This window comes from Arachis stenosperma, chromosome 9, assembly GCF_014773155.1.
Source record: "Arachis stenosperma cultivar V10309 chromosome 9, arast.V10309.gnm1.PFL2, whole genome shotgun sequence".
NCBI lineage: Eukaryota > Viridiplantae > Streptophyta > Magnoliopsida > Fabales > Fabaceae > Arachis > Arachis stenosperma.
This window is the reverse complement of record NC_080385.1, coordinates 6,154,634-6,226,722: the sequence shown is the minus strand read 5'-3', so window position 1 is coordinate 6,226,722 and position 72,089 is coordinate 6,154,634. Positions and strand designations below refer to the sequence as shown.

The following is a 72,089-nucleotide window of genomic DNA, read 5'->3' as shown; positions in this document are numbered from 1 at the left end:
CATAATTGATTTGCTTCCGTCCCTTGATCTGCTATTGCTTTATATGCAGAAGAGACTGTGAACATGCCATCATGACTCAATCCCCATCTAAAGGTGTCCGCCCCCAAATTCTCATTTGCTGGAACAAGAGCACGAATGCGTTCGACGATGTCTTCTGGGAGGTACCTCTTGAATAGTTGAATATTCCAATTTCCATCGTCAAGTACCCCTTCATTGACCTTCATTTCAATGTTTATGCTCTCAATATTGTTGTTTACTAGTTGAATCAAAGGGGGAGCATCTTTCACCCATCTATCCAACCACAACATAGTTGATCTACCATCTCCACCGCTATTAAAGTATGTTTGGCAAATGTTTCTCTGATATTAGCTAAAGCCTTCCTGAGGAGGGAGTCTGCACTTGTCTTATGCATCTCTTGTAGAATATTTCTATTCCTTCCATACTTAGCATAAATGACCCTTGCCCACAATGCTTCCTTCTCATGTATCAATCTCCACATTAGCTTCATTAGGAAGGCCTCATTCATTTTTGCTAAATTCTGTAAACCCAATCCGCCAGCTTCTTTTGGTTTGTAAATAGTATTCCAATTGACAGCATGTATTCTTCTCTTATTTTCTTCTTCACCCCAAATAAAGCTCCTTTGCATTTTTTCAATTTTGTTACATATCCCTTTAGGAATCATTGAGTACATTATGTCAAAGTTAATTGATGGACTGATAGTCGTTTGGGCTAGTGTGATTCTTCCCGCCAAGGAAAGGCAGTTTGTTTTCCATCCTTTCATTTTGCTTGTAATTCTTTCCACCACATTTCTGTAATTATCTTTTCTTTTTCTATCATTTGTAAACATAGCACCTAAGTATCTTCCCAATTGGTTTGTTCGATCAAAGCCGCTTCTATTAGTTATCTAGTTAATCTCATCTACTCCCACATTTTTGGAGAAGTAAATCGATGTTTTTGCTGCATTTACTTTTAATCCCGATGCTGCACCAAATTCCTCCAACACCTTCATTATGTTATCAATTTGATCTATTGATGCTTCAGCAAACAGAAGAAGGTCGTCAGCAAATAACAAATGAGAGATATGAGGTCCCTGTCTCCCAATTACAAAAGGTCTCCAAGAACCACCTCCTACTCGTTCCTCTATTAGTTGAGATAATTTATCAACCACAATCACAAATAGGTACGGAGAGATTGGGTCCCCTTGACGTAGGCCACGATTGGGATTAAAAGCTTGGATTTTGCAACCATTCCAAATAAGTTTGAACTCTACTGTTGTTACACACTCCATTATGATGCTCTTCATGTGCTCAGGGATGCCAAACTCTTGTAAGCAGTTATTAATGAATCCCCAACTTAGGCGGTCATATGCTTTTTCAAAGTCAATTTTGATTGCCATATACTTTTTCCTACCTTTCATTCTTCTCATGTCGTGGATAATCTCCTTGGCAATTACTATATTGTCATGTATGGTCCTTCCCGCAATAAAGCTTGATTGGTTTGGGGATATCCTATCTGCCAAGATTGGTTTGATACGGGCAACAAGAATCTTAGACAAGCATTTATATACAACATTGCATAATGCTATTGGACGGAATTGGGAGATGGTTTCGGGATTTCTTATTTTTGGAGTTAGTACAAGCAAAGTTTGATTTATCTCTTTGATGTACTCTGGATTCTGCCAAAGTCTTTTAATGTACTCACACACTGAATCATTCATTATGTACCAGTTGTCTTTGAAGAAACGAGCCGGAAAGCCATCCTCTCCTGGGGCTTTGAGAGAGCCAATGTTAAACAGTGCACTTTTTATTTTTTTTGTGTTGGCACTGCATTGAGTGTTGCTTCTGATGGGCCTTTATAAGGAGGGTAGGAGACACTGGTCACTAGATCTTGGTTGCCATACTTGTCTTGGTAGTACAACTTCTTGAAGAACATCACCACCTTCTCTTTTAGTTTCTCTTGATCCTCACACCAACTACCATCTTCATTTTTTAACTTGATAATTTGATTTTTCCTTCTTCTTGTGATGGTTTTTACATGATAATATTTTGTGTTTCTATCCCCTTCTGTTATCCACTGCTGTCTTGACTTTTGTAACCAAAAGATCTCTTCTTGGTCAAGTATGTTCTCCATTTCTTGGGTCAGTTCTTTCTCAAGCTTATCGAGGAATTTATTCTTCCCATAATCATGAGCCTTTTGTATGCCATTCAGTCTTCTTAGAATAGTATTTTTTTTTTCCTAAAAAGATCTCCAAAAACTTCTCGATTCCATTTTTTCAAGTCATTAGCAAGGGCCTCTAAAGCTTGGGGTATATTTACATCTCTTTTCCAAGAGGCTTTGACATAATTCTTGAATTCTGGGTGTGCCTCCCACATAGCTTCATACCTGAAAGGCTTGATTCTAGTGTCAATTCTGTTTGGGCAGGTTCTAGCAAGCAGAGGATGGTGGTCCGAATTTATTCTTGGGAGTACTGATGAGCGGATAATTTGTACACTTTTTGGCATTGTTTTTAGTATGTTTTTAGTAGTTTTAGTTGAGTTCTTAGTATATTTTTATTAGTTTTTAGCTAAAATTCACTTTTCTGGACTTTACTATGAGTTTGTGTGTTTTTCTGTGATTTCAGGTATTTTCTGGCTGAAATTGAGGGATCTGAGCAAAAAGCTGATCCAGACACTCAAAAGGACTGCAGATGCTGTTGGATTCTGACCTCCCTGCACTCGAAGTGGATTTTCTGGAGCTACAGAAGCCCAATTGGCACGCTCTCAACGGCGTTGGAAAGTAGACATCCTGGGCTTTCCAGCAATATATGATAGTCCATACTTTGCCCAAGATTTGATAGCCCAAACCGGCGTTCAAAGTCACCTCAAGAAATTCCAGCGTTAAACGCCGGAACTGGCACCTAAATGGGAGTTAAACGCCCAAACTGGCATAAAAGCTGGCGTTTAACTCCAAGAGGAGTCTCTACACGAAAAATGCTTCATTGCTCAGCCCAAGCACACACCAAGTGGGCCCAGAAGTGGATTTTTATGTCATTTACTCATCTTTGTACACCTTAGGCTACTAGTTTTCTATAAGTAGGACCTTTTACTATTGTATTTTCATCTTTGGATTAATTTTAGATCCTTTGATCATCTTGGGATCTTAGATCATTTGGGAGGCTGGCCATTCGGCCATGCCTAGACCTTATTCTTATGTATTTTCAACGGTGGAGTTTCTACACACCATAGATTAAGGTGTGGAGCTCTGCTGTACCTCGAGTATTAATGCAATTACTATTGTTCTTCTATTCAATTCCGCTTGTTCTTTGTCCAAGATATCACTTGTTCTTCAACTTGATGAATGTGATGATCCGTGACACTCATCATCATTCTCACCTATGAACAAGGTGACTGACAACCACTTTTGTTCTACAAGCAACCAAGGCTCTAGTGAATATCTCTTGGATTCTTTAATCGGAATCTTCGTGGTATAGGCAAGAACTGATGGCGGCATTCAAGAGAATCCGGAAGGTCTAATCTTGTCTGTGGTATTCTGAGTAGGATTCAATGATTGAATGACTGTGACGTGCTTCAAACTCCTAGCAGGCGGGGCGTTAGTGACAGACGCAAAAGAATCGATGGATTCTATTCCGGCCTGACCGAGAACCGACAGCTGAATTCCGCGTGCTGTGACAGAGCATATGCAATCGTTTTCACTGAGAGGATGTGAGGTAGCCATTGACAACGGTGAAACCCTACACAAGCTTGCCATGGAAAGGAGTAAGAAGGATTGGATGAAGACTGTAGGAAAGCAGAGAGACAGAAGGGAAGGCATCTTCATTCGCTTATCTGAAGCTCTCACCAATGATATACATAAGTATCTCTATCTTTATCTTTATGCTTTATTCATCATCTACACCCATTTGAGTTTGCCTGACTGAGATTTACAAGGTGACCATAGCTTGCTTCATAGCAACAATCTCCGTGGGATCGACCCTTACTCATGTAAGGTATTACTTGGACGACCCAGTGCACTTGCTGGTTAGTTGTGCGAAGTTGTGTTTATGCCATGGTATTGAGCACCAAGTCTTTGGAGCCATTACTAGGGATTATTTCGTGTATTAAAAAGTATTGATCACAATTTCGTGCACCAAGTTTTTGGCGCCGTTGCCGGGGAATTAAATGTCCTAACTATAGTTTCGCATTTGTTCCCTGCAATAACAGTGCCAAGTTTTGATCCGGCAACAACACCAAGTTTTTGGCGCCGTTGCCAGGGATTGTTTGTGTATGGACAACTGACGGTTCATCTTGTTGCTTAGATTAGGTATTTATTTTTTTCGAAATTCTTGAAGATGAATTCTAGAGTTTCATGATGACTTGTTGAAATCTGGCTGGCTGAGAAGCCATGTCTAATCTCATTGGACCGAGGTTTCAACTTATCATCACAGAAGCTTGTTGATTTTTTATCAATCTTGCTTTTGGAGCAGTGATCTGCTAAGGCTTGGCTGGCCTTTGGCCATGTCTAGTGTTTTGGACCGAAGCTTTCTTTGAAAGCTTGGCTGGCTGTGAAGCCATGTCTAATTCCTGGACCGGAGTCTTAGACTAGCATTGCACTGATTCCTGGAATTCTCATTAAGAATTTTGATATCTTTTTCCACTTAATTTTCGAAAAGCACAAAAAAATTCACAAAATCATAAAAACCAAAAATATTTGATGTTTCTTGCTTGAGTCTAGTGTCTCATCTTAAGTTTGGTGTCAATTGCATACATTCATTCATGTGTCTTAAGGATCTTCAAGTAATTCTTGATGATTTCTTACTCTGATCTTTGAATTCTTTTGACTTGAGTGTTTATGTGTCTCATATAGTGTCAGTAGTATACAAACTGCTAAGTTTGGTGTCTTGCATGCATTGTTATTTGATTCTTGTTGCATTTTGATTATTAAAAAAAATCCAAAAATATTTTTAATTTGTGTCTTTTCAAGTCAATAATACAAAGAATTGAAGATTCAGAACATACTGCAGAGGAATTATACAGAAAAAGCTGGGCGTACAAAACGCCCAGTGAAGAAGGACAGACTGGCGTTTAAACGCCAGCCAGGGTACCTGGTTGGGCGTTTAACGCCCAAAAAGGTAGCATTTTGGGCGTTAAACGCCAGAATGGATACCATTCTGGGCGTTTAACGCCAGGATGGCACAAGGGGGAAGATTTTGTTTTTCAAATCAATTTTTTTCAAGTTTTCAAAGTTTTTCAAAATCAAATCTTTTTCAAATCATATCTTTTCAATCAAATGTTTTCAAAATCAATTTCTTTCCTTTTTCAAAGATACTTACTAACAATTAATGATTTGATTGAACATCTCAAGTTTGTTGCCTTTTCTGTTGAGAGAGGTTTAATGTTTGAATCATATCTTTTCTTGTTAGGCAAGTCATTAATTTTTAAACTCAAATCTTTTAAAAATTGTTTTCAAAACATATCTTTTAAAATTGTTTTCAAATCAAATCTTTTCAATCATATCTTTTTAATCACATCTTTTTCAAAATAAATTTTCAATCAAATCTTTTTAACTTCTAATTTCAAAATCTTTTTCAAAAATCACTTGATTTCTTTTCCACTTTGAATTTTCGAAAATTATCAATCAATTTTTCAAAATGTTTTTGACATCTTTTTAATTAATTTTCGAAAATTCTCTTCCCTTCCTCCCACATCCTTCTATTTATGGAGTACTACTCCTTCTTAATGCACAATTCGAACTCTGTCTAATCAAGTTCGAATTCTTCTACCTCCTTCTTCTATTTTTCTTTTCCTCTGACACCTCAAGGAATCTCTATAACTGTGACATAGAGGATTCCACATTTTTTTGTTCTCTTCTCTTTCATATGAGCAGGAGCAGAGACAAAGGCATTCTTGTTGAAGCTGACCCTGAACCTGAAAGGACCTTGAAGCGAAAGCTAAGAGAAGCTAAGGCACAACTCTCTGTAGAGGACCTAACCGAATTCTTCAAAGAAGAAGAACCCATGGCAGCCGAAAACAACACCAATGCCAACAATGCAAGGAAGGTGCTGGGTGACTTTACTGCACCTACTCCCAATTTCTATGGGAGAAGCATCTCTATCCCTGCCATTGGAGCAAACAACTTTGAGCTTAAGCCTCAATTAGTTTCTCTAATGCAACAGAATTGCAAGTTCCATGGACTTCCAATGGAAGATCCTCATCAGTTTTTAGCTGAGTTCTTGCAAATCTGTGACACAGTCAAGACTAATGGGGTTGACCCTGAGGTCTACAGACTGATGCTATTCCCTTTTGCTGTAAGAGACAGAGCTAGAATATGGTTGGACTCACAACCTAAAGATAGCCTGGACTCTTGGGAAAAGCTAGTCAATGCCTTCTTGGCAAAGTTCTTTCCACCTCAAAAATAGAGTAAGCTTAGAGTGGAAGTCCAAACCTTCAGACAGAAGGATGGAGAATCCCTCTATGAAGCTTGGGAAAGATACAAACAATTAATCAGAAAATGTCCCTCAGACATGCTTTCTGAATGGAGCATCATAGGTATTTTCTATGATGGTCTCTCTGAACTATCCAAGATGTCTTTGGATAGCTCTGCTGGAGGATCTCTTCATCTGAAGAAGACGCCTACAGAGGCTCAGGAACTAATTGAGATGGTTGCAAATAACCAATTCATGTACACTTCTGAAAGGAATCCTGTGAACAATGGGGCAAGTCAGAAGAAAGGAGTTCTTGAGATTGATGCTCTGAATGCCATACTGGCTCAGAATAAGATATTGACTCAACAAGTCAATTTGATTTCTCAAAGTCTGTCTGGAATGCAAAATGCACCTGGCAGTACTAAGGATGCTTCATCTGAGGAAGAAGCTTATGATCCTGAGAACCCTTCAATGGAAGAGGTGAATTACCTAGGAGAACCCTATGGAAACACCTATAATTCTTCATGGAGAAATCACCCAAATTTCTCATGGAAGAATCAAGAGAGACCTCAACAAGGCTTCAACAACAACAATGGTGGAAGAAACAGGTTTAGCAATGGCAAGCCTTTTCCATCATCTTCTCAGCAACAGACAGAGAATTCTAAGCAGAACCCCTCTGACTTAGCAACCATGGTCTCTGATCTAATCAAAACCACTCAAAGTTTCATGACTGAAACAAGGTCTTCCATTAGGAATTTGGAAGCACAAGTGGGACAGCTGAGCAAGAAAGTTACTGAACTCCCTCCTAGTACTCTCCCAAGTAATACAGAAGAAAATCCAAAAGGAGAGTGCAAAGCCATAACCATGGCCGAATCTGGAGAGGAAAGAGAGGAAGAGGACGCCACTGAGGAAGACCTCAATGGGCGTGCACCAACCTCCTCTGAGTTCCCCAATGAGGAATCATGGGAATCTGAGGCTCAAAATGAGACCATAGAGATTCCATTGGACTTACTTCTGCCTTTCATGAGCTCTGATGAGTATTCTTCCTCTGAAGAGGATGAGTATGTCACTGAAGAGCAAGTTGCTAAATACCTTGGAGCAATCATGAAGCTAAATGACAAGTTATTTGGAAATGAGACTTGGGAGGATGAACCTCCTTTGCTCACCAAAGAACTGGATGACTTGTCTAGGCAGAAATTACCTCAAAAGAGACAAGATCCTGGGAAGTTTTCAATACCTTGTACCATAGGCACCATGACCTTCAAGAAGGCTCTGTGTGACTTAGGGTCAAGTGTGAACCTCATGCCTCTCTCTGTAATGGAGAAGCTAGGGATCTTTGAGGTACAAGCTGCAAGAATCTCACTAGAGATGGCAGACAACTCAAGAAAACAAGCTCATGGACTTGTAGAGAATGTTTTGGTAAAAGTTGAAGACCATTACATCCCTACTGATTTCATAGTCCTAGAGACTGGGAAGTGCATGGATGAATCCATCATCCTTGGTAGACCCTTCCTAGCCACAGCAAAGGCTGTGATTGATGTTGATGGAGGCAAACGGATCATTCAAGTGAATGAAAAATCCTTGGTGTTTAAGGCTCAAGGATATCCCTCTGTCACAATGAAGAAGAAGCATGAAGAGCTTCTCTCAAATCAGAGACAAACAGAGCCCCCACAGTCAAACTCTAAGTTTGGTGTTGGGAGGCCACAACCAAACTCTAAGTTTGGTGTTGAACCCCCACATTCAAACTCTAAGTTTGGTGTTGGGAGGTTCCAACATTGCTCTGAGTATCTGTGAGGCTCCATGAGAGCCCTCTGTCAAGCTACTGACATTAAAGAAGCGCTTGTTGGGAGGCAACCCAATGTTATATTTTATATATTTTCCTTTGTTATTTTATTTTATTTTGTAGGTTGATGATCATAAGAAGTCACAAAATCCATTGAAAAAGCAAAAACAGAATGAAAAACAGGAAGAAAAACAGCACACCCTGGAGGAAGAATTCACTGGCGTTTAAACGCCAGTGAGGTTAGCAGTTGGGCGTTTAACGCCCAGTCTGGCACCATTCTGGGCGTTTAACGCCAGAAAGGGGCACCAGACTGGCGTTAAACCCCAGAAAAGGGCAAGAACCTGGCGTTAAACGCCAGGAATGGGCACCAGCCCGGCGTTTAACGCCAGAAATGGCTCAAAACGTGATTTTGAGCAACATTTGGTGCAGGGATGACTTTTCCTTTACACCACAGGATCTGTGGACCCCATAGGATCCCCACCTACCCCACCACCACTCTCTCTCTTCTTCCCCCATTCACCAATCACCTCATTACCTCTTCCCCAAAAACCCCTCACCTATCAAATCCCATCTTTCTCTTCACCACTCACATCCATCCTTCATAAAACCCCACCAACCTCACCCTTCAAATTCAAACCACTTTCCCTCCCAAACCCACCCATAATGGCTGAACCCCATCTCCCCCTCTCCTATATAAACCCTTCTTCACCCCTTCATTTTCACACAACCTAAACATCACTTTCCCCCCTCCTTGGCCGAACCCATAAGCCATCTCCTTCTTCCTCATTTCTTCTTCTTCTACTCTCTTCTTTCTTCTTTTGCTCGAGGACGAGCAAGCCTTTTAAGTTTGGTGTGGTAAAAGCGTTGCTTTTTCGTTTTTCCATAACCATTTATGGCATCCAAGGCCGGAGAAACCTCTAGAAAGAGGAAAGGGAAGGCAAAAGCTTCCACTTCCGAGTCATGGGAGATGGATAGATTCATCTCAAGGGTGCATCAAGACCACTTTTATGAAGTTGTGGCCTTGAAGAAGGTGATCCCCGAGGTCCCCTTTTCACTCAAAAAGGGTGAATATCCGGAGATCCGCCATGAGATCCGAAGAAGAGGTTGGGAAGTGCTTACCAACCCCATTCAATAAGTCGGAATCTTGATGGTTCAAGAGTTCTATGCCAATGCATGGATCACCAAGAACCATGATCAAAGTGTGAACCCGGATCCAAAGAATTATCTTACAATGGTTCGGGGGAAATACTTGGATTTTAGTCCGGAAAATGTAAGGTTAGCATTCAACTTGCCCATGATGCAAGGAGATGAACATCCTTACACTAGAAGGGTCAACTTTGATTAAAGGTTGGACCAAGTCCTCACAGTCATATGTGAAGAGGGCGCACAATGGAAGAGAGATTCAAGAGGCAAGCCGGTTCAATTGAGAAGGCATGACCTCAAGCCCATGGCTAGAGGATGGTTGGAGTTTATCCAACGCTCAATCATTCCCACTAGCAACCGGACCGAAGTTACTCTAGACCGGGCCATCATGATTCATAGCATCATGATTAGAGAAGAAGTGGAAGTTCATGAGGTTATAGCCCAAGAACTCTATAAAGTGGCGGACAAGTCTTCCACCTTGGCAAGGCTAGCCTTTCCTCATCTCATTTGTCACCTCTGTTATTCAGTTGGAGTTGACATAGAAGGAGATATTCCCATTGATGAGGACAAGCCCATTACTAAGAAAAGGATGGAGCAAACAAGAGACCCCTCTCATCATGAGATCCCTGAGATACCTCAAGGGATGCACTTTCCTCCACAAGACTATTGGGAGCAAGTAAACACCTCCCTAGGAGAATTGAGTTCCAACATGGGACAACTAAGGGTGGAGCACCAAGAACATTCCATTCTCCTCCATGAAATTAGAGAAGATCAAAGAATCATGAGAGAGGAGCAACAAAGACAAGGAAGAGACATTGAGGAGCTCAAGCACTCCATAAGACCTTCAAGAGGAAGAACAAGCCGCCATCACTAAGGTGGACCCGTTCTTTAATCTCCTTGTTCTTTAATTTCTTGTTTTTCGAAATTTTCATGCTTATGTTATCTATGTTTGTGTCTTATGATCATTAGTGTCTTAGTGTCTATGCCTTAAAGTTATGAATGTCCTATGAATCCATCACCTTTCTTAAATAAACAATGTTCTTAATTGAAAAAGAAAAGAATTGCATGAATTCTGAATTTTATAACAGTTTAATTATATTGATGTGGTGGCAACACTTTTGTTCTCTGAATGTATGCTTGAACAGTGCATATGTCTTTTGAATTTGTGGTTCATGAATGTTGGCTCTTGAAAGAATGATGAAAAAGGAGACATGTTACTGAGGATCTGAAAAATCATAAAAAATGATTCTTGAAGCAAGAAAAAGCAGTGAATACAAAAAAAAAAAAAGAGAAGAGGCGAAAAAAAAAAGAAGAAAGAAAGAGAAAGAAATAAAGTTGTGATCCAAGGCAATAAGAGTGTGCTTAAGAACCCTGGACACCTCTAATTGGGGACTTTAGCAAAGCTGAGTCACAATCTGAAAAGGTTCACCCAATTATGTGTCTGTGGCATGTATGTATCCGGTGGTAATACTAGAAGACAGAGTGCTTTGGGCCACGGCCAAGACTCAATAAGTAGCTGTGTTCAAGAATCATCATACTTAACTAGGAGAATCAATAACACTATCTGGATTCTGAGTTCCTAAAGAAGCCAATCATTCTGAGTTCCAAAGGATAAAGTGAGATGCCGAAACTATTCAGAGACAAAAAGCTAAAAGCCCCGCTCATCTAATTAATACTGATCTTCATAGATGTTTTTGGAGTTCATTGCATATTCTCTTCTTTTTATCTTATTTGATCTTCAGTTGCTTGGGGACAAGCAACAATTTAAGTTTGGTGTTGTGATGAGCGGATAATTTGTACACTTTTTGGCATTGTTTTTAGTATGTTTTTAGTAGTTTTAGTTGAGTTCTTAGTATATTTTTATTAGTTTTTAGCTAAAATTCACTTTTCTGGACTTTACTATGAGTTTGTGTGTTTTTCTGTGATTTCAGGTATTTTCTGGCTGAAATTGAGGGATCTGAGCAAAAATTTGATCCAGAGACTCAAAAGGACTGCAGATGCTGTTGGATTCTGACCTCCCTACACTCGAAGTGGATTTTCTGGAGCTACAGAAGCCCAATTGGCGCGCTCTCAACGGCGTTGGAAAGTAGACATCCTGGGCTTTCCAGAAATATATGATAGTCCATACTTTGCCCAAGATTTGATGGCCCAAACCGGCGTTCAAAGTCACCTCAAGAAATTCCAGCGTTAAACGCCGGAACTGGCACCTAAATGGGAGTTAAACGCCCAAACTGGCATAAAAGCTGGTGTTTAACTCCAAGAGGAGTCTCTACACGAAAAATGCTTCATTGCTCAGCCCAAGCACACACCAAGTGGGCCCGAAAGTGGGTTTTTATGTCATTTACTCATCTTTGTACACCTTAGGCTACTAGTTTTCTATAAGTAGGACCTTTTACTATTGTATTTTCATCTTTGGATTAATTTTAGATCCTTTGATCATCTTGAGATCTTAGATCATTTGGGAGGCTGGCCATTCGGCCATGCCTAGACCTTATTCTTATGTATTTTCAACGGTGGAGTTTCTACACACCATAGATTAAGGTGTGGAGCTCTGCTGTACCTCGAGTATTAATGCAATTACTATTGTTCTTCTATTCAATTCCGCTTGTTCTTTGTCCAAGATATCACTTGTTCTTCAACTTGATGAATGTGATGATCCGTGACACTCATCATCATTCTCACCTATGAACAAGGTGACTGACAACCACTTTTGTTCTACAAGCAACCAAGGCTCTAGTGAATATCTCTTGGATTCTTTAACCGGAATCTTCGTGGTATAGGCAAGAACTGATGGAGGCATTCAAGAGAATCCGGAAGGTCTAACCTTGTCTGTGGTATTCTGAGTAGGATTCAATGATTGAATGACTGTGACGTGCTTCAAACTCCTAGCAGGCGGGGCGTTAGTGACAAACGCAAAAGAATCGATAGATTCTATTCCGGCCTGACCGAGAACCGACAGCTGAATTCCGCGTGCTGTGACAGAGCATATGCAATCGTTTTCACTGAGAGGATGGGAGGTAGCCATTGACAACGGTGAAACCCTACACAAGCTTGCCATGGAAAGGAGTAAGAAGGATTGGATGAAGACTGTAGGAAAGCAGAGAGACGGAAGGGAAGGCATCTTCATTCGCTTATCTGAAGCTCTCACCAATGATATACATAAGTATCTCTATCTTTATCTTTATGCTTTATTCATCATCTACACCCATTTGAGTTTGCCTGACTGAGATTTACAAGGTGACCATAGCTTGCTTCATAGCAACAATCTCCGTGGGATCGACCCTTACTCACGTAAGGTATTACTTGGACGACCCAGTGCACTTGCTGGTTAGTTGTGCGAAGTTGTGTTTATGCCATGGTATTGAGCACCAAGTCTTTGGAGCCATTACTAGGGATTATTTCGTGTATTAAAAAGTATTGATCACAATTTCGTGCACCAAGTACCTCAATCCGGGCCTCTGAAAAAGTGATTCTCCAATCTAAATTTGACAAGGCTCTGTCTAGGCGTTTAAAGACTCACTCAAGCCCATCTCTAGTAGCTCCTTTCCAAGTGTATTTATTTCTAATAAACCCCATCAATTTGCATTCATCCATTCTCTCCTTGAATCTTCTGCATTCTTGGTTGTTGCTTTTAGAACCTCCTTTCTTTTCAGTAGGGTATGCAATTTCATTGAAATCCCCAATAAGCATCTGGTGCGGTATTTTACAACCCACACTACTAACCGGCAAGTGCATCGGGTCGTACCAAGTAATACCTTACGTGAGTAAGGGTCGATCCCACGAGGATTGATGGATCAAGTAACAATAGCGTTTGATAGGATTAGTTAGGCAAGCAAAAATTGGTTTTGAGATGTTCAAAAGGTTTAAGTGTAAATTCAGAATATCAAAAGTATAGACAATTAAATAAATTGGGAATAAAATATGGATAAACAGTTAAGGCTTTAGAGTTATCTATTTTTCCGGATTAACTTTTCTTACTAACTATTTTAATTATGTAGGATTTAATTTATGGCAAACTATATGTGACTAGACCCTAATTCCTTAAACCTTTCTAGTCTCCTCTAAAATTCATTAACTGCCAATTCCTTGGTCAATTAATTCCAATTAAAGGGTACATGATCAAATTCCAGTTTGCATGCCACAAAAACTCTAATTACCCAAAGAATAAAAGGATTATATGTCACGTATCCCGTTAAATCCAAATAATTAAAATTTAGGAGAATATGTTTTCAAGCTGTTGTTCAAGTATAGAGCTTTTCCAAGTTATACAAGAACTCAAATAGAAAGAGGGTCATACTTCCGTTCCACCCAAATTCATAAGATAAAGAACGAAAACAATTCTTAAATATAAATCCAAAACATAATTTAAAATAGAAAAAGTAATAAAAGCAATCCATACAAATAGACAAAGCTCCTAACCTTAACAGTGGAAGTTTAGTTGCTCATGGAATGTAGAATGTAAATTTGTATAGAATTCCCTAATGGAATCCCTCTAATATAATGTACCTAATAGAAGAGAAGTCTCCCCTTTTTATAACTAATTCTAATTAATTTAAAATCTAATTATCTAAAAATAAAAATAATATCTTTTCCTGAAAGATAAGATTTGAATTTAAATTCGAATTAATTAACAAAATTTCAGTTGATGGGTGGGGCCCACTTGCTTTGTCCATTCTGCAGCTTCTAATCTGTGTTTTCTGGGCTGGAAAGTGGGTCAAAACAGCCCAGAAATCACCCCAGCGTCATTTGTATTTTTGCAGATCGCGCATGTGACGCGTCCGCGTCGTCCACGCGCTCCCGTCATTTGTGCAGATTCTAGTCCACGCGTTCGCGTCATTGCAATTTTTCCATTCCGTGTGGTCGCGTGAGCCATGCGTCCGCGTCGGTCTTCGCTGGTCATCTCTTTGGTTTCTTCTTTTTCTCTGCAGAAACTTCATCAAATCCCTCCGAATGCTACCTAAAATAAATAAAATTACACAAAACTCAAAATAGCATCCATAGTGGCTAAAATATAATTAATTCTTAATTAAACTCAACAAATTAGATGCAAATTCACTAGGAAAAGATAGATAAGATGCTCACGCATCACAACACCAAACTTAAACGGTTGCTTGTCCTCAAGCGACCAAAACTAATATAAGCTCAGGATATGAATTTGCATGAGAATGAGAGTTCGATTAAGCTCATGTCTCTTTTTATAGTGGGGTTTATAACTGTAATCCTGGATAGGTTTGGCATCTCACTCTCCTTTAAATCAAAAGAATGTCACTGTTGGATGGATAATATTATGAATTCTATGATCTTTTATAATTCAGTTTAATCCTTAAACACAGCAAAATTTACTTTAATTTATTTTTCCTTGGTGCTTTGCACCTTGAGCCTAGCCGTGACTTTAAATGTTTTGTCTCAAGGTTTACTTGACACAGAAACACCACAAGCACTTAACTGGGGACTCTCTTTGAGTCCTGATTTTTCTTTCAATTACTCCCAGACAGTGGTGCTCAAAGCCTTTGGCATACTCTGTTAAACGCATTTGGTCTCGACTCTAAGTGTTCTGTCTCAAGGATTACTTGACACAATCACACCACAAGCATATGACTTGAGAAACAACTCTTTGAGCTTTTAATCATATCTGACCTCCCTAGTCATTGATACTCAGAGCCTTGGATTTATTATTTTTTAATTTATATATTTTTTTTCTTTTGCTGTTTCTTTTCCTTCAAAGATTAAATTTTTGTTTATTTCAGAGAAGTCATAATAATTCTCTAAATTCATGTTCCTTATACATCAACATCACTTGATTCAAATTCAACTATGCACTGTTCATATCATGCATTCAAAAATCACAGAAAATACCACCACCTTTAAGTAAATGAGACTATTCTTAAAATTAGACTCAATTTCTCATGCAATACATCACTTCTTTTCTTTTTTTTTTTTTAGATTCAAGTTCAGTGAGTGGTACATGAAACATCTTTTTAGCATTAAAGAAATAAAAAAAAAAACTAGTCCTAGAATTCTAACTAATAAAAGATCATGCAACAAACAAAGCAAAATAGTAGAAAGCCAGAACATAACATAGAAAAAAAAAGAGGGGAGGAATAAAAATGAAAGGAACTCAACCACCTTAGTTATCCTAGCGGTCGCTTTATTCTTCAGGTTGTGCTCCTCCGTGAAGATGATTCGCCTCCCTTTTGGTGCCATAGGAATAAACAGAAAAGCTTTAAGCGAAGCGTCAACACCAAACATAAAGGTTTGCTTGTCCTCAAGCAAATAAGAACTGAAAATAGAAAGAGATAAATATTATGAGGAAAAAAAATAAAAGGATAAAAGAATAAGAGAGAATTAGGATTGGGATAGAGAGAGAAAGAAAACTGGGCGGCGAACTAGTGTGGCGCAAGCGACGCGAACGCGTGCAGCATGCGTTCGCGTGGGTCGCGAAATTTCCATAATGACGCGTAAGCGTCAGGCACGCGTCCGCGTGCCCTGGGTTTTGTGCGATTTGCGCGAAGCCAGCCGTGCGCCTGCGCGACTTTCTATTCGCATGGCTTGGGAGCCAAATTTTCATATGACGCGTTCGCGTCATGCATGAGAACGCGTGGATGGCCATATGTGCAATTGACGCGGACGCGTCAGTCACGCGTCCGCGTGACCAAATTTGTGCTTTTAGCACACTTCTTGCCCCAAGCCAGCACAACTCTCTGTCCAAACACTCTTTTACGTCGATTTTGCAGGTCACGCGTCCGCGTCAGTGACGCGTCCGCGTCAGTGACGCGTCCGCGTGGTTGGCGAAAATCACAAATGACACGAACGCGTGGAGTATGCGTTCGCGTGGGATCGTTTGTGCTAAAGGCTTAGTTCCGGCGCCATTCCCGCTCAACTCTCTGTCAAATTTCATTTTTCATGCACACATGAATGACGCGTTTGCGTCAATGACGCTTGCGCATCGTGTGCCTCCTCTTTTTTTTAATTATCCGGTTCCTATTCTAAAAATAGTTGCATGATCAGAAAATTAGTAAGAACTCAATAAAAACCAAATAAGTAAGAAAACTACTACTACGAAAAATAACTAAAAATGAAAAGAAATGATCATACCACGGTGGGTTGTCTCCCACCAAGCACTTTTAGTTAAAGTCCTTAAGTTGGACATGTGGTGAGCTCCTTGTCATGGTGGCTTATGCTTGTACTGATCCAGGAATCCCCACTAATGTTTGTAATTCCAATGGCTACCGGGATCCCAAACTAGGCGCATAACGCCTTTGAGCAAGTTGAAGTAAGTGACAAGGCCCCAATAGTGTTGATTGTGGGAATGAATCCCAGGGTCCCAAACCTTGCTTTTACACCTGTCTTCTTGTGTATCACCATTGTTCCCACCAGGTGGCAAGCAATCTGAATTCTCACAGAGACATCCAAACAACCTTCTAGACCCAGTCAAGTGAGCTCTACACCAATCCTTGCACTTTAATTTGGAGCATGCAACCATACTGAACCTTGCTTGACAACTCTTACCACTAACCATCTTCCTCTTACTCTCAATGCCACAAAGAGCTCTAAGTTGACTATCCGTCTCTAGTAGCCCATATTCAAGTGGGAAAGTAAGGATTAAGGATAGGAATTTTACCCACTTGAATGTTGTATTGGATGGTGATGGTGGTTTTGCAAGCTCCACTCCCTTGTGTTCTTCTTTGAATTCTTCTACCTCTTTGCAAGCTTTCTCAATTTCAACCTCTTCCTCTTGGTAGCTGTCTTCTAATTCAATCTTTTCTTCATTGCTTACCAAAGGCATGGAAGGTTACGTTGTGCATCTTCCTCCTTTGCTTTTGCATCTTCCTTTTCTTCCATGTGTGAGGATGAAAAGTTCTCTAGTTCACTAGAGTATAAACTCCTTTGATTGATTTCCTCACTTTCTTCTATAGGATCTTGCATTATATCTCTTGGGAAGGAATTTGCTTGCTCCTCTTCGTGTGACTTGATTATTGCCTGCACATAGTTCTCTATATTTTTAACACTTGTCTTTATATCATGTAGGCATTCTTTCATGAGGAGCTCAAGATCTGATGGTATTTGAGATGAATAGGAAGATGGTGGCTCTTGATATGGGTAGAAGGATGATGGTTCTTGATATGGGTAGAAAGGTGGTGGTTCTTGGTACGAATATGGAGATGGTGGTTCGTGGTATGAATATGGAGGTGGTGACTCTTGATAGTTGGAATATGGAGCATTGAAGTTTCTTTGGTTTTGACTTTGCCAACCAAAATTTGGATAGTTCCTCCATCCACCATAATATGAATCACTACTCGGGTGTGAGTAGTAACCCATGTGATCTCTCTCCATTATTTTTCCTTAGCACAAAACACCAAAAAGGATTAAACGCACCATGTGGTAAACAGGAAAGCAAAGAAGATAGAAATTTTTTTTTGAAAATATTAATTTTTTATTTTTATTATTATTATTATTATTTTTAGAAAAAAATTACTACGTAGACACCAAACTTAATTTTAAAAATAAAATAAAAAAATATTGGTGCTATTTATTTATAATTTTTTTTTCGAAAATTATATATATATATATATATATATATATATATATATATATATATATATTTTATTTAAATACTAAAAGGAAAAAGGAAAAAAAAAGGGAAAACGTAATAGGGGAGGGAGGAACGAAAGAAAAAAGGAAGTGTAACAAAAAAAATGTCAACGTAAAGAAAAAGATTTTTTTTTGAAAATTTAAAAGCAAAATTTAATTAAAATAAAAATTAAAATGCCTAATCTAAGCAATCAAACAACTGATAGTTGTTAATCACAGTCAATTCCTGGCAACGGCGCCAAAAACTTGGTGCGGTATTTTACAACTCACACTACTAACTAGCAAGTGCACCGGGTCGTACCAAGTAATACCTTACGTGAGTAAGGGTCGATCCCACGAGGTTTGATGGATTAAGCAACAATAGTATTTGATAGGCTTAGTTAGGCAAGCAGAAAAGGGTTTTGAGATATTCAAAAGGTTTAAATTCGAATTCAGAATATAAAAAGGATAGACAAATAAATAAGTTGGGAATAAAATATTGAGAAAACAGTTAAGGTTTCAGAGTTATCTATTTTCCAGATTAACTTTTATTACTAACTAATTTAATCATGCAAGATATAATTTCATGGCAAACTATATGTGACTAGACCCTAATTCCTTAGACTTTCCTTGTCTCTTCTAAAATTCATTAACTGCCAATTCCTTGGACAATTAATTCCAATTAGGGGGTGATGATCAATTTCTAGTTTATATGCCAAAAGAATCCTAATTATCCACAAATAAAGGGATTATATGTCACGTATCACATTAAATACAAACAATTAAAAATTCAGTATAATATGTTTCCAAGCTGTTGTTCAAGTAAAGAGCTTTTCCAAGTTTTACAAGAACTCAATTAGAACATAAGTCATACTTCCGTTCCACCCAATATTCATAAAATTAAGAGCGAAAACAATTATTGAAATATAAATCAAAACATGAATAAATTAGAAAGATCAAACGAATTAATCCATTACAAATAGACAGAGCTCCTAACCTTAACAGTGGAGGTTTAGTTGCTCATGGAATGTAGAATGTAAATTTGTATAGAATTCCCTAATGGAATCCCTCTAATATAATGTACCTAATAGAAGAGAAGTCTCCCCTTTCTATAACTAATCCTAATTAATTTAAAATCTAATTATCTAAAAATAAAAATAATATCTTTTCCTAAAAGATAAGATTTGAATTTAAATTCGAATTAATTAACAGAATTTCAGTTGATGGGTGGGGACCACTTGCTTTGTCCATTCTGCAGCTTCTAATATGTGTTTTCTGGGCTGGAAAGTGGGTCAAAACAGCCCAGAAATCACCCCAGCGTCATTTGTATTTTTGCAGATCGCGCATGTGACGCGTCCGCGTCGTCCACGCGCTCGCGTCATTTGTGTAGATTCTAGTCCACGCGTTCACGTCAGGCACGCGATCGCGTCATTGCGATTTCTCCATTCCGCGCGGTCGCGTGAGCCATGCGTCCGCGTCGGTCTTCGTTGGTCATCTCTTTGGTTTCTTCTTTTTCTCTACAGAAACTTCATCAAATCCCTCCGAATGCTACCTAAAATAAATAAAATTGCACAAAACTCAAAATAGCATCCATAGTGGCTAAAATATAATTAATTCTTAATTAAACTCAGCAAATTAGATGCAAATTCACTAGGAAAAGATAGATAAGATGCTCACGCATCAGCATCCATGGTTCTCTCATGCCATTACCAATCTGTGTAAATTGCTCCCAAAGCTTTTTTCTTAAGTTTTCCTGAGGGCTTGCGTAAACTGCAGTTAGCCACCATTCTTCCATTTGAAACTCCTTCACTTTTAGGTGAATATATTGTTGATGAGAGGCATTGATGCTAATTTGTAGATTGTCATCATCCCACATAATCCAAATTCCTCTACTATAGCCTCTAGCATGTTCAAAAAAAGTGTCGAAAGCCCAGAGATTTTACAGTTTCTTCAACTTTTATACCACTACATCTTGTTTCTACTAAGATCGTTATGACAGGTTTATGATTCTTCTTCATTTCTTTGAGAGTACGAATCGTGGCTTTATTCACTACTCCCCTAACATTCCATGCTATAATTATCATAATTAAGCAGAGTAAGATAAAGAACCTGTAATGATCAACTCCACAGATTGAGAGGTGGGTCTAAGCCCCAATCATCATTTGTACATCCTCCACATTCTTGGGAGGTTCCATCTCGCCTTGGGCTACTTCCTGGATCACTTCATTTTCCACATTGAGTATGGCTGAAACAAGTTCATTTGGGTTGTCCGATCCAATTTTCATACCCTGTCTATCATCCACTCCCATGTGGTCTGGAGGTTTGTCCTCCTCCATCTCCAAGCCTGAAGAGGGAATATCTTATGTGCTATTTTGGGTGCTTTCTGGGCTAGAGATGGCCTAGTTTTCTTGAAAATGTTTAGCTACATGTGTTTGGATAGTATTTGGAGTCATGGTTTGTTGGAACGGGGTGTAAGAGGTATGTTTTAGGCTAGTTTTATTTTCCTTTTGTGGGGGTTGCATATTTGTTTCTTTTTCTTTTTAGGTTCTTGGGTTGTTCTGGTTTTGGACTGGGTTAGGTCTGGGTTGCATATTCAGAGTATTAGGGCATGAAGGGATCTTATTATTTAAGGTTGTCTTAGCAGGGCTTTGGTTTTGGCTTTTTGGTGACGTTTAGTAGTGCTGCTCCCTTGCTTTTCTTTGTCATTGTTCTTGGAACCTTCTCTTCGTACATCAATTTCTTCATTCCCATTTTGTACCTGATGAGCGGATAATTTATACACTTTTTGGCATTGTTTTTAGTATGTTTTTAGTAGTTTTAGTTGAGTTCTTAGTATATTTTTATTAGTTTTTAGTTAAAATTCACTTTTCTGGACTTTACTATGAGTTTGTGTGTTTTTCTGTGATTTCAGGTATTTTCTGGCTGAAATTGAGGGACCTGAGCAAAAATCTGATTCAGAGACTGAAAAGGACTGCAGATGCTGTTGGATTTTGACCTCCCTGCACTCGAAGTGGATTTTCTGGAGCTACAGAAGCCCAATTGGCGCGCTCTCAACCGCGTTGGAAAGTAGACATCCTGGGCTTTCCAGAAATATATGATAGTCCATACTTTGCCCAAGATTTGATGGCCCAAACCGGCGTTCAAAATCACCTCAAGAAATTCCAGCGTTAAACGCCGGAACTGGCACCTAAATGGGAGTTAAACGCCCAAACTGGCATAAAAGCTGGCGTTTAACTCCAAGACAAGTCTCTACACGAAAATGCTTCATTGCTCAGCCCAAGCACACACCAAGTGGGCCCGGAAGTGGATTTTTATGTCATTTACTCATCTCTGTACACCCTAGGCTACTAGTTTTCTATAAGTAGGACCTTTTACTATTGTATTAGACATCTTGGTAGCTATCTTCTAATTTTATGCTATCTTAGATCATTGGGAGGCTGGCCTCACGGCCATGCCTAGACCTTGTTCTTATGTATTTTCAACGGTGGAGTTTCTACACACCATAGATTAAGGTGTGGAGCTCTGCTGTACCTCGAGTATTAATGCAATTACTATTGTTCTTCTATTCAATTCCGCTTGTTCTTTATCCAAGATATCACTTGTTCTTCAACATGATGAAGGTGATGATCCGTGACACTCATCATCATTCTCACTCATGAACAAGGTGACTGACAACCACTCTTGTTCTACAAGCATCTGAGGCTTAGTGAATATCTCTTGGATTCTTGATACACGATGCATGGTTGATCGCCTGACAACCGAGTGCTCGCCTGACAAATGAGCCAGCCATTCCGTGAGATCAGAGTCTTCGTGGTATAGGCAAGAACTGATGGCGGCATTCAAGAGAATCCGGAAGGTCTAACCTTGTCTGTGGTATTCTGAGTAGGATTCAATGATTGAATGATTGTGACGTGCTTCAAACTCTGAAAGGCGGGGCGTTAGTGACAGACGCAAAAGAATCACTGGATTCTATTCCGGCCGGACCGAGAACCGACAGATGATTAGCCTATGCTGTGACAGAGCATCAGGGACGTATTTTCACTGAGAGGATGGGAGGTAGCCATTGACAACGGTGAAACCCTACATGAGCTTGCCATGGAAAGGAGTAAGAAGGATTGGATGAAGGCAGTAGGAAAGCAGAGAGACGGAAGGGAAGGCATCTTCATTCGCTTGTCTGAAGCTCTTACACCAATGATATACATAAGTATCTCTATCTTTATCTTTATGCTTTATTCATCATCCATATCCATTTGAGTCTGCCTGCCTAAGATTTACAAGATGACCATAGCTTGCTTCATACCACCAATCTCCGTGGGATCGACCCTTACTCGCGTAAGGTTTATTACTTGGACGACCCAGTGCACTTGCTGGTTAGTTGTGCGAAGTTGTGTTTATGCCATGGTATTGAGCACCAAGTCTTTGGAGCCATTACTAGGGATTGTTTGTGTTTTGAAAAGTAGTGATCACAATTTCGTGCACCAAGTTTTTGGCGCCGTTGCCGGGGATTGTTCTTGTGTATGGACAACTGACGGTTCATCTTGTTGCTTAGATTAGGCATTTATTTTTTTTTCGAAATTCTTGAAGATGAATTCTAGAGTTTCATGCTGATTTGTTGAAATCTGGCTGGCTGTGAAGCCATGTCTAATTTCATTGGACTGAGGTTTCAACTTATCATCACAAGAGCTTGTTGATTTTTTTTATTTATCAATCTTGCTTTTGGAGCAGTGATCTGCTAAGGCTTGGCTGGCCTTTGGCCATGTCTAGTGTTTTGGACCGAAGCTTTCTTTGAAAGCTTGGCTGGCTGTGAAGCCATGTCTAATTCCTGGACCGGAGTCTTAGACTAGCATTGCACTGATTCCTGGAATTCTCACTAAGAATTTTGATGTTTCCACTTAATTTTCGAAAAATACAAAAAAAAATTTTTTTAAAGCATAAAATCCAAAAATATTTCCTGTTTGGGTCTAAAGTCTCATCTTAAGTTTGGTGTCAATTGCATGTTTTTGTTGCATGCATGTATCTCAAGTGATCTTCAAGATGTTCTTGATGATTTCCTTGTTTTGATCTTTGAATTCTATTGACTTGAGTATCTTTGTATTTCATATGCATTCTCATTAGTGTCAGTAGTATACAAACTGCTAAGTTTGGTGTCTTGCATGCATTGTTATTTGGTTTTAGTTACATTTTGATTATTCCTTATTATTAAAAATCCAAAAATATTTTCAATTTGTGTCTTTTCAAGTCAATAATATAGAGAATTGAAGATTCAGAACATACTGCAGAGGAATTATACAGAAAAAGCTGGGCATTCAAAAATGCCCAGTGAAGAAGACAGACTGGCGTTTAAACGCCAGCCAGGGTACCTGGTTGGGCGTTTAACGCCCAAAAAGGGTGCATTTTGGGCGTTAAACGCCAGAATGTGCACCATTCTGGGCGTTTAACGCCAGGATGGCAAAGGGGGAAGATTTTGTTTTCAAATCAATTTTTTTTTTAGTTTTTCAAAATCAAATCTTTTTCAAATCAAATCTTTTCAATCAAATGTTTTCAAAATCAATTTCTTTCCTTTTCCAAAGATACTTACTAACAATTAATGATTTGATTCAAAATTTCAAGTATGTTGCCTTTTCTGTTGAGGAAGGTTTAATTTTTGAATCATATCTTTTCTTGTTAGGCAAGTCATTTATTTTTAAAATCAAATCTTTTTAAAATTGTTTTCAAATCATATCTTATCAATCACATCTTTTTAAAACCATAACTTTTCAATCATATCTTTTTAATCACATCTTTTTCAAAATAGTTTTCAATCAAATCTTTTTAATTTCTAATTTCAAAATCTTTTTCAAAAATCACTTGATTTCTTTTCCACTTTTATTTTCGAAAATCAATTAGTGTTTTTCAAAAATGTTTTCAAAATCTTTTACTTAATTTTCGAAAATTCTTCTTTCCCTCTTCTCACATCCTTCTATTTATGGAGTATCACTCCTTCTTAATGCACAATTCGAACTCTATCTGATCAAGTTCGAATTTTTCTACTCCTGTCTTCTACTTTTCTTTTCCTCTGACACCTCAAGGAATCTCTATACTGTGACATAGGGGATTCCATATTTTCTTGTTCTCTTCTCTTTCATATGAGCAGGAGCAGAGACAAAGGCATTCTTGTTGAAGCTGACCCTGAACCCGAGAGGACCTTGAAGAGAAAGCTAAGAGAAGCCAAAGCACAACTTTCTTTAGAGGACCTGACCGAATTCTTCAAAGTAGAAGAAGACATGGCAGCCGAAAACAACAATAATGCAAACAATGCAAGGAAGGTGCTGGGTGACTTTACTGCACCTACTCCTGATTTTTATGGGAGAAGCATCTCTATCCCTGCCATTGGAGCAAACAACTTTGAGCTTAAGCCTCAATTAGTTTCTCTAATGCAACAGAATTGCAAGTTCCATGGACTTCCAATGGAAGATCCTCATCAGTTCTTAGCTGAATTCTTGCAAATCTGTGACACAGTCAAGACTAATGGGGCTGACCCTGAGGTCTATAGACTGATGCTATTCCCTTTTGCTGTAAGAGACAGAGCTAGGATATGGTTGGACTCTCAACCTAAAGAAAGCCTGGACTCTTGGGACAAGCTAGTCAATGCCTTCTTGGCAAAGTTCTTTCCACCTCAAAAATGGAGTAAGCTTAGAGTGGAAGTCCAAACCTTTAGACAGAAGGATGGAGAATCCCTCTATGAAGCTTGGGAAAGATACAAACAATTAATCAGAAAATGTCCTTCTGACATGCTTTCTGAATGGAGCATCATAGGTATTTTCTATGATGGTCTCTCTGAACTGTCCAAGATGTCTTTGGATAGCTCTGCTGGAGGATCTCTTCATCTGAAGAAGACGCCTACAGAGGCTCAAGAGCTAATTGAGATGGTTGCAAATAACCAATTCATGTACACTTCTGAAAGGAATCCTGTGAACAATGGGACTAGTCAGAAGAAAGGAGTTCTTGAGATTGACACTCTGAACGCCATTTTGGCTCAGAATAAAATATTGACTCAACAAGTCAATTTGATTTCTCAAAGTCTGTCTGGAATGCAAAATGCACCAAGCAGTACTAAGGAGGCTTCATCTGAGGAAGAAGCTTATGATCCTGAGAACCCTTCAATGGAAGAGGTGAATTACCTAGGAAACACCTATAATTCTTCATGGAGAAATCACCCAAATCTCTCATGGAAGAATCAAGAGAGACCTCAACAAGGTTTCAATAATAATGGTGGAAGAAACAGGTTTAACAATGGCAAACCTTTTCCATCATCTTCTCAGCAACAGACAGAGAATCCTAAGCAGAATCCCTCTGACTTGGCAACCATGGTCTCTGATCTAATCAAAACCACTCAAAGTTTCATGAATGAAACAAGATCCTCCATTAGAAATTTGGAGGCACAAGTGGGACAGCTGAACAAGAAAGTTACTGAACTCCCTTCAAGTACTCTCCCAAGCAACACAGAAGAAAATCCAAAAGGAGAGTGCAAAGCCATAAACATGGCCGAAATTGGAGAGGATGGAGAGGAAGTGGACGCCACTGAGGAAGGCCTCAATGGGCGTGCACCAACTTCCAATGAGTTCCCCAATGAGGAAACATGGGAATCTGAGGCTCAAAATGAGACCATAGAGATTCCATTAGACTTACTTCTGCCTTTCATGAGCTCTGATGAGTATTCTTCCTCTGAAGAGGATGAGTATGTCACTGAAGAGCAAGTTGCTAAATACCTTGGAGCAATCATGAAGCTAAATGACAAGTTATTTGGAAATGAGACTTGGGAGAATGAACCTCCTTTGCTCACCAAAGAGCTGGATGACTTGTCTAGGCAGAAATTACCTCAAAAGAGACAAGATCCTGGGAAGTTTTCCATACCTTGTACCATAGGCACCATGACCTTCAAGAAAGCTCTGTGTGACTTAGGGTCAAGTGTAAACCTCATGCCTCTCTCAGTAATGGAGAAGCTAGGGATCTTTGAGGTACAAGCTGCAAAAATCTCACTAGAGATGGCAGACAACTCAAGAAAACAAGCTTATGGACTAGTAGAGAATGTTTTGGTTAAGATTGAAGACCATTACATCCCTATTGATTTCATAGTCCTAGAGACTGGGAAGTGCATGGATGAAACCATCATCCTTGGCAGACCCTTCCTAGCCACAGCAAAGGCTGTGATTGATGTTGATGGAGGTGAACTGATCATTCAAGTGAATGGAGAATCCTTTGTGTTTAAGGCTCAAGGATATCCCTCTGTCACCATAGAGATGAAGCATGAAGAGCTTCTCTCAAATCAGAGTCAAGAAGAGCCCCCACAGTCAAACTCTAAGTTTGGTGTTGGGAGGCCACAACCAAACTCTAAGTTTGGTGTTAAACCCCCACATTCAAACTCTAAGTTTGGTGTTGGGAGGTTTCAACATTGCTCTGAGTATCTGTGAGGCTCCATGAGAGCCCTCTGTCAAGCTACTGACATTAAAGAAGCGCTTGTTGGGAGGCAACCCAATGATTATAATTTATATAGTTTCTTTTGTTATTTTATGTTTTTTGTAGGTTGATGATCATAAGAAGTCACAAAATCCATTGAAAAAGCAAAAACAAAATGAAAAACAGGAAGAAAAACAGCACACCCTGGAGGAAGATGTTGCTGGCGTTCAAACGCCAGTAAACCTAGCAGTTGGGCGTTTAACGCCCAGTCTGGCACCATTCTGGGCGTTTAACGCCAGAAAGGGCACCAGACTGGCGTTAAACGCCAGAAAAGGGTAAGAACCTGGCGTTAAACGCCAGGAATGGGCATCAGCCCGGCGTTTAACGCCAGAAATGGCTCAAAACGTGATTTTGAGCAACATTTGGTGTAGGGATGACTTTTCCTTGACACCACAGGATCTGTGGACCCCACAGGATCCCCACCAACCCCACCACCACTCTCTCTCTTCTTCCCCCATTCACCAATCACCTCAATACCTCTTCCCCAAAACCCCTTCACCTATCAAATCCCATCTTTCTCTTCACCACTCACATCCATCCTTCATAAAACCCCACCAACCTCACCCTTCAAATTCAAACCACTTTCCCTCCCAAACCCACCCATAATGGCCGAACCTCATCTCCCCTCTCTCCTATATAAACCCTTCTTAACCCCTTCATTTTCACACAACCTAACCAACACTTCTCCCCCTCTTTGGCCGAATACACCACCATCTCCCTCTTCCTCATTTCTTTTTCTTCTACTCTCTTCTTTCTTCTTTTGCTCGAGGACGAGCAAACATTTTAAGTTTGGTGTGGTAAAAGCGTTGCTTTTTCATTTTTCCATAACCATTATGGCAACCAAGGCCGGAGAAACCTCTAGAAAGAGGAAAGGGAAGGCAAAAGCTTCCACCTCCGAGTCATGGGAGATGGATAGATTCATCTCAAGGGTGCATCAAGACCACTTCTATGAAGTTGTGGCCTTGAAGAAGGTGATCCCCGAGGTCCCTTTTTCACTCAAAAAGGGTGAATATCCGGAGATCCGACATGAGATTCAAAGAAGAGATTGGGAAGTTCTTACCAACCCCATTCAACAAGTCGGAATCTTGATGGTTCAAGAGTTCTATGCCAATGCATGGATCACCAAGAACCATGATCAAAGTGTGAACCCGGATCCAAAGAATTATCTTACAATGGTTCGGGGGAAATACTTGGATTTTAGTCCGGAAAGTGTGAGGATGGCGTTCAACTTGCCTATGATGCAAGGAGATGAACATCCTTACACTAGAAGGGTCAACTTTGATCAAAGGTTGGACCAAGTCCTCACAGTCATATGTGAAGAGGGCGCCCAATGGAAGAGAGATTCAAGAGGAAAGCCGGTTCAACTAAGAAGGCATGACCTCAAACCCGTGGCTAGAGGATGGTTGGAGTTTATCCAACGCTCAATCATTCCCACTAGCAACCGGTCTGAAGTTACTTTAGACCGGGCCATCATGATCCATAGCATCATGATTGGAGAAGAAGTGGAAGTTCATGAGGTTATAGCCCAAGAACTCTACAAGGTGGCGGATAAGTCCTCTACCTTAGCAAGGTTAGCCTTTCCTCACCTCATTTGTCACCTCTGTTATTCAGTTGGAGTTGACATAGAGGGAGACATCACCATTGATGAGGACAAGCCCATTACTAAGAAAAGGATGGAGCACACAAGAGACCCCTCTCATCATGAGATCCCTGAGATACCTCAAGGGATGCACTTTCCTCCACAAGACTATTGGGAGCAACTAAACACCTCCCTAGGAGAATTAAGTTCCAACATGGGAAAACTAAGGGTGGAGCACCAAGAACACTCCATTCTCCTCCATGAAATTAGAGAAGATCAAAGAATCATGAGAGAGGAGCAACAAAGGCAAGGAAGAGACATTGAGGAGCTCAAGCACTCCATAGGACCTTCAAGAGGAAGGAAGAGCCGCCATCACTAAGGTGGACCCGTTCCTTGATTTCCTTGTTCTTTATTCTTCTGTTTTTCGAATTTTTGTGCTTTATGTTTGTCCATATTTGTGTCTTGTGATCATTAGTGTCTTAGTGTCTTAGTGTCTATGCCTTAAAGTTATGAATGTCCTATGAATCCATCACCTCTCTTGAATAAAAACGTGCTTAAATTGAAAAGAAAAGAATTGCATGAATTTTAAATTTTATAACAGTTTAATTATTTTGATGTGGTGGCAACACTTTTGTTCTCTGAATGTATGCTTGAACAGTGCATATGTCTTTTGAATTTGTGGTTCATGAATGTTGGCTCTTGAAAGAATGATGAAAAAGGAGACATGTTACTGAGGATCTGAAAAATCATAAAAATGATTCTTGAAGCAAGAAAAAGCAGTGAATACAAAAAAGAGAAGAAGGAGAAAGCAAGCGAAAAAAAAAACCGAAAAAAAGAAAAAAAAAGAGAGAATGGAAAAAAAAAAGTTGTGATCCAAGGCAAAAAGAGTGTGCTTAAGAACCCTGGACACCTCTAATTGGGGACTTTAGCAAAGCTGAGTCACAATCTGAAAGGGTTCACCCAATTATGTGTCTGTGGCATGTATGTATCCGGTGGTAATACTGGAAGACAGAGTGCTTTGGGCCACGGCCAAGACTCAATAAGTAGCTGTGTTCAAGAATCATCATACTTAACTAGGAGAATCAATAACACTATCTGGATTCTGAGTTCCTAAAGAAGCCAACCATTCTGAATTTCAAAGGATAGAGTGAGATGCCAAAACTGTTCAGAGGCAAAAAGTTAAAAGCCCCGCTCATCTAATTAATACTGATCTTCATAGATGTTTTTGGAATTCATTGCATATTCTCTTCTTTTTATCTTATTTGATTTTCAGTTGCTTGAGGACAAGCAACAATTTAAGTTTGGTGTTGTGATGAGCGGATAATTTATACACTTTTTGGCATTGTTTTTAGTATGTTTTTAGTAGTTTTAGTTGAGTTCTTAGTATATTTTTATTAGTTTTTAGTTAAAATTCACTTTTCTGGACTTTACTATGAGTTTGTGTGTTTTTCTGTGATTTCAGGTATTTTCTGGCTGAAATTGAGGGACCTGAGCAAAAATCTGATTCAGAGACTGAAAAGGACTGCAGATGCTGTTGGATTTTGACCTCCCTGCACTCGAAGTGGATTTTCTGGAGCTACAGAAGCCCAATTGGCGTGCTCTCAACGGCGTTGGAAAGTAGACATCCTGGGCTTTCCAGCAATCTATGATAGTCCATACTTTGCCCAAGATTTGATGGCCCAAACCGGCGTTCAAAATCACCTCAAGAAATTCCAGCGTTAAACGCCGGAACTGGCACCTAAATGGGAGTTAAACGCCCAAACTGGCATAAAAGCTGGCGTTTAACTCCAAGACAAGTCTCTACACGAAAATGCTTCATTGCTCAGCCCAAGCACACACCAAGTGGGCCCGGAAGTGGATTTTTATGTCATTTACTCATCTCTGTACACCCTAGGCTACTAGTTTTCTATAAGTAGGACCTTTTACTATTGTATTAGACATCTTGGTAGCTATCTTCTAATTTTATGCTATCTTAGATCATTGGGAGGCTGGCCTCACGGCCATGCCTAGACCTTGTTCTTATGTATTTTCAACGGTGGAGTTTCTACACACCATAGATTAAGGTGTGGAGCTCTGCTGTACCTCGAGTATTAATGCAATTACTATTGTTCTTCTATTCAATTCCGCTTGTTCTTTGTCCAAGATATCACTTGTTCTTCAACATGATGAAGGTGATGATCCGTGACACTCATCATCATTCTCACTCATGAACAAGGTGACTGACAACCACTCTTGTTCTACAAGCATCTGAGGCTTAGTGAATATCTCTTGGATTCTTGATACACGATGCATGGTTGATCGCCTGACAACCGAGTGCTCGCCTGACAAACGAGCCAGCCATTCCGTGAGATCAGAGTCTTCGTGGTATAGGCAAGAACTGATGGCGGCATTCAAGAGAATCCGGAAGGTCTAACCTTGTCTGTGGTATTCTGAGTAGGATTCAATGATTGAATGACTGTGACGTGCTTCAAACTCCGAAAGGCGGGGCGTTAGTGACAGACGCAAAAGAATCACTGGATTCTATTCCGGCCGGACCGAGAACCGACAGATGATTAGCCTATGCTGTGACAGAGCATCAGGGACGTATTTTCACTGAGAGGATGGGAGGTAGCCATTGACAACGGTGAAACCCTACATGAGCTTGCCATGGAAAGGAGTAAGAAGGATTGGATGAAGGCAGTAGGAAAGCAGAGAGACGGAAGGGAAGGCATCTTCATTCGCTTGTCTGAAGCTCTTACACCAATGATATACATAAGTATCTCTATCTTTATCTTTATGCTTTATTCATCATCCATATCCATTTGAGTCTGCCTGACTAAGATTTACAAGATGACCATAGCTTGCTTCATACCACCAATCTCCGTGGGATCGACCCTTACTCGCGTAAGGTTTATTACTTGGACGACCCAGTGCACTTGCTGGTTAGTTGTGCGAAGTTGTGTTTATGCCATGGTATTGAGCACCAAGTCTTTGGAACCATTACTAGGGATTGTTTGTGTTTTAAAAAGTAGTGATCACAATTTCGTACACCAGTACCTCCATGTTATCCTCATTGCTCAGAATTGCAAAACGTGATTGTCCTCCCACTTCCACTACCTCCTTTCCTTTTCCTTTTGTTATTGTTGCACTATCCCCTGTTTCAGCGCCTTTGTTGGTCCTTCTTCCACGTGTTTGCCTTTGAACCAGCATCCAAAGACCAAAGTTTTCCTCCGGAGTATCAATTACTTTCTTCCCCTTATTCTCAACCAGATTTTCAGCTCTACCCCTATCTTCAACCTCAGTGCTTCCCTGTGTTTCTCCTTCTTTGTTTGTTCCATTCTCTTCATTTTCATAATTTAATTTTGTTCTTTCTGGGCATCCTGCTTTCTCATGGCCGATACGACCACATTGAAAACACACTTAGTGTATCCCTTCGTATTCAACTGAGTGTTTGACACTATTAATCATGTAGTTTTAGACCAGTGGCTTGTCCATTTCTACTTCAACGCAAATTCTTGCAAACTTGCCTCTTGCTACTTCTGCTGTATTAGTATCTACCTTTAAGGTTCTTCCTATCAGGTTACCAATTTTTCCTAGAATAGTTCTGTTATAATACTCAATAGCCAACCCTGGTAAACGAATCCACGCAGCAATCTTGTCAATTGATGCGATTTGGGGGTTAAAATCTGGTTTCCAGGGTTGTATGGTGAGATAATGATCTAGTATCTTCCAGGGTCCCTCCATAAGAGCATAATCCAGGTCTTCAGAGTTAAAAAATCTTACCAAAAAATATTCGTTGCCCAAGTCTATCACCTCCAAACTTCCTCTCTTTCCCCACATTATCTCTAATCTGCGTTTGAGTGCCTGAAGGGAGATTTTTCTTCCTAGTAACTTCACGATTAGTTATTCCCACCACTCTTTCCTTAGCTCTCTTTTGATTCTTTCTCCTATTACGAGATTGTACATTCCATTCGGCATCTTCCGTATAGTTATATCATCAGCATCATCTTCCTCTTCGCTTTCTTCCATATTTCCTTGTGCTCCTTCATCAGCTTCAATGTCCATATTTTCCAAGTTGCCCTTCGGTCCCCTCTGTCCTGTTTTTACAGTCTCAGTGAAAGAACGCATAGGGGCCTTCACTCTCTCATCCCCCTTCTCACATACCCTTCCTACTTCAGCGTCCATATCTTCTCCATTCTTTCCTGTTTCAACATGCATCTCCTCCATCCAGTCTTCAAATCTTGAAATAAGTGCCCTCCCTCCAGAGAACACCTCGCCAGCTACTTCCTTTCTTCCTTTTTTGGCATCTCTGGTCGGTGGCTCTTCCTTTCCTCCCCCATTATCCCTTGGACCATGGGGGCGAGAGGTTCCTCCTCTCACGAAACATCCCCTCATTCATGGCGGTTGATGGTTGTCAAGCGAACGACTAGTAGAAAGTTCTGGAGTCTCACCGTATGGAGCCTTTGTCACTTGAAGAGATTGCATTGTGATCAACTGATCATTGAAAGGCTTCCTCTAAGGCTTTGGGCCACTTGATTCTTTCTTTAAACAATCAGCCTCTAACACTTGAAATATTTTTGCTCAAAACTGAATCTGTTCAAAGATCAATTTGGGCTTGTGTAACTTTGATTCAACAGAAAACTAATTTTTCTTCCTACACACTAACAAATATATCAACCAAACAATTGGAAGTAATTTAATTGTTTAAATATTAATAATTTTTTAATTTATATTTTAATAATATTTGATTATCATTTCAATTTAATTCAAGTGTTCTAAACTCAACAAATATAATATAAAATAAAATATATATAAGATAAATAACACACACACACACAAAGAAAATATTATGGATAAGCAACATGCATGTAATCTTTTTAATCTTTTTTATTTTTTTTCTAAAATTTTTTAGATTTATTAACATCTAAGTTATTTATACATCATTTCTCAAAATATTATGATTTCATGAATTATAACGTGTGATATTAGTTATTATTATATATATAAAAAATATGACCTATTTAATATTTATCCATTTATCGTCAACTAATATTGTTATAACAAAGATACATGTGACTTTATAAGAATGATATAACTTAGACTTCGATTATTTGAGAATTTAATGAGTAGTTGAAATAACTCTAGGTTACAAATCAACGAATACTAGTAATAGAGATGATGAAAAAACTTGCAAGACGGCGGGTATTAGTGGAGATTACTATATGGAAACAGTGAAACTACGACCCGCCACGTGAAATGGACTGGGATAGAGACATAGGTACTCGCTCCATGGAATCCGTTAAATTTACATGAATATAAAATTACTGATTTATTCTAAAATTCGTCACTATATCGCTCAGTATTGTCAAAAAAATTATGTTATGTTATTATGCTGAAATATGTTTTTATATTTTTTCTTTTAAAATGTTATTTTTCATAATAAATATATTATGAATTGTGTTGAATTATATTAAATTGATTATTTTATTATTATTATTATATTATATTTTTTAATCTTTTTCAAAAAATTCAAAAAATATCTGTAGATATTCAAGGGGATCTACATTCCTGATGAGATAATTAAACAGGGACTTGAGAAGACAGAGAGGAAACGATAACACTTTTTTTTTGAAACAAGAGTGAGGGACGGAAAAGGGACCTCCATGCCAGGTTCCGTAAATATCTATTACCATACTTAATTAGTAATTGAGATCCAATTTGAATCGATTTGAGAAGGGATATGTGGACTTCATCTCATCTGCATTTGGCCTAAAGATAATGCACTTAAGTCGGATTTGAGATCCTAAAAATAGGCCTGTGTTGATTTTGCTTGCTTTAAAGTCTTACTGGGTCCAAATATATATTACATTAATATTTTGAGTCATTGTTGCAATAAATACTATACTATTAAATATTATAACATTCAGTATATATAAAAGTTAGATATATTTATAAGAGATTTTTAATTCAAATTAAGAAACATTTTCAATTATCTTTTTTCTCTCTTATAGTTTTAAATATTATTTACCAATGTAATGAAAAAGTGAAAATAACAATAATCACTCACATAATTAAAATAGATAATTCTAATATCCAATGATACTACATATATCAAAGATTATTATATATGATACTTTTTTTAATTTTTTGTAATGATTATTTATATAATTTATTGCGTACTTTTTTTCTCTTAATATTTAATAAATTTACGATACAAGATGTTATTTGTAAACCCCGCTAAATTAGTAAATAATTAGTCAATAAATTAAATTTTAATATAAGAAATTAAAAATGTGAATATTATATTAAAATATGATAGAACTCATTAAAACAAAAATTTTGACACTAATTTCAAAAAATTTAGCCAAAGATTTAGTCATTAAAACTCGGCCGATTCACTTTTAATGAGCCAGCTTCCCCTTTCTCCTTCTACTTCATTTACGCTGCACAACAAAGGAAGAAGGGGAAAAAGCTTTTAACCCTAACCTTCACTTCAATTTAACATATCTTCTCCGTCCGAACTCCAATCGTCGCACCGTTTGCGGCCACGCGTCCACCATGTCGAGCTCTACAATTTTATTAGAACAATTTTATTGGTAAGCTTTACTCCCAATCCAGTTTCTCTACCGTCTTGATTTTCGAAATTTATGTAAGTGGTAGTGAGATTTTGCTTCTTTGATGCTATAGGACCCAATTAGCTTGAGAAAAATATTCACTCTTACTTATATGACGCTTGGGTAAGGTGAAGATACTAGAACTCTAGCTAATTTATTGAATTGATGTATTGAGTATTGAATTTGGATGTGATATATATGAATTAGGCTTGTATATGTGTATGTTGAAGTTGATTCAGTACTTTGGAGGCTTGGTAGAGTTTAGGAGGCCTTACCTTGAAGATTTTGAGCTTGGAAGGTTACTTTAGGTGCCTTGGTGGTGTCTTGGGTTATACGTAAAAATTGGTCAAGGTATGGTTTAGGTTTCGCGTATTTAATATATAATATTCTGTGAAAACTTAGGCTAGACGACCCAAGGATAGGTTGGAATGTAAAGGAATGTTTAATACTTAGTATCCTTGTTGTTGAATTGTATTATGAGTTGTGTATTGAATTGGGTAATTGTTATTGATGATAATAATAGAATATGAATTGATGAATTTATGATTATGGACTTGTTGATAAGAATATATGAATGTCTTGGATAGGTGAATGACAAAGTTGTTGATATATTTGCAAGATTGATACATGATATTGTGGAATTGAGTTATGTTAGTTATGAAAGGATTATTGTGGTAATGACAAGGTGATGTTATGTTGATTTTGGTGTATGATATGTTAGGTTTGAACTGAATTCTTAAGAAAATTGAGGTTTTGAACTTTGTAAGAAATTTGGTTTTTGGGCTGAACTTCGCCGAGCCATAACTTGACTTCTGGACCTCCAAATGATTTCAAACTTGTTTTGTATGAAAATTAGGTCCGTGAAGTTTATGCCATTTGAAGAACAGATGAAAATTTTTTAAGACAAAAACGTTATACGCGTCAAAAGTTTGGGGTTTAAAATGGTGAATCTGCAATTTTTAGACTTAGTAAAATTTTTGGTAAAACGTACACACGCGCGTACGCATGACATGAGACTTTTGCATACACGGAACCCTCATTTGCATGTGGTGGCTATTGCCTCCCATGCATGCGTACGCAAACAAGCCAATGCGTACGCATCATGGGCCAAACTTGCACGCCCACGCGTACGCGTAGCCGACGCATGCGCGTGGCCTCTGTTTTCTACAAAACTGGATTTTATGTTTTTAAACAGAATTTCAAATTTCTAAACATCTATTTTCATTCTTTTAGTTATAAAATATAATAATAAGCCTAGTAGTTAGTTGAAACTAGGAAATAGAGGTAACTTTGGAATGAAGTAAAGGTTAAAAGATAAAACAGGAAAAAAAAGAGGTAATAAAAATAAATGAGGAAGATGAGTATGTATGAGGAATATATGAATTATGTATGAAGTAAAGGTTAAAGATGAGTTGTGTGGAAAAGATGTGTATGTATGACGGCTATATATATGATTCCATGGCTATGATGAATGATTATGTAATGAATATGAATGGTTATGAATATTATGCAGCTTATGAATTTTAATGTTATCTAAGATACGAGTTTTCTGGGTACAGAGCCGTGGCTTTCCACAACGTGTTTCAGGTAGAGACTCGATACTCTGTTAACTCTACGTCGTAAGGGTGACCGGACACGTATAAATCCCAAAAATGGATATCCCCCATTGAGTAAGTTATATAAGAATGTATGAATGAAATGAGAAAAAGCTATGCATAGGCTCATGGAGATGCGCAATGAGGGACAGTCTAAGGATTTTGGACTTGTCAGGTTGGCTGGATAACCGACAGATGAGCCTCATCAGCTATAGGACAGGCATACATCATGTGCATTATATTTGTTTGTTTGTTTGCTATGCATTATTTGGGAGTGCCTAATTGTATATATCTTGTTAATTGCTATATTTGTTACTTGCACTACTTGTCTCCTACCTGTACTTGCAATTGTCTGTTTGTTTGTCTGTGCAAACTCATTAGAGATGGGGGAACAGAGAAAAGGTGATCAGGGTAAGGTTAAGATTAAGTTAAGCCAACTTTAGATTTTCCTTAGAACACCTACCCCTTTGTGGTTTCTGTTTAGTGCTTAAGCTTTATAATCTGAGTGTCGGCATTCTAGGATTGCCTCTGGCATTCTCAAGACCTTATATATTATGTGCGTGGCACCTTTACCATGTTGAGAACCTTCGGTTCTCACCCCATACTGTGTTGTTATTTTTCAGATGCAGGTCAAGAGGCTCCTTGGTAGGCATCTGGACTTCTGAAGCGGAGTAGTCTCTGGGTTTTATTTTGATGTACAGGTTTATATATATGTACTTAGTTTTCTCTCCAAGAAACTTGTTTATTTTGTCCTTTCTAGAGGGTTGAGAATGGTTAAGTTTTCAGTTATGTATTTTGTGTTTTCGGGATCTGACCAGCCTTAGCTTCGCAGGTTGAGTTAGGAGCTTGTTATTTTGTACTTTTGACCCTCCATTCCCGCTTTCTACTTAGTTACACCTATGATGCTTAGGTTTCTTAGCACGTAAGTAACCTCGTTTCCCGAGCATTGCGCTTCTTATTTTGCGAATTTGTTTTACCTGCTTTTCAAGGCTCTTCGTATATTACTCTCTTTCAGATACTATTATGCATATATTTTATTTTAGAGGTCGTAATACCACACCACCTTTGTTTTACGGTTTAAGCGTAAAACTTTTTGTAATAAGGTGTTACATTATTTATATTATTTAACATATAAAATAAATATCTTAAGTCATCATCTAGGATAATAAATATAATAGTGTAAATACCTACTTATTTATTAGTATTAAAAATATACAAATAATATAAGCTATTTTTTTAGTGAAAAAATAATAAAAGTTATTACTTAAGTTAATTATATAATAAAAAAATTATGAATAATTTATTAAATAATAATAAATGAGATCACTATTTTTATAGACTAAAAAATTTATAAAAAAATTTAAACAATAAATTAATCCCCAATAAATTATACATTAGTCCTGTCAAACAATAAATAATTAATACATTAGCTATTATTATTTACGTACTAATATATATAATCGATTATTAAGTTATAATTAATTTTTGATAGAATTTTTGGTAATTAAAATTTAAATGATTAAAACCATTAAATGCTGAATATTTTGCACTTAACTAATTTTATTTTTGTTATTGAAATTAAAAAAGAATGAGTTGTTAATCAATTTTGAATTCAAATTTAAATTTGAGTACAGAAATAAAAAATTATTTTGAATTTTATCTCACTAATTAGAATTAATTTCAGGATAAAAAAATTATTTTGTACATCATATTATAGGATAGTGTGGTCATTTGTTAATTTTTAATGGCAAATATAGTCAAATAAAATGGTTTAAAAAATTGAAAGAAAATGTATTTACCAATTTATAGAATACTAATTTATTTTATAATAGAATAAATTATATATTGAATAGCAAAAGTTGTTATTGATTTTTTTTGTACTAATTAATACTCAACGATACTGTTTTAACAAGAAATATTAATCAATCTAATATTCTAATAACTTTTGTAATGAGTTAAGTTTATAAGTTTAAAAACTTAAAAACTATATTATAAAATGTGAAATTTTAACATGTAACAACGTTGATAATATTGTTTTGACTTCAAGAATAAATATGATATCAACAAATAAAATTATCATAAATAAATTTTAATAAAGACAAATTTCTATAAGTATTATTATAAATAAAAAATTATTCTATTTTAAAAATAAATACTATTTTTTTCTACAGTAAAATAAGAATCAGTAATATATTCTTATCAAGTATCATTATATATACAATATTAACTAATTATAACTCAAATAATATAATCTTTTCATTCTCACCTAAAAATTTTAGTTTTGAGATTTATTACTAATTTTGAAAAAAAAAAATACAATTATGTACAATAAATTTAGATCTTATAAATTTTAAATTTTTATTTTAGATGATAAAATATAATTTTTTGTTATTAAATATTTTTTTATTTTTTTATTTTATTTATAAAATAAATAATAAAAATTTATACTTTATTTTTTAAAATTTAAAAAATACAAATTCATAAACAATAACATCATGGATATTGGATACAAGCATATCCATGACTCATGAGTATCCAAAGGAAAAATAATTTTTTTCCCACCTTAAACGGGGCTAAGACGTTCGAGAGAATTACAATACGTAAAAGATAGAGTCTTGGACAATCATCATTAATAATACATCTTAAATTTTTAGGGGGATAATCTAAAAAGTGAAAATCTAAGTTTTTTACCTAGCCGGTCTGCAGACTTATGTCTTTTTCTATACACGTCTAAATATCACTTGTCAATTTCTCTTGAGTAAAAACCCTGTGTTAGACTTTGTTTATTTAAAAGAAAAAAATTAAGGAAAAGAAAGTAGAGAATAGGGAAGAGAATGAAAAAAAATTACGTAAATTTTTATTTTTTTTATATATTTCTTGGATGAAAAAAAGAAAAATAATACATAATATTATAAAATAACAATTTTATCTTTATATATTTTAAAATATATTAAAAAGGAAAGGACAATGTTAAAATATGATAATACAAATGAATATATTTTTCTTTTATTTTCCATCCAAAGTTGCAGAGAAAAAAGTTTAGTAGGCCCATCTATTTTTTTATACTATTTGTATTTTTTCTTTAACTTTTTATTTTAACCAAACAATAAAAAATGGCAATTTTTCTTTTCAATTTCTTTCTTTTTATTTCCTTTTTGCCATTTTCCCCTCAAGGTCTCAACCAAACAAAAGCTTAAAGCTCCTTTTTTTTTTTGGACATGAAACCTTGAAGCTCCATTAGTTTGTTGCATCCTTCTCATGGGCGATAATAAGGCTAATTAGGCCTTGGACATGGGCTTTTCATGTAAAGCTCCAATAGTTGGATTAGTTTTGTAACAAGTGTTTCCTTTCTTTTTTGGCTCAGGCCTTTGTCTAATACCCTCCAAAAATATGATGCCATACTAGCATGTAATGTAGCTAACTTTCCAGATGGTGGACATTGAATATGTGAAAATACTAAAATATCCTTAATTAGTAAAGTTAAACTCTTTTAGCCATTTTTATGACATCTCACATTCATTAACTCACGATTTATAACCAATTTTTTTTTCTTTTAGTTGATTTGGAAAATTCTCGTAGAGAACAGGAATTGGACATGAGCATGGAAAGGATTTGGTGAATAAAGAAGTATATTTTATTTTTGTTTTTGTATTTTTTAATTAATTTAAATTTTTAGAAGAATGATTTTATGATAAGATATAAATATTACGTGTGATTTTTCCCATTAGCAGGGCAAACAACGCTAGAATGGGTCGAGTTGTAGAAATAAAGTTGAGTTATTGTTGTTATGCTTAAGGGGTTAAATGAAAACAGAAGAAAATGAATTGTATGCATGTAACCCTATATGCAAAATGCAATTCAGGGTAGGAAATTTTTTGTTTGATTTATCCAATAATAATGTCATTGTTAGAGTGCAATAGAAAAAATATAGGAAACAATTCTCTTACAAGTCAACATAAGCAAATTTTATTATAATTTAAATTTTATAAATAAATAAAAATTTAAAAATTAAAATTTAAAATTTTAAAAAATTTCTATCTACATTTATCCTAATCATATTTATAGTACACAATAAAATAATTCATAAAAAGCATAACCTCTTTCCATTCACTTGGAAACAGTCAAATCTTTCCCTCTATAAATCCGTTGTCTTCGTGCAGTTTTTTGGCGCCGCCGCCACCAACTACTGCGGCGTCTTTCGTCAAGCTGTGCGGTCTCTTCCTCGCGTCCTGCCGCCGTCCTTCTTTATTGGACATAGCCGCCTCCATCACCATGAGATCATAATCCCGACACATCTGCACTGCCGAACACCATCACGACCTCCATCCATCGCGCCACATAGTGCAGAATTTGCACTCTACGGCTCTCCATCCATCGCCACGCAACCCCATCGAGCCTCCATTCACGACGCGTGATCAACTACTCCGATCCATGGCGACTCCTCCACTAGCGATGCGCGGCCTCCGGGGCTTCCTCCTCGCAATGCGCCACCGCGAGTTCCCACCGTCCACGCAACGCCGTCCAAGACGTTGTCGCCGACAGCCCTGCGACTCTTCTTCTTTTCCTCCTATTTGGTTTTGAATTATTCTTTTAACTATTTTTTATATTTCTTTTTTCTAAATTTTGAATGATTCTTTTTAGAGATAAATATTGTTTTGATCCTTAATATTTAAGGTTAAAATCGAAATCGTCCCTAACTCTTTTTTTTTGTTTTAAAATTATCCTTAACGTTAACGTTATTTTTAAAATCATCCTTTTGGACCAAATTACCCCTAACCAAAATAAATTAAAAAAACTTTTAACCATCCCAAATCTCATCCTCACTCCAAATAAGATGTCAATTACGAAAATTTTGAAAGGAAAAAAATTGAAAAATGGAGAAGGTGTGAAACTCCCCAAACCAGCAGCAATGGTGTTTTAATTTTGTGATGCTAGATAAGATTAAATGGTTGGAGAACTTTATATTTGTGGGCTCAAGATAGGAAAACGAAGCTTGGAGGCAGAAGTTCTGAAGAAGAAAAATTAGGAACAACAAGAATCATTACCAAAGACAACAACAACAACAAATTCAACAACATCAGATCCTTCAAATCTAACAACAACAAAGTATTCTAATTTAAAAAAATAAAAAAATTCATCAATGAGAAAGACAAATCAGATATCAGTAGAGAAAGGGGGAGAGAAAAATTTTCATACTGAAATCGAATCACTCGAAAAGTATGTAAGGTTTCTATTTTGCGAGGAGCCGGGTGATGCCAGGGGACGGCAAGGGGATGACAAGGGAGCGGCAAGGGACGGCGAGGTAAGGCGATGGCAGGGGGTGGCAAGGTGATAGCGAGGGCGAGGCAATGGCAGGGGCGGCGAGGCGAGGCGAGGCGATGGGGCAGCCAGGTGCGGCGTGAAGAATTATCATGTGTTCATAACATGCAGCGGAAGAAAAGAAAGTAATCTTAAAAATCTATTTTTTGTTTAAATTTTAATTTATTCAAATAAACAATATATAGATCAAATCTAAATATATGTGTACACTAGTAAAAATTATTTTCTCCTTCAATGGTACGAAGGCGCTATGAGTATCCACACCGAGACCAACATTTACTGTCAACTCCTTGACCAATGGACATCCGATCTAACCTCTTGCAACTCTTTGCACGGCATAAAATTCTTTTCCAAGAATTAGGCTCACATACGTTTATGTGTGTAGAGGTAAAGGAATAAAACGCTTGTGCTTTTTTCTTCTATTTTTCCTCAACTCTTAGCATACATATATATCGTATGAGATTTGTTACTGATTTCAAATTTAAATCATATCTTATTATTTTAAACTTGAATCTTTTAAATTTATGAATCATATCATAATAACTTAAAACAGAATCAGTTATGATCTCATCCAAACTTAGAATTCAAATTTAGAAATAGAATAACTAATTATTCTCAAATCTAATTTAATATTCTCTATTATCATACTATTATTATATTCTTGGTGTTAACAAAGAATATAATAATATTTCATTTGAATTAATATAATTATTTATTTGATCAAATCAAAATAATAATTAAATAATTCTACAACAAAGATTAGAACACTAACGAGTGTGTGATCCCATAGGTTAAACACTAAGCGGGTAGTAAATTAGTCATACTAAATTTACCAATCAAGGTTGGCGTCTAGCAACACTCCTCAACGACCCGATAGTATGAAGTAATATATTTTTACTAAGAATTCGAGAAGAACAAAATATAATTCCTTCCATATTTTTAACTCTTTGTTAACCCTTAAAGTATGGTTTAATTGTCAAAACTCTAACTTGTTACCATTATTGTAATGAACTGTGAATAACTTAAGAAACTCATTTTTTTATTCATTCAATCCCCTTGACCAAGGTTTTATTCATCTCAGTCATTATAATTATAGAGCTCAAACTCTTTACCGAGAATTGACGGATTCATTATTGACTAATCATTAATTCTACAAGTATTTAAATTATACCAAATATCCATTTAACTAGCACCCTAAGGTATTAAGTGTCCGGAATCAAAGTATAATAAATACATTGTTATTAATTACTATATGACAGTCGCAGGTCAAAGAAAACTCAATTACCATGTTCTTCTTGAGAATATCCTATTGACAAATATGTGATAATTATAACCATTAAGAATTTTTAAAATGAGTTAGTTCAATGGTCATATCTTTATATGCATCATCTATATATATAATTTAATAAATAAGATCTATTAATCTTCATCCCATAAATACCATTATATATATTGATCTTTTTAGATTGTTAATATTTTTTTAAATAATCAAAGACTTTATTATATTAATATTTTAATATAATAATAATAACAAATTATTTGACACATAATTAATTAGATTGTGGTCATACTATTTATTCACAGACGAGGCAAGATGCGGTGAAGAGCGGATGGAGGAGAAGAAACTGGAATGAAGGAGGTAGAAGAAGATAATTGCAATGTTAATGGAGGAAATGGACTGTTTTGATGCGAGGAGTAGAAGATGGCTAGTAAGTGGTGGGAGTAAGGGTGTTTGGTTGGTGAGATTGGAGTAAGAGTGTTTGGATGGTGAAATTGGAGACGGTTTTAAAATAAAAAAAAAGTTAAGGGTGATTTTCATTTTAATCTTAAATGTTAGGAATAAAAATAATATTTATCTATTTTTTTATTAATTTTGAATGATTTTTTTTTTGTTTTGTATGTTTTTTCTTAAGATTTTGATAGTTTTTTTTTATTAGTTTTGGATGATTTTTTTTTATATTTTATATATTTCTTTCTAAAAATTTGAATAATTTTTATCTTATATTTTGATATATTTTTTTTAATTTTAAATTTTTTTAAGAGAGATATTAGAATTTATATAATAAATGATAAAAGGTGAATTAGAATAAAAAAATTATATTTTAAAAAAAATAAAATTTAAATAATTACTAATTAATGATAATTAATTAATATAGACTATAGAGTATAGTTCAAAAAATATTTGTTGACTTATGGTTAGCTAAATAAGCTAAAGGAATTGGAATTCAATAAGGTTAATATCTTACCTCAATATTAAATAACAATAATGTTTGAAGTAGGTCATGTATCATTAAAAAACTTCTCAAACCGAATCTATTTGTTATTTTTTTTTTCAATAAATATATAAGTTTTAGGGTTTAACCACTTGAGAAAAAACTAAGCACAAGACATCAAAATCAACAATAATGTTGCTCATACCACCACCACCACCAAGGCACATTTAAGAAGCACATCATTTACAAACCTACTAATTAATTAGATACATTCAATTGTACTAGTCGCAAAATAAAATCATTTGTTTATCATAACAAAAAAGATCCTTCTAAAATTAAAAGACTTGAACATCAAAGGGTATGCACATATACATATATGATTGATGGGATATAATAATGCAGCATATAAATTAATTACTTGATAATCTATGTAATGGTTTCTTGCTTTAATAATATAAGCTTTTTCACTAGTGAGATCCAACCTTGTTTGCATTCCTTAATTCATGGTAACAAAGCAAGTTAAAGCTTTGGTCTAGTGCGCATGATAATACACTATACACAAAGAGAAGGCTAATATGATAATGTGCGTGGAACCATGCATATGCATGTATTATTTATTGCTTTACTAGATTCATTTACGTATATGCTTTGAAGAACAAGCTAAACCGAATCCAATAATTTTCCTTAAAAGCAAAGAACATGAAGACAATAATTAATGGTAATTGATGAGGTAGTGGACACATATATGGTGCAAGAAAAAAGTGAGATAAGATTTTTCTTTTCCTAGTTTAACATTGACCAGAGAATATCTTCATGAATAGTTAGTTGTCTTGGTCTTTGCCTTTGCTTCTATAATTACGGAATTGGTGGATTTGTAGGAAGCAAATCTATTTTAATTCATCACTACTAGTATATAAAATGATTTAGAAGTACTATAGTTGAATTATTGTTGAAATCAATTTGACCAGATTGATAAAGCCATTGTTGTCAATTTCTTTTTGTGAATGATTGAAATTAATGGTCCCACAGAAAGTAAAATAGCCTTTTAGGTATAGATAGCGTATTATTATATGGTTTGATATATAAGTCAAAATATTTTTCATAAATAATAAAGGGAAATTAAATTAGTTATTTAGTGTGAGTCAAGTTAATTCTTTAAATGAGTAATTTTATTTATATTAAATTTATTGCTTATGAAAACTATTTTAAATAATTAAAATCTACGTGAACTAGAATTATTCGTGTATTTATCTATAACAATAGCCGATCATCTATTCTCATCTAATTAAAAGTATTCTACTCTCACAAAGAAATATTTTAAAAGTCACAATTAATTAGCTAACAAATAAAAATAATACTTACACTTATTTAATTTATATGTAAGAGAAGATTTTATTCATAATTGTTCTGAATATAGGTTATTTGAATAAAATTATAAAGTTTCAATACCACCAAATTTGTTGTTTCTAATATTATCAATTAATTTAACATCGCATGGTAATATGTTATCATCATCACGGCCTTTCAGTTCAGATGTAGTCACAAGTCTAGGATTTCATTAACATGAACTAATAAACTAATGATCTATCTTTTTATTTTATTAGTGTGATTAATGGGAGAAAAAGTTGTTAAAAAGGCAAAAGTTTAGTTCTCTTTTCATGTGATGATATAAGCTTTTGCAAAATGTGTCGACCTAACTGCAATTATTAGCAGTGAATAAGAAACAAAATTAAAGGAATAATGGGGATATAAGTGTATAATCATGTAACCGAATTCGAAAAGTGATGATTATTCTGTATTAATATTTGGATATTTAAAAATATTATTTATATATCAAAATTAATTATTAAAATTAGTTAATATTAATATATTTGTGTATAAATATATATATTGTTTAATTTATTTTTAATATGTATTTATATTTTAATATATATTTTATATTAATAACTAGTTTTAATAACTAATTTAAATGTAGTAATCTGCAATTTCTATACATATTATTATTTATATAATTTTTTACTTATCTATATATAAATTTTGTGTATATACTTTTTATATTTTTTATTTCTAATATTAAAAATATCGATAAAAAATAATTATATTATATGTACTGATCTGTGATATACATAAAAAATCAACTATTAATATTATTCAATATAAAATAATATATAAAAATATACACAAATATATCATTATCAATTTTAATTTTTTTATGTAATAGTTTTGGATAAAATCAAAAGGAAATAAAAATCAAACTTTTATATAAAAAAGATGTAGGAGTGTTCATAGATCGGATCATATTTGTAAATCTGCGGTAAATATCTGCATCTGATCCGAAAATTGCAGATACGATCCGATTCGTAAATTGATTGGATCGGATAGGATCTGATCCGCACCCTTTAAAGATTGGATTGCGGATATCTGCTCTGCATCTGCGTATCCGATCTGTAGATCCGCAATAATAATTAAAAAAAATATATATATATATATGTTTAGTATTATATTTACTTGTTTGTATATTTTAGTTCGTAGTTATTATCCATATATTGTATTATTTTATTTTTGGTATTTAGAAAAAATTTAATTAAAAATATTTTAGGAGTAAATAGGTTTTAAAAGTGTGAAAAAAAAAATTTTGTTGAATTTTTTACATAGAAATATAATTAAAAAAGGTTCAATTATGTGGATATACCCAATTTGCAATCCGATCCGATCCGCAAATATGCAAATCGGATCGGACCCGACACAAAAAAAAATGCGGATATCATATCCAATCCAATGAAAATGGTGCGAATCGGATCGAATTTTCGGCCATATCCAGTTCGATTCGATCCCCGTACACCCCTAAAAAGATGAAGGTGAATGCTATGATGCCTTTGACATTGTGCCTAACTTACCAAAAAAGGCAAATACATAATATTTAATAAATTTTAAATATTTTACTTTTTACTTTAAACACTTTATTTTTTATCTTTAAAAACAAGTTAGGCAATTTAGGCACCATAGTAAAAGACACCATAGAACTCACCAAAGATGAATTCAAAAGAAATATACACAAAACATGATACAAACATAATTTTTTTGTAACATATGTATGCATGCCAATAATAAGGTTAAGTTATGGAGAGAGAGAATTCTACAATGACAAGCAGCAAATTCAATTATGATTTTATTAATGGTAATTATAGTTTATGGTCGTCAAGATCAAGAGCTAGCAATATAATGCCGCTTCATACATTTTCTAAGAAGTAGTATGTAATAATAATAGTATTACCACAAGATGAAGAAATTAAATAACAATATCATTATTTGATATCAATTTAATTAGCACCCTTCATCTTCTTAATTATTTTAGCAACTATGTAAATATGTATCTAATTTAACTTAATGACGAACTGGCAGTGCCTTAGGCAAAGGTTGATAAGTAGTAGTGTCCATTATTGGAATTGACCCCAACTTGCAATCAATTGAGATTTTCGGAGTAGAATTGTTATTAATTTTGTTTCCTTCAATTTCTTTGTTGATAATATGAACCAAAATATTTTCAAGCTCTTCCCCATCTTTCCATCCATGAACCTCTGCCTTAATCTTGTTGGAATCTTTGGAGACTAAATCACTTAAAGGAAAGTCTTTTCTTGGCATCAAGTAGTCACTTTCTTTGAGCTTCAAACTAGGGCAAAAATCTCCATTTCCATCTCCAAGGTAGATGAATTTCTTCTTTCCTTCTGTTGAAAGCAAATTTTGGATCCTTTCTACGATCACTCCCTAAATATCATCACACAATAATTTATTCAAAAAAGAAAAGAGTGTTAGTATATGAGAAAAGTTTCACAGAATATATAGTTATTGAATATATGTAATTGTTTACCATTTTAATTTTGATGCACTAATAGTGTAAAATATTTTACAAAGTCGTATAATTATATCTATTTTTTTAATGATCATTCACGATCAATATAAAAAATAGTTAATTTTTTTATGTGACATTACGTAATTAGATGCACATATATGTAAAACTATTTTACATTCACATTACATCAAAATTAAATTCATTGTTTATTAGAATTTTTTTAGTGTATGCCTTTTTTTAAGACATATATATTTTTCCCTTTATTTTATTGGTAGTTTGTCCGAACATGGATTATGACACATCAAGGAAGCCCTAAAAGTATATAAGTGAGGTCAATAATGAAAAGTGTCACAATAATTAATTGTATTAATCCAATATTTTTCAAAAGTGTAATTGACCAAAAAGCAATACAAAAGCAATTGCCCAAAAGCATCCTCCATTAATTTTCATTATTCATTAACCAAATATATAGAACCGTAGATTAATTAAGTTACTGCCAATGAGTACTGCACTTAAGATATCAATCAAGAAAAAAATACATTTAGTGAATCAAAACTTTTGCAAAAAAAGTGTTTTTTTTTTCCCTCTTCATTAAAAGTTAAAATTTTTCAAGTTTTAGTAATTTTGATAAAGCACTTACAAAATCTAATATATTGCATGCATGGCAATGAAAAAATAAATTATATCCTTAAATTGGAGCTAATAATTAATAATGCAATTCATGCCTTGCACATGTTTGGTGGACAAAGACTGCATCCATGAGAAGATTTCATATAATCATGGAAAGGTGAAATTCTGAGCCTCCCTTCTTCATTAACATAGCTAGGGTTTGCAATGATCTCTGAGAAACAATTCCTCACTCCATGATGCTTTAGAATTGTCTCAATGAAGAACATATTTGCATCACTCACAATCTTCAAATCACATCTGAACACAATTATACATAAAATTCATCATAAGGTCAAAGGATATGTTTGTTAATATGGAAAAAGGAACAAATTAATTTAAAAAGGTGAATACAAATTCATATAAAACCCATTTATATATGATACTCAATTATTATTTTAAATTGTTCTCTCCTCCATTTCTTCACCTTTCTTAAAACAATTATAGCAAGTCAATTTAGATTATATTAATTTTTTTATTTTAAAAAATTAACTGATATTAACTGAAAATATTACCTCTCTAATTAATTAAATTCTATGGTATATAATATCGGTCACATAATCTAAAAATACGAGTAATGCACTCTTAATATTATAAGATATATAGTGATTAGTACTTAAGTAAGTGTTGAGAGTTCGAATTCTGCCTTATGTATGCAGCAACCCATTGGCTAGCAGCAAATTCTTAAATAAAGTTTCAATATCGTGAAAACAAAAAAAAATACAGCGATTAGTGAAAGAGAAAGTGTACCCAAGGGAATAAGCTGCCTCAATAGCATGCACAATGCGAGGATTCAATGGAGTTCGCTTCAAAATTTCTACAATTTCTTCAATTGTTTTACCTTCTGAATGAAGCTCACCCATCATCCTATCCTGCATATATTATATAGTTTTAGGAGACTAAACATGAGAAAAAATCATAACGTATATATCATAATAGTTTTGTGTTTATATATCAGAGCAAGAAGTTAAAAACCATGAGAGGGTTCCAAAGCGTGGTAGGAAGAAGCTCATAGAAATTTTCAGTAAAACCAGTCTCATCAAGCACCCAATTATCACTATCACACTCAATGATTGTTGAGTCGAAATCAAAAACCACAACAATCCCAGCCATAATAACGCAATAATAATGTTAAGTTTCTATATGTGTTGTTTCATAGACCATTAGAGAGGTATTTATAGGAAAAGAAGGTGCATGCTTGCACGTATGAATAAAATAGTAGTAAGTGATTTTAATCCAAATATATTCTATTATTGTAGTTAGTGAGATATAAAAAGTAGAACTCACTTTTTTTCTCCCTTTTTTTTTCCTTTTAATTTATTAATTTTGTTGGGACAAGCAAGTTAATGTTTAGAAGATGAGTGCCACAATCATGCATTTCTAATAATTATCCAATACAATTGAAATAGTTCAAACATTTATAGATCATGGAATTAAAATTAATTATGATTTTTATGTTTAGGGGTATATATGGAATTGGAAATAGAAATTCACATATCATCAACTGTATAGAATTGAAAAATAACTAAAATGAGTTCTTTCTAAATTTTAACATATGTGATTCTGCTTTTTTTTATGTTATCTATATATTATAAAAGAAATAAATTTTTATATGGTATAAAATTTTAATTTTAATTTATCATTAAAAGAATACCATAATATGCCTTTTTTATGATGTTATGTTATTTTGATGAATTTAAATTTAATACATACTAATAAAGGTATTAGAAAAAAAAAAAGTTATGCTATCATTCAATTATATTGATTCAAGTATACATATTTAGTTATTTACATATTGTACCACAATGACCACCCAAATAATTTTTCATTATTAAAACAAATTATGTTAATTCAAATCCCACACTGAAAAGTTCTTCCTTGGCATCATGAAATCTCTCTCTTTAAGCCTCAAGCTTGGGATAGTGAATCTTGTATACTCTCTATGATTAAACCCTGAACTGATTGAAAAACATGATTTAATTTGGATTTTTACACATACTACTAGAATATAAAAGTTTAGAATCTCAGATCATAATTTATAGATCTTCATAGCCAAGTTAAAAACCATACAATGTGCAGGAACGCATGTACTATGATTTTACCAAGCTTTAGAAAATTAATGCAATCACTGATCTTTATAAAGGAACATTTTTATAGTACGTCCAATTCGGTCAACAGATTAGCATTTACCACATTCAAAATCCATAAGATCTGTCCACAAAATTCAAATACAACTCTTAATGATCAATCTCCTTTAGATAATGTCTGTCACAAAGATTTGCATCAGAAACAAAAATAAAAATTCAAGAAAGTTAAAATCTAAACAAAACTAACGAGTCTTGGCTATAATGGGCTCAAAAACACGCTTAGCTTCATTAAGATACTCCACAAACACATCAATTTCTTTCTTCTCCTTGTTACCATCATCAAGCAGAGTTCTAGCCTTATCAATTGCAGAATTTACCTTCTTCTTATCCGCAGGACAGAGCTTAGAACCCTTTAAGGTTTTCTCCATGTCATAGACATAATCATCCAAAGCATTCATTGCTTTAGCCTTCTCAAGAAACTTGTCATCTTCAACCTTGTATCTCTCAGCTTCCTTAATTAGCCTTTTGATTTCTTCCGGCGACAATCTTCCTTTATCATTTGTTATGGTAATCTGGTTTTTATTGCCAGTGGTCTTTTCCTCAGAAGTTACACATAAGATGCCGTCGGCATCTAAATCGAAGCATATCGATACAGGATGGCCTTTAGGAGCAGGCGGGATTCCAGAAAGTGTAAATTGACCAAGCAAGTTGTTATCGCTGGCTCTTGTCCTCTCACCTTCATAAATTTCTTCAAGCACAGACGATTGGTTGTCATAGACCGTCACGAAAGTCGCTGACTTCTTTACAGGAATGGTAGTATTCCTTGGAATCACAATGCTCATGACATCTCCTATTGTAGATTTACCAAGAGACAGAGGAGTAACATCCTGCAGCACCAAATTTGGGGCACTACTCTTAGAACCACCACTCAACAAAGCCGCCTTAACAGCCGCGCCATAAGCAACAGCTTCATCGGGATTGATGCTCTTACAGAGTTCCTTTCCGTTGAAAAATTCTTGCAGCAACCCCTGCACTTTGGGTATCCTAGATGAGCCACCAACAAGGACTACATCATGCACACTTGCCTTGTCCATTTTCGCATCAGTGAGGCATCCAGCTACCGTTTCCAAGCACTCTCTAAAGAGGTCCGCATTAAGTTCTTCAAATCTAGCACGAGTGATTGACGAATAGAAGTCGATTCCTTCAAAGAAAGCATCTAACTCAATGGTGGCAGTAACGGCATACGATAAAGTCCTCTTGGCCTTCTCACAAGCAGTTCTCAGTCTCCTTAAGGCTCTGGCATTGCCACTAATGTCAACCTTGTTCTTTCTTTGGAATTCCTTAACAAAGTAAGTAACTATTCTGTTATCAAAATCCTCTCCACCAAGGTGAGTGTTTCCCGCAGTAGCCTTAACTTTGAAGACTTTACCCTTAATGGTAAGTAGACATACATCAAAAGTACCACCACCAAGATCAAAGATGAAGATATTTCGCTTTCCAGCGCAATCGGATCTTTTGTCAAGTCCATATGCAATAGCAGCAGCCGTTGGCTCACTAATTATTCGCATCACATTGAGACCTGCAATGGCGCCAGCATCTCTGGTAGCTTTGCGCTGAGAGTCATTGAAATAAGCAGGCACTGTAATAACGGCGTCACAAACAGGTGACTCTAAGTACGCCTCCGCAATCTCTCGCATCTTAGTGAGAACCATAGATGAAATTTCTTCCGCAGAAAAGCGCATCTCCTTATCCTTGTATGTAACAACAATCACTGGTTTATCATCAATACCAGCAGTGACCTTAAACGGCCACATCAGGATATCATTCTTCACAATTGGATCACTATATTTTCTACCGATCAATCTCTTAACATCTGAAGGACAAAAGGAAAGAAAATACAAGAAATCTTTAATCCTTTGAAGCCACATATAAAATTCCGTATAGTTTAGTGCTATATATGTCAAATTTTGAATGAATTTATTGTTTTCAATAATTAGTCATCAAATTTTAAAGTATATTATTGAATTACTAAAATTTAATGGTTAAAAATAATAAAAAAAATAATAAATTTCAATGACATTCTAATATGTTTCTTTTGAAAAAAAATTCTTCTATAATATGTACTAATACTATACTTTCAATAAAGTCCAAAAAAACCAATTTTTAATAGTCAATTTCTGCAGCTAAAATTCTTTTAAATTAATTTTTTAATTTTATATCTACAATTTTCTTATTCATCTCCTTTTTCTTCCATCTAACATCACTCTTAACTAAATCACCACAATTTCATCTTTGGCCACCGGCCACCACCACCGCCTACGTCCTAAATTAAACTTTAAATCCTTTGAAAAGACTCTAACTTCACTTTCACCAAACATAACAAACCAGCAAAAACACAGATTACAGCAAAACAAAACATAAGAAAATAAGAATAAGAAGTAAAAGTCAAAGACAACGTGGAGTTTCTTACGTTATTTTCTTTTTAATGTATCTAAAAATACAAAGAGAAGATAAATAGTGTAATTTATAAAGCAAGAAAAAAACACATTCACAGATTGAAAGTAAGAGCTAAGAAGATTATTATTAGTGTACCAAAGACAGTGTTAGCTGGGTTAGCGGCAGCCAGGTTCTTAGCAGCATCTCCAATGAACCTCTGATTAGCAGTAAAAGCAACGTAGGAAGGTGTTGTTCTGTTGCCCTGGTCATTATGAATGATCTCCACGCGACAATGTTGTTCCTGCCATACGGCAACACACGAGTATGTTGTGCCAAGGTCGATTCCCACTGCATGTCCTTCGTACTTTCTCGCCATCGTCCTTGCCTCCTTCGATTCACAACAACCTAATCGGAATAATGAAATCTTCTTAAACAAATCCAACCACATCCCCACTCGCTGAATGAACAATGAAAAATGCGAATAACGTGAACAACGTTTAGAAGATTATATCTAATTAATTCAAAATTTGAATTTTAAAATAAAAATTAACTCTTTTTTATAACTTATTATTTAGGTCGTTAAAAAAAATATTGTTCGCCTATATTTTCTCATATACTTTCTCATCCACCTAACAGCAGGATTTGCAATTTAAAAGCCTTTTTTTTTCTTTGCGTATTTGTTAAGTCTTGGTTTAATCACGACGACATAATTAATTCTTCTATATGACTTGATTATCTTTATCACTTTCGCCGTTTTCGGACTTTAATCGAAAGTAAATATACTAATTTTTTTTACGATTTATATACGTTGTTGAAAAAAAATTTTAAATATTAATGTAAAATAAATACATTAAAAAATTAATTTTTTATATTTTTAATAATTTTTTTTCATTTTTACACTTAACAATTAAATATACATTGCTATCCCTAAGTACGCTCACCCTTATCGATTAATTAGATTAAAGACTTCGTTGCATTACATTAACATCTTATATGTTAAAATATGATATATTTTTTTTATTGAATAAATTTTTATAATAGTTCTTGAGATTTAGGAGTACTATTCAATGTGATGCTCAAAATTTTAATTTTACCATTATATTCCTCTGAATATAATTTCAAACATTATAGTAGTTCTGAACATCTTTTTAATAATGAACATCTTTTTTAATAGCTAGCTTAATTGATACGATTCTAATTTATATCCAATTTAGTCCTTCCTTCTGTATATAATTCTTACTTCCCAAATTTTCAGAAAAGTTAATTTCTTTTTCTTATTTTTTCGCAAAATCAGTGTGAGTTCAAAGGTGGGATTCAGCACTATCTTGAGTCAATTGAATTTGGATGTTCAGATTCGAGTTTTATAGCTGGGCTTCTTGATAAAATATTTTAGACCACATTGAAATATTTTTTCATTATTAAAGCAAATAGGTTAATTCAAAATTGGAATTTTTCATGAGTTGTGAACAAACATTTTCTTCAAACGGTAACAAATGGAAGATATTAAGTTTTAAACTAAGCGATTTTGTTGATTAATTTTGACAAAACTTGCTCAAATCCTTGTCCATCAAAGCATGGATTTCAGCCTTAAGAAGCAAAGGGTCTTCACAAATCAAATCCCATACTAGAAAGTTCTTCTTTGGCATCATGAAATCTCTCTCTTTAAGCCTCAAGCTTGTGCAATAGTCACCACTTCCATCACCAAGACTTATGATCCTTTTGTTCTCATCACCATTGTTGGATAGTGAATCTTGCATACTCTCTATGATTAAACATTGAATTGATTGAAAAACATGATTTAATTTGAATATTTACACATCTACTTGAATATAAAAGTTTAGAACCTCAGATTATAATTCATAGATCTCCATAGCCAAGATAGATATCATACAATGTGCACGAAACATATACTATAATTCCATTTAAGAGTTTGCTTACACAAAACGAAATTCGAACATTGACACTTATTTAAGTGAATGAGTTAACTCAAGTTATTTTCTACCAGGATATTTAATAATAATGAAATCAGTTTTATAGTGCGTACAATTCAGTCAACACTCAACAAATTAGCATTTACCACATTCAAAATCCACTAGATCTGTCCATAAGATACCTCTACAGAATGTATCTACCAAAACTCAAATTCAACGCCAAATCTCCTTTAGATAATGTCTGTCATAAAGATTTGCATTACAAACAACATTAAAAATTAAAGAAAAGTAAAACCTGAACAAAACTATCTAGTCTTAGCTATAATGGGCTCAAAAATGAGCTTAGCTTCATTTAGATGCTCCACAAACACATCAGTTTCTATGTTCTCCTTGTTATCATCATCAAGCAGAGTTCTAGCCTTATCAATTGCAGAATTTACCTTCTTCTTATCCTCAGGACAAAGCTTAGAACCGATTAAGGCTTTCTCCATGTCATAAACATAATCTTCCAAAGCACGTATTGCATTTGCTTTCTCAAGAAAATTCTCATCTTCAACCTTGTATCTCTCAGCTTCCTCAATGAGCCTTTCGATTTCTTCCTGCAATAATCTTCCTTTATCATTTGTTATGGTAATCTGGTTTTTATTGCCGGTGGTCTTTTCCTCAGAAGTTACACATAGGATGCCGTCGGCATCTAAATCGAAGCATATCGATACAGGATGGCCTTTCGGAGCAGGAGGGATGCCATGAAGTGTGTATAGACCGAGCAAGTTGTTATCGCTGGCTCTTGTCCTCTCACCTTCATAAATTCTTTTCACCATATCCAATTGGTTATCTTCAACCGTGAAGAGATTTCGTGATTTCTTTACAGGAATGTTAGTATTCCTTGGAATCACAACAGTCATTACATCTCCTCTTGTCCGTACACCAAGAGACAGAGGAGTAACATCCTGCAGCACCAAGTCTGGGGCACTACTCTTAGTGCCTCCACTCAACAAAGCAGCCGTAACAGCCGCGCCATATGCAACAGCTTCATCGGGATTGATGCTCATATAAAGCTCCTTGCCCTCGAAAAATTCTTGCAACAACTCCTGCACTTTGGGAATCCTAGAAGAGCCACCAACAAGCACCACATCATGAATACTTGATTTCTCCACATTCGAATCAGTGATGCATCGATCTACCGTTTCCAAGCACTCTCTAAAGAGGTCCATATTAAGTTCTTCGAATCTAGCACGCGTTATTGATGAATAGAAGTCAACTCCTTTAAAGAAAGCATCTAACTCAATGGTGGCAGTAACGGCAAATGATAAAGTCCTCTTTGCCTTCTCACAAGCAGTTCTCAGTCTCCTCAAGGCTCTGGCATCGCCACCAATGTCAACCTTGTTCTTTCTTTTGAATTCATTTACAAAGTAAGTCACTACTCTGTTATCAAAATCCTCTCCCCCGAGGTGAGTGTTTCCGGCAGTAGCCTTAACTTGGAAGACCTTCCCCTTAATAGTAAGGAGAGACACATCGAAAGTACCACCTCCAAGATCAAAGATTAATATATTACGCTCTCCGGCGCAATTCGATCTCTTGTAAAGGCCATATGCAATAGCCGCAGCAGTTGGCTCGCTAATTATTCGCATCACATTGAGGCCTGCAATGGCGCCAGCATCTCTGGTAGCTTTGCGCTGAGAGCCATTGAAATATGCAGGCACTGTAATAACAGCATTACAAACAGGCGACTCTAAGTATGCCTCCGCAATCTCTCGCATCTTAATGAGAACCATAGATGAGATTTCTTCTGCGGAAAATTGCTTCTCTTGATCCTTGTATGTAACAACAATCATTGGTTTGTCATCAGCCCCTGCAGTGACCTTAAATGGCCACATCAACAGATCATTCTTGATAACCGGATCACTATATTTTCTACCGATGAGTCTCTTAGCATCTGAAAAACAAAAGAAGGAAAATAAAGAAATCTTTCAAGTACAGTTTAGTGCTAAAACTCCTTCCATTTGAAAATAAAGAAAAAACACATGCAAAAATTGAAAGTAAGAAGATTACTATTATTACTATACCGAAGACAGTGTTAATTGGGTTAGCGGCAGCTTGGTTCTTAGCAGCATCTCCGATTAACCTCTGATTGGCAGTAAAAGCAACGTAGGAAGGTGTTGTTCTGTTGCCCTGGTCATTATGAATGATCTCCACTCGACAGTGTTGTTCCTGCCATACGGCAACACAAGAGTACGTTGTGCCAAGGTCGATTCCCACTGCATGTCCTTCATACTTTCTAGCCATCGTCTTTTACTTGACAACAAGCTAAGCGGAATGATGAAATCTTGTGGAAAAATCAAACTGATAGTAGGATTTGCAATTGAAAAGCCATTTGAATATGGAAAAGTATGAGGAGACAATGTATGTTTTATACAATGTGTATAATAGAGTTAATTTGAAATTAAAACTAAATTGCCAATGAGTAATAGCTCAAATGGCATAATTTTTCCATACTCAATTAAGAGGTTGCAGGTTCGAGTTTTCTATTTTTGATAAAAAAAATTAAAACTAAATTATAGTCCACTAATTAATTTTGAATAATTTTCAATTTGAAATTTAAATCAAATATTAGGATTATCATCGGTGTTAACGACGGTTAAATGGGATGATTATTGATGAAGGTGGCCGCCGGTTGAAAAGAAGAAAATATTGAAGGATCTCGTATGGTTATGTTTTTGAAATAACTAATTGAATTTTTTAAAAATTTAAAATTTGAAATTGATAAATTTGAAATTTAAAATTTGATGTGAAATAACTAAATAAAAGTTTTTAAATTTATTATTTTGTGGATAATTTTTATTTTTAACTCATATCGGACTAAATAAGCAGCACATTGTACACATTATACAAATATTCTATTGACTCATTAGTAGGACTCTTTGAATATTTACATCGTAACTCAGCAAGTCTTGGTTTAATCACCGCATAATTAATTCTTCCATTTTTCCAATATACTAGTGCCTTTTGATTATTGCTTTATCCGTTTCGGGACTTCATCAAACGAAACTAAATATACGTAGTTTTTCTTTAGACCATTTTCAATAGGAACTCATTTTAGTCCCTCACCCACCTGTCATAAAAAATAATTCCACGTCAGCTTTTGCATCATTACCACTAAATAGGAACTCAAAAAATCTCTCTCTCCTCCATTAGAAGGAACTAACTTTAGTTCCTATTGTGGTCCCACATAATTAATTAATTAAAGTAATTAAAATTAATATAATTATTATTTTTTATAATAATATTATTTAAATTTATAAATTTAAAATAATTTAATATTATAAAATATTAAAATAAATAACTTAAATTTGGTTAGTATTTTAAATTTTATAAATAAAAATAAATAATCCAACTAAAAATTATTTTATAATATGTAAAAATTAAATTTATTTTTTATGTAAAATAAATTTAATTAATTATAATTTAATATAACAATATAAATAATATTTGATATTGATTTAACATAATTATTTATATTAATTATAATTTAATATAACTAATTATTAAATAATTAATTAAATAGATATATAAATATTTAATATAATAAATTATTAAATTATTAATAAATTAATTATAATTTAATTATTCAATATATATTTAATATATTTTTTATTTTTTTATTAACTTACCACGTGACATAATTTTATTGATTGTTGCAAGTCCCTGTTTAGAAGAACTCTCAACCTTGATCCACGTGAAGAGTCCTCTTTCCCTTTTCACTTCAATGGTACTTGAGTCTCCATATGTTAGAAGAGGAACTCTATTTCTTAGTATTGGAGTTGCTCTTAAAGAATAAAATAAGATGTTTTTAGTCCATTCTTTCAAAAATAAAGAATTAATTATTTTCTATGATGACATGTTTAGTTATTGTTGAAAGAATTGAATTAAATCATCATAGTAAAACTATGATCTTTAGAAAATCGTAAATGCCTATATTTCATTTAGTGATCTTTTTATAGTATATAACTATATATGAACTTACTTTAAAAGAGAGCTATGAGCGACAAAAGGGTGAGCCGGGATGAGAGCGGCCGTGAGAGTAGGAAACATGGTGAGGCAACCGGCTTCGCCAGAGAAAGTAACAAGGAGGAGAGCGTAAGAGGAGATGTATCTGGTGGCATGGAGGGTTCTAAAAGGATGAGAGTCTCCTTTAGGAATAAAGTGGTTGGCGTGTCTAATCCTAAATCTTTTGTAGTTGATGATTTATTGGATGGGGATAGTCTAGCCATTATGACCGGTAAGCAAGGGGATCCAAATCCGCCAGCCGTAACGTTCTCGGAAGAGGCAAGACGAGTTTTATCTACATTGTATGAGGGTTACATTGTCATTAAAGCGCTTAAAAAGCATGTGAGTTATACAGCCATGAACCATGGTTCATCGCCTCAAAAGCATTTGGCGAGTGCACAGCGGTTATGAGGTTATGGACGTTGGCTATGGATATTTCGTTGTGAATTGTGATCTCATAGAGGGTAGAGATAGGAATCATAGGATCCTCCTCAGTGGTGGTCAGTGGAGGTTAGGAGGACACTATCTGACGGTCAAGCCTTGGACATCTGACTTTCTCCCTTATGAGGAGTTTTTTGGATCAACTCTTGTGTGGGTACACATTTGCGGGGTTGAATATATGGTACTATAAAAAAAGAGCAACGAAAAGAACTTTTCGGCCATTGGCACACCTATAAAGGTAGATATGGTAACAAAGGAGGCGGAACGCAAAAAATTTGCTAGGGTTTACGTGCAGATTAACGTGGAACTGCCGGTGGTGACAGACATAGTCCTTGATGGACACAAATATCAAGTGCAATATGAGAACTTATAATTAGTATGCGAATAGTGCAAGTGTTTTGGGCATGAGAGAGCAGCTTGTACAAAAAAACAAGTATCACAAATTGTAGTGCAATCGGCCAATGATGAAACGCTAAGTGAAGAGATTGCACCGCCGATGCAAAACGGTAGAAAATAGGAATTTCAGAAGGTAAAGAGGGCAAGATTCAAATTCAAAATTCAAAAATCTTGTTTAAATTTGGAAAGGAACAATATGTTAGTGAGAATTTCTCGCATTAGAGGTTGCATGGGAGTGATGAGATCAAGCAAGACAATCATACAAAAGAGAAGTGGATCCAGATAAATAGAAAAAAAATTTTAAAAAAGAGATTGCATTGGTAGTCAAGGGGCTGAGCGGAGAGGTTGTGGACTATAACCTAATGTTACAAAAGGGTTTGCAATTCATGGTGGCTCAAAAACAAGAAATGGGTTGGCAACATATGGTTTGAATCAAAGGAATAAGGCTTTGACTTTTTTTTTTTAACCAAGTTAAGTTGGTATAGTGGTCTGCTTAAGCGAGTGTCGGAGGTTCGAATCCCGCTTTGTATATGCAGCAACCCATTGGCCAGCAACAAACTTTTAAATGAAGCTCAGTACCACGGTGGATTAGCCTGCCGACTAAAAAATACCGTGAAAAACCAAAAAAAACTTTGACGACTTTAAAAAAGGGAGGCATGAATAATTTAAATGGAGCATATGGTCATCATGAGTGTGGGAGTGCTCATGTAAAGACCTCGAATTTTGGTTCTAATACAAAACGCATAAGGCCAAATTCCTTTCAAATGTGATGAAGTTGAAACGGGGCCTCCCGGCAGCAGGGAAAGGTGGCGGCAGTGATATAATTTTAATACGTGGTCCATTCCAGGCCATGATATTGGTATACTTTATTCTCATCTTTATTATTTATATTTAACTTTTTTTTTGGATAGTTGTGATTTTAATATTTTGTCTTGGAATATTAGAGAAGCCTCTAATAAGGTGACTCGTGTTAACTGTAAAGTGTTTATCTGTAAATATCATCCATTTTTTATCTGTTTGTTAGAAACACATATTATTTGTGACAAACTGAAAATTTTCTGGAGTGATTTGAGTTATTCAACTATAGCCATCTCTAAAGCACAAAGTCAAAGAGGAGGTATTTAATTTTTATCCAATGTCCCAGTTAATCATTGCAAAGTGATCAGTATTATGGATCAATGCATTACGGTAAAAATATATTTAGAAAATAAAATATGATTGTATAGTGCTATCTATGACAGTTTAAACATGAAAATTAGAGAGGATTTATGGGCTCACCTGATAAGCTTAATTGAGAAAATTTAAATACCATGGTTAACAGTGGTAGATTTTAATGAGATTATGCACTCTATTGAGGTGAGAGAGGGTTTCTTTGATAGTAGAAGGGCAAAGAGATTTGCTGAAACTATAGACATGTGTGGCTTCTTTGACATTGGTTCCTTTGAAAGAGCTTATATTTGGTATAGAAGGATTTTTGGTGGCAGAGATGTGGCTAAGAAATTGGATACGACTTGTAAAAATCAACAATAGCATCAACTCTATGTAGGCTTCATTTAGATCATTGTCTTTTTTTCATTTGGTGTAAGCAACCTAATCGCTCTAAGTATGAACAGAAATCGTTTCATTTTTAAGCTGTCTGGACAATCCATCCTACTTTTTCTGGTATAATATTGGAAGTAGCTTTTACTGTGCTCATATCAGAACTTTACATAGAAAAAGAAAGAGAAAGAGGAGCAAGGAACTGAGGTTGTCACCAACCAAGATCAACAACTAGTGTAGCAAATATAATGATTTATTGAAATTTAGGAATATTTGTTCTACTTCATAGTTCATTATGAATTTATGTGTCTATGTTTAAATTAGTTAGGGTTTAAGTGTCTCCTAAATTTTTTTAGGGATTTAATTGTCCTATTTTACTTGATGGTTTCAGTGGCTAAGAGAAGGGGGGTTGAATCTTAGCCCCCTTTTTAAATGCTGGCACTTGCTGAACTTCAGAGAAGACTTTTCTGTTTTTGCTCGTCACTTGACACGAGCAACTTTGTTTTGTCTCATCCCTTGCCACGAGACTTTTTGTTTTGTCTCGTCACTTGGCACGAGATAATTCTGGCTTTTGCTCGTGTGTGGTAGAAAACAGAAATGGAGTAGAAAGAGAAAGAACTTGCACCCAGATATATCCTGGTTCGGCTGCTAAGTGCAGTGCAGCCTACATCCAGTCTCCATCACAAACATGATGGAATTTCACTATAATCAATCTGATTACAACTTGTAAAGTGCTAACCCAACTTACAAGGGGATTCCCACAGAATCATGATACACAACATAGATGAACAAAGGACCTCTAAGACATCTATGGCTTTTTTTCTTTTAATTTTGCACTCTTTGCCTTTTTTCGCTCTATGGCTTTTTCATTACAAACCTCACTGTTTGCCTTTTACCATGAGACTCAAGACATGACAAATTTAAACAGAAAAATACTAAACAGAATACATTGAAGGAGAAGAGAAATCTGTTAGCTCAGGTAGCTCTGAGAACTCTGTGCCTTGCACTCTCAAATTTTCTCCTTGCTTCCAACAGTGGTTGTTCCCCCTTTTTAAAGAAGAGGAAAGCCTCCACACTTGAAGCCAAAACCGAACCAACTTCTTCCTCCTTCAACAAACACAGAACCGGTTCGGCCACTCAGAGAGAGAAGAGATAACCATGCATTAACCAACATGCAATTACCTCTAGTCCTTTCTTGATCATCAACCTTCATCAATCCGGGCTCTCCATCCTTGGCTTGCTCTCCAAGATGGATTTCTGGCCCTTGATGCCTCATGATGATGATGACTTCATCTGCTTCAATCCCTGCCTTCAACCATCACTTCGCCACTCTAGCTACTCCCTGTGGTGGTTGAGCAGAATCGAAGACAAGCCATGCTTCAAGAATCTCCTCTAGCTGGCCGAATCTTCTTCTTCCATTTTGAGCATGAAAGGCTCAAGATAGCTTCACCAAAACTAACCACATTTGGTAAGCATCTTAGCCACAGCTCATCTTTCTTTTGGTATGTTTTCTTGCCATCATTAGCTTGATGGTCTTAGGCGCATGCAACTTCTTCCTTTCGGTGTTGAAGAACATTGGTTCCATTATTTCCTGGACAAGGACCGAATAGAGAAGAAGAAAGAGATGAGAGAGAATGAAAGGAATCTGAAGAAAAGAAAAGCAATGCAAAGAAGTTAAACAAATTAATTAGGCATAGCTTGCTTTTACTTCCCTAACATAGAGTGGTGTGTAAGTCATAATAACCATCAATCACTTCAGCTGAATTTTTCTCTCTCATGTTCCCCATGCATTAATTAACAATGTAATAGATTTTGAAATCCATCACATGGTTAGTACTTGGTTCCGTTGGAAGCACTTGGCTTTCATTTTTCCTTTTGTTTCGGACCAAGGATGGAAACATTCATCATTTGTGAGACTTGGGCTTGTAGTGTTGAAATTAAAAGCTGGCCCAATTAGTAAGCATTTGCTTTCCTGATAAGTTGTGTAGCGGATCAAGCATAGGAAGCAAACAAGAAAGCATTTGTTTGGGCTTGCAACATTAACATTTATTCTGGCCCATTAATATAAAATTTTCAGCCTCATAGTATAAAGCATGCAACAAGGCTAATTATTGGGCTTAAGTCAGAAACACATTTTTCGGCCCATCATAAAATCTGCACAACAAAATTATTAATTAAACATATATGAATTAGGATCAAATTAATAATTTTGTATTTGAATATTTCAATAATGTTTGTTCATCATCAAAATTAAACAAGAGTTTTCCAAACTCATCATTACTATAGCGTACTGCTGACATGGCAGGAGGAGTTTTGTCCCTTGGAATGGTTTCTTGATACATCATCAACTAACATGACACGTAGGTAAAATCCGTTAACTCTGGACGTAGACATTAATGGAAGGGTAAAATTCTGACGAAATTAATCGTTAGAAGCCGCAATATCATTTTTCAATCGATGAGGTACGGAATGAGCGTTAGCGAAATGATTAGGGGCAGGGTGGAGTTTTACTCTTTGATTTTCATTTTATCAACTTCGGGACTTCAAAAGAAAGTAAGTATACTGATTTGATTTAGGCGATAAGATAATGGTTTATCTATCATGTGCCCTAAAGATATAAGTTAAGATTACAAATTAAAAAAGTTTTTATTGGAAATATAAAACACTTAAATTTAAGTTTTTAATACATTTATTTTGTATCTCTTAAATAAAAAAATTTAAAATTTCTCACTAATAATAAGCTTATCATGTGTCCTAAGAGTGTATATATTAGTTAATTAAACCCATAAGATGATTAGATTTTTAAAAATTCTGCTATAAATTTGTTTTTTATAAATAAATGTACACTAAAAATTAATTATTAAATTAATTATTCGTATAAAATATATATTAAAATATAAAATACAATCATATTAAGTGAATACTAAAATTAACTATTAAAATTATTTACTAGTATAAAATATATATTGGAATATAAATACATATTAAAAATAAGTTGAATAACACATGTATTTATACACAAATAAATTAATAACTAATTTTGGTGGCTAATTACTTATTTTTGTATATAAATAATATTTTTTTATAAGATATATTTAAAAATATATTATACAACACATATTTTTATATGTAAATATAAAATAGTTAATTTAATAACTAATTTTTTGTATGTATATAATCTTTTTAACATAAATTCTTGAAAACTTTTGCGATAAACACAATATTAATCCTCCTAGCTGATGTTTAAATTTAGTTACTGTAATTTAGAACTCAAGTCAAATCTATTTTAAAGAGTTGATAAATTTCTTTTTTATTAATCACTAACTTTAAACATATTTTTTTTTGTCCAATATCCATTTAGCTAGCACCTAAGAATGACAACACTCTATACTCCAAATCCACATATACCTGCCACGCCCTAATCTAATAGAAGCATGTAACATCACCATTGTCTCTTTCAATTAAAAAAAAATATGAATCAATTTCACTAATAATAATGGAGAATCCTAATTTCTTCTGTCACCAGCTCTTTTTATTTCAATTGGTTTCAATCATGGGAAAAAAATTGCCAATACCAAAAAGCTAGGAAAGATTCAAAATTAAAATTTGACATATGAATTTGTGAAAATTTGATGTGTGAGCGGAGAAGAATACATAACCATAAAAACTAAGATAAAAGTAAGTAATAAACTTATATTAATGAAAAATCACAATAATTACAATACTAATGGCAACTATATATATGGCTATACTATTTTAACTAACTAACTTTATACAGCTCAACAAAATTAATAATAACAGATCTCAATAAACTGCCTGACTAAAGCAAGGGAGTACTAAGAGAGTACTACTTCTAACTTCCTATTAAATTATTAATCAGCAACCATTATAGTCAAGTAACAGAACTTAGAGTGCTGAAGCAATGTTGACAACTGAGAAATAGCGGGTGAAGATGTGGTTGTGGTGGCACGTGCAGAGGACTTGGTGGCAACACAGCCATGACTCCGAGGGGGAGTTTTCTACTATTATTGCGAATCTGAGCACGTGCTTGAAGTGGTGAGGAAACTGCACCTGATTGAGATGTTGGCTTTCTATAAAAAAAAATAACAAAAAAAATCAGTTACATACGGTTAGAGACAGAGCAGACACGTAACAGAATAACAAAATTTTGTATACATTTCTTCGGTTCGGTTGAGTTTGATTTGGTTGGTTTTAAATAACTGAAAACCGGAAAAAGATGAATCTAATCTGACTTTTAGGTAGCGTTTGTTTTGGGGGCAGGACACGGAGACATGGACAACACTTATTTAAAAAGTGTTTGGAAGCAAAGACATGGACAGTGAACATATTGTCTCCGAGACAGTTTTTTATACTTTTGTGTCCACTTTTTCACGAAGGACAATGATGGACACGGGATTTGGAAGAGTGGACACGGATAATTTTATAAATTTGTTTTCCTTTTTTCCACTATTACCCATTCTTATTTTTTCTATTGCGTTGTTTAGAGATACTTTTTTCTTCCTGTTCTTTCTCTATCTCTTTCTTTTCCAGGTATTCTCTCCTTTCTGTAGAATTTTTTATTGGGGGTAGATAATTCTTTTCTTTTTATCGTTTTACTTCAATACCATTTTAACCTTATATTATATTATTTGATTTGTAATAAAAATAATAACAAAAATAATTAATCTTAAAACTTTTGAAAGATAAATATTATCAAAAATAAAAATTGATCTTTTAAAATGCTAAAAAATAATTTATAAATTGTAATTGGTTTTATATAATTTAAAGAAAAATCAGTTTTTTATAAAAAAAAAATATCAGTTTTTAGATAAAAAAAAATTAGTTTTTTAAATAAAAAAATATTTTTATATGCAAAAACTAATTATTTTTCATGTAAAAATGGATTTTTTTTTAAATTAATTTTTTATTTAAAATTTATTTAGCTTATTAACTTAAACAAAATTTTTTATTAATCAAACTCAAATTTATTTTTTTTGCTTAATCTTAACCATATGTATTCTTACATATTAATAATAAATTTTAAAATAAAATAATTATATTTATAAATTTTATTTTAATATAAATACTAATATATTTTTTTATTAAAATTTTTTGCCTCTTCAAATATTTTTTTCAAGTTGTATTCCTGCGTACTCTCATTTTTTATTAAATTAATTTGTATTGATGTAGAAAATTTGGAATCACATGGATATTTTAGTCATTTCATATAATATTTTAGTCTTGTACATGTGTATCCAAACATAATACTCGACATTATATTAGTGTCTTGTCCATCGTATCCAAACACAATACACACAAGATAATTTTTAGTGTCTCCGTCCTATTGTCTCCGTTTCAGTGTCATGTTATGTCCTGTCTCTAAAAACAAACGCAGCCTTATTTATTTTTAGATTGATATTGCTCAGACTAATTCAAGTTAATCACTGTCAAAAAATTGAAAACACGGTGGTAGATGATGGCGATGAAGTTACAACTTTCGCATGTGGAATTTTTTTACCTTGGGAGGAGTTTAAGAGTAATTTTAAACGGAAGCAGTTTCTTATTTAGTTTGTTTTGTTTTTCTTTATTTAGTTTATTTCAGTTACCAAAAAAATTACTGTCAAAAAATTGAAACATGAATATCTTTTTTATTATTATTTCCACTATGTAAGTTGTAAGTATTCAAATATTCACAAAACGTTAAGTTAGGCTAATTTTTTTTATATTGGTTAAATATAGGTGTAATACATTGTTATGGGAAAATTGGGTGTTTTTTTTATATGGTGTTTTATTCAAATCGGACGGTCCGATTTGTTTGATAAAAAAATAAACTACAAATCGGAGGGTCCGATTTGCTTGAAGAATAAAATAAACACGAAATCGGAGGGTCCGATTTGTATTTTTTATTTTTTTTAATTTGTTGAAATGAAAATCGGACGGTCCGATTTCAACATTAAATTTTTTTTTATTTTTGAAATTACAAATCGGACCGTCCGTATTGTAATTTTAAGTTTTTTGATTTTTTTTCAAACTGAAAACGGAGGGTCCATTTTCTGCTAACACCACATATATGTAAAATATCTCTCTTCTCCACATTGTTGTATTATTACATTCTCTTCTCCATATAAAAAATCAAAAGCGCGTTAAGATACAGAGGCAAAGCAAACAATTAATTGTATTTGATATAAACAATGGCTGTGTCCATCTTGAACAACTTTTGGAGATAACAACCTTTAGAAAAGGTTGATTTAGGGTTAATAAGGAAAAGTAATGGGAAGAAAGAGTGGGTGAATATGGAAAATCCCTATGACTTTATGGTACAATTTTTTTTTTGCACAAAATGTTAGACTAAAGAATATAATCAAGACCTAACTGGAAGAACTTTAGATAAAGTCTCATGAACAGTGACAGATAGAATCTGCATTTTGCAATCTATTAAGATGAATTGTTGAGAGCTTTCATCATCCAAAGAGTTGATTTTGTTGATTAATTGTAACAAAACTTGCTCAAGTGCTCAAGTTCTTGCCCATCACTCCATGGATGGATTTCAGCCTTAACTGACCGATTTAAAAATATGAAAATTTAATAATATTGAAAGCCATTTAATTTAAAGACGTAATTTAAAAAATAAATTTTTCACATACTTACACAATTATGAATTTATAATGTGATAAATATTTTTCAAAAAATTATTCTAATGTTTGACTTTTAAACACCGAATTATTTATTTAAATAATTTAATTTTTATCTAACCTAATATAATAAAATATGTTTAAACTTCATTATTATTATTATTATTATTATTATTATTATTATTATTATTATTATAAAATGTGAACATTTTTTAGAAAATTTTTTGAGTATTATAAAAATTTGTAAGTCAATTTACTTTTTATAATACTCATGGCATATTTTAAGAAAGCTTTATAAAAAAAATTTATTGTAATTATTTATTTTGTAACGAGTACCATTAAAATTTTAATAACAATTATTAAATTAAATATTGTTACAATGAGTACTATAAAAATTTGTAATGTACTCGTTACAAACCTATCACATAATAAAAATTTTTAAACATTATAAAATGTAATTTTTTTTCATAAACTCGTATTATCGAACTAATGAATTCGATTTAGCTAGGGAGGACAATATCACCCGAACCCGCGGTACCCACTCCTCTCCTACCCGCTCGATGCGGGTAATTACCTGCCCTGCACCTACCCTGCTATATATATATATATATATATATATATATATATATATATATATATATATATATATATATATATATATAATTTTATATATATATATAATATATGTAAAATAATTAGTAAATGATTAATAATATTGTATCATATTTAAATTTTTACTTTAATTTATGTTATGTATGTGATGATGGTTATATAAATTTTGAAATTTAATTTTATTTATTGAATTTTAATAATTATAGGGGCGAATAGGGACGGGGCGGGTTAGGGTTCAATGTTTTACTACCCGCGTAGAAGAGGGATGTGTTCTATGCAGGTTGTTGTGTGGCGAGGCGGGATCGGGTAGAGGAAAAACCCGCCCCCTACCCACCCCGTTGCCACCCCTAGATTTAGCATTGGCTCCACATAGATATAATTGTTGGTGTATTAAAATAATTGCATGAATTAGATTTATGTCATGGAATTTACGTGGGTGGCTTGATAATTTGAAGCAGCCAACTTCGAACATACTCATGCATAATTCGAATCTATCTGATTCGAACTACCCTTAGTTACATGCTTCCATAAATTTGAATTCCTCCCATTCGAACTACCATAAGTTCATCCATGCGTAATTCGAATCACTTTGATTCGAACTACACTACAACTGCAGGCATGAATAATTCGAATTGGCTTAATTCGAATTACTAGCAACCTAGCTAAATCGAATTGGTCTAATTCGAATTACTATTGATTTTTCTAATTCGAATTTGGCTCATTCAAATTACATAAGATAGTGGTTTTGGAAGATTCAGATAACGTTTTTTATTTTAGTAAAATGGTGTAATTTATTCCTTCTTTTGATTTGTTTTTGTGATTTGTCCTAAAAGTGATGACAATGGTGAAGTTGGAGTGGAGTTAAAATATATCAAAAGCCTCAAGAAAATGAGATATATGAATTGAGGAGGAAAAAATAAATTATTATATTTTTGTATATGTTTATACTACAACTACATAAATGTTGTTAAAAGTAAGGTTATTTTTTTATGTTTTAGTAATACTTTTTCCTTAACGACATTTTAAAAAAAAAATTGTTTAACGATATAAAAAAATATATTTTAATTTTAGCAATATTTTTTAAAATACTATAATCAATGGTAATAAAAAGCAAAGTTACGCTATCATTAATTATATTTGTTCTTTTGGATCATCTATATTATAACATTATCTAGGTGTTGTACCACATTGAAATATTTTTTCATTATTAAAACAAATGTTAACTCAAAACTAGAACTTTTCATGAGTTGTGAACAAACATTTTCTTCAAACGGTAACAAATTGAAGATATTGTTTTAAACTAAGCAATTTTGTTGATTAATTGCGACAAAACTTGCTCAAGTCCTTGTCCATGGATTTCAGCTAAGCCTTAAGAAGCAAAAGGTCTTCGCAAATCCAAACCCATACTGGAAAGTTTTCCCTTGACATCATGAAATCTCTCTCTTTAAGCCTCAAGTTTGGGCAATAGTCACCACTTCCATCACCAAGACATATGATCCTTTTGTTTTCATCACCATTGTTTGATAGTGAATCTTGTATACTCTCTATGATTAAATATTGAATTGATTGAAAAACATGATTTAATTTGAATTTTGAATAAGTTTAGAACCTAGTAATTTGTAGATCTCTATAGCCAAGATAAAAATCATACAATGTATATGAAACATACTATAATTTCATTTAAGGGTTTGCTACTGATAAATGAATTGCTGCATACACAAAGTGATATTCGAACCCTCCACACTTATTTAAGCGAACGAATGAGCAAGCTACTCGACAACTCAAGTTAGTTTTTACCAGAATATATAATAATAATAATGAAATAAGTGATCTTTATAAAGGAACATTTTTATAGTGCGTCCAATTCAGTCAACACATTAGCATTTACCACATTCAAAATCTACAAGACCTGTCCATGAAAATACCTTTACAGAATGCATCTACCATCAACTCCAAATCTCCTTCAGATGTCTGTCATAAAGATTTGCATTACAAACAACATTAAAAATTCAACAAAAGTAAGATCTGAACAAAACTATCTAGTCTTAGCTCTAATGGGCTCAAAAATGAGCTTAGATTCATTAAGACACTCGACAAACACATCAGTTTCTATGTTCTCCTTGTTACCATCATCAAGCAGAGTTATAGCCTTATCAATTGCAGAATTGAGCTTCTTCTTATCCGCGGGACAAAGCTTAGAACTGATTAACGCTTTCTCCATGTCATAAACATAATCCTCCAAAGTAATTATTGCATTAGCTTTTTCAAGAAACTTCTCATCTTCAACCTTGTATCTCTCAGCTTCCTCAATAAGCCTTTCAATTTCTTCCTGTGATAATCTTCCTTTATCATTTGTTATGGTAATCTGGTTTTTATTTCCATTAGTCTTTTCCTCAGAAGTTACAATAAGGATGCCATCGGCATCTAAATCGAAGCATATCGATACAGGATGGCCCTTAGGAGCAGGAGGGATTCCTGAAAGTGTATATCGACCAAGCAAGTTGTTATCACTGGCTCTTGTCCTCTCACCTTCATAAATCTCTTCAAGCACATGAGATTGATTGTCTTGAACTGTGAAGAAAGTTTCTGATTTCTTTACAGGAAAGGTAGTATTCCTTGGAATCACAACACTCATGACATCTCCCATTGTGGCTTTACCAAGAGACAGAGGAGTAACATCCTGCAGCACCAAATTTGGGGCACTATTCTTAGAACCCCCAGTCAACAAAGCCGCCTTAACAGCCGCGCCATATGCAACAGCTTCATCGGGATTGATGCTCTTACAGAGCTCCTTTCCGTTGAAAAATTCTTGCAGCAACTCCTGCACTTTGGCTATCCTAGATGAGCCACCAACAAGGACTACATCATGTACACTTGCCTTGTCCACATTCGAATCAGTGATGCATCGATCTACCGTTTCCAAGCACTCTCTGAAGAGGTCCATATTAAGTTCTTCGAATCTAGCACGCGTGATTGATGAATAGAAGTCAATTCCTTTAAAGAAAACATCCAATTCAATGGTGGCAGTAACGGCATATGATAAAGTCCTCTTCGCCTTCTCACAAGCAGATCTCAATCTCCTCAAGGCTCTCGCGTCACCACTAATGTCAACCGTGTTCTTTCTATTGAATTCTTTAACAAAGTAACTGACTATTCTGTTATCAAAATCCTCTCCACCAAGGTGAGTGTTTCCGGCAGTAGCCTTGACTTCGAATACCTTACCCTTAATGGTAAGGAGAGACACATCAAAAGTACCACCACCAAGATCAAAGATGAAAATATTTCGCTCTCCAGTGCAATCGGATCTTTTGTCAAGTCCATATGCAATAGCAGCAGCCGTTGGCTCGCTAATTATTCGCATCACATTAAGACCTGCAATGGCGCCAGCATCTCTGGTAGCTTTGCGCTGAGAGTCATTGAAATAAGCAGGCACTGTAATAACGGCGTTACAAACAGGTGACTCTAAGTACGCCCCCGCAATCTCTCGCATTTTAGTGAGAACCATAGATGAAATTTCTTCGGCAGAAAAGTGCTTCTCTTGATCCTTGTATGTAACAACAATCATTGGTTTGTCATCAGCACCAGCAGTGACCTCAAATGGCCACATCAACAGATCATTCTTGATAACCGGATCACTATATTTTCTACCGATGAGTCTCTTAACATCTGAAAAACAAAAGAAGGAAAATAAAGAAATCTTTTAACACAATTAAGTAAAAAAAAAAACTACTCTTATATTGGGAAAAAGGGTAATGTCTAT

General features: G+C 34.8%; 3 protein-coding genes and 2 non-coding genes across 5 annotated transcripts in view; all 5 read right to left on the bottom strand.

Moving 5' to 3' along the window:
* Nucleotides 1-6,397: 6,397 nt before the first annotated feature.
* LOC130952414 (small nucleolar RNA R71) lies at nucleotides 6,398-6,505 on the bottom strand. The gene has a single exon (XR_009074594.1). It is a non-coding gene; the product is annotated as a small nucleolar RNA R71 (small nucleolar RNA).
* Nucleotides 6,506-24,565: 18,060 nt separating this feature from the next.
* LOC130953194 (small nucleolar RNA R71) lies at nucleotides 24,566-24,673 on the bottom strand. The gene has a single exon (XR_009075367.1). It is a non-coding gene; the product is annotated as a small nucleolar RNA R71 (small nucleolar RNA).
* A 22,161-nt stretch (nucleotides 24,674-46,834) lies between these two features.
* Nucleotides 46,835-49,385, bottom strand: LOC130947928 (inorganic pyrophosphatase 2-like). The gene is made up of 4 exons (XM_057876642.1): nucleotides 49,184-49,385; nucleotides 48,959-49,080; nucleotides 48,268-48,469; nucleotides 46,835-47,457 (listed from the first exon to the last, which is right to left on the bottom strand). Exons 1-4 carry the CDS (start codon nucleotides 49,319-49,321, stop codon nucleotides 47,077-47,079), a joined length of 843 nt encoding a protein of 280 aa, XP_057732625.1. The 5' UTR covers nucleotides 49,322-49,385; the 3' UTR covers nucleotides 46,835-47,076.
* Nucleotides 49,386-50,537: 1,152 nt separating this feature from the next.
* Nucleotides 50,538-56,948, bottom strand: LOC130948936 (heat shock 70 kDa protein 18-like). Its single transcript, XM_057877794.1, has 7 exons — nucleotides 56,729-56,948; nucleotides 54,969-56,598; nucleotides 54,623-54,641; nucleotides 52,888-53,188; nucleotides 51,957-52,168; nucleotides 51,875-51,908; nucleotides 50,538-50,956 (listed from the first exon to the last, which is right to left on the bottom strand). The coding sequence occupies exons 1-7, from the start codon at nucleotides 56,946-56,948 to the stop codon at nucleotides 50,538-50,540; spliced, it is 2,835 nt and encodes a 944-aa protein (XP_057733777.1).
* A 13,307-nt stretch (nucleotides 56,949-70,255) lies between these two features.
* LOC130950860 (heat shock 70 kDa protein 18-like) overlaps nucleotides 70,256-72,089 on the bottom strand; it is a 17,432-nt gene continuing 15,598 nt past the window's right edge. The window contains exon 3 of the mRNA XM_057879459.1: nucleotides 70,256-71,995. Coding sequence (XP_057735442.1) covers nucleotides 70,365-71,995 — 1,631 coding nt within the window. The 3' untranslated portion in view covers nucleotides 70,256-70,364. The remainder of the gene's footprint in view (nucleotides 71,996-72,089) is intronic.

What these genes read in the sequence shown, in the direction of transcription:
- LOC130948936 (XM_057877794.1), bottom strand. Translation starts at nt 56,948, where the DNA reads ATGGCTAGAAAGTATGAAGGACATGCAGTGGGAATCGACCTTGGCACA. An exon ending in CCCAATTAACACTGTCTTCG is followed by an intron (nt 56,599 to 56,728) that starts GTATAGTAATAA and finishes TTTGTTTTTCAG; the next exon opens with ATGCTAAGAGACTCATCGGT. An exon ending in AGATGCTGGCGCCATTGCAG is followed by an intron (nt 50,957 to 51,874) that starts GTCTCAATGTGA and finishes CTGCTCCTAAAG; the next exon opens with GCCATCCTGTATCGATATGC.
- LOC130947928 (XM_057876642.1), bottom strand. Translation starts at nt 49,321, where the DNA reads ATGGCTGGGATTGTTGTGGTTTTTGATTTCGACTCAACAATCATTGAG. An exon ending in CGCTTTGGAACCCTCTCATG is followed by an intron (nt 49,081 to 49,183) that starts GTTTTTAACTTC and finishes TAATATATGCAG; the next exon opens with GATAGGATGATGGGTGAGCT. An exon ending in GAGGCAGCTTATTCCCTTGG is followed by an intron (nt 48,470 to 48,958) that starts GTACACTTTCTC and finishes AATTGTGTTCAG; the next exon opens with ATGTGATTTGAAGATTGTGA.